We start from the raw sequence: 71,361 nt of genomic DNA, 5'->3' as shown, positions 1-71,361 counted from the left end.
CTCTTATTCAGCAACCCAGAACAGGGATTGGACTTGGAATACAGAAAAACTACCTCAGCAACTACTTTTTAGACTCATATCCTTACAAACCAGAAAAGAAATTAGACCAGAGGATACTTACTTGAACTTGTCTCCCATCCCAGAATAGGGATATCTGGTTTATTGTCGTTGGATTAGCATTATTAGCTTTTTCTTCTTTTGCTCTTTCTCTTGGTTTGTTATTTTGTTTGCATTTCCTTTTAATTCCTGCGAATCACTTTGTATTGCCTTGTTGCTGAAAATGTGCTATAAAAATAAAATTACCTTTACCTTGTGTAATCACAACAATGCTTCTCGTACTATGGCGACTACAGCAGAGAGACTGTGTATCTTTGCTATGCTCTGTCTGTGTGGGGGAGGCGTAGGGGGAGGTCAAAGGTCGGCTGGAGACCGAAGCTCCTAGGAGTTTTGTAGAAATAGGCGGTGCTTTGTGACAGCGAGCGTTGAGGCACCCCCTGCGGGAGATTCAGGGCTTTCTGAAACATGGATGAAAGAATCAAAGCAGCACTCAAGGTATGATTTTGAAGAGGGGATACAATCATAACATGATATAAAGTTCAATAAAGCCAATTCTGTAATATTCTAATCTAGGATGTCATAACGTCAAGCATGGATTACGAAAGCATGCTTGTTCTTTTGAAAGTAACCCGACATCCTTCATCAGCGCACAACTGGTCCAAATGCTGCTGTTTGATTTTTTTTCATCCATCCATCATCTCCTGTTTATCTGAGATGGGTGCAACAGGTCCATATGGGACCCCAGACGTCCCTCTCCATATTCGGGGGGATCCCAAGCCATTCCCAGGCTACATGGGAAACACAGTTCCTCCAGTGCGCTCCACATTGTCCCCCAGGGCTTTCTCCAAGTGAACCCCCGCCCCATAAAACAAAACAAAACAAAAAAAAAAATCCAAAAAGAGCCACCCAGGTGGCTTCCTGATCAGATGTTCAAACCACCTCAACTGCTTCCTTCCGATGCCAAGAAGCATCCCCGGCCCCCACGTTTCATTCCCTTGCATCCAGGATCTCATTTGTTCAGTCGTGAGCCATGTTTCATGCCCACAGCCGAGGATCAGAACGTAGACGGGCCAGAAGAAGACAAAAGACCTCCAGTCCATTTAAGAATTCATTTCTAGATTCTTTAAGCACTTTTTTAAATCTCTTAACACTCACTCAGAAGTGATGGAGCTGTTGTCGCCCAAGCAAAGTTGTGGAAAGGTTTACTTTAACACATTGAGCATTCTGTGTCAAAAACTGGTTTTAAATCTCCTTTGAAAACATTTTTTTTTCTTCCCTCCCTCTCTGGCCTTCAGCGAGTCATAAACCGTGACCTAATTCCATTTACTTTCATCCCTCCATTTTTATCAACTTTTTGGCCGCCGTGTATCTGTTTACCTTCCACAAAATTTTGTCTCCTCTGTTTCATTTTATTGTGCAGCACTTCAGCCAGCCTGGCTCTGGTGGGTTTTTCTTTTTTTTTTTGTTGCTTTTTTCAAAGTGCTTCATAAGAAGCCAGTGCGGCATTATGAGAGGCCTGAAAGCAATACAGTAGCCTCGCATTGAGAGGGAGGTGTGCGTAAAGTCACATGATAACAATCAGATCAGAAGCTGAATTGACTTTAAATCAATTCAAGTAGGCATGTCAGGGCTGCCCAGGACAGGAGGGAGAGGAGAGGGAGTGAACGGGAGATAGATGCTAGCCCGAGTGGGGGAGGGAAGAGGAGATTGTTGGTGTCGTGGGAGCACTGCAACAACAATAACAGCAGTGTGTGTGAGTGTGTGTGTGTGTGTTGTTCGTGTATCTGCTAAAGTGTCTGTGTGTCTGTGTGTGTGTGTGTGAGAGAGAGAGAGGGTGAACGAGTTAGAGTGGAAGTGGGGATGTGTTATTGCTCACAAAAGTGATGAAATGACATCTCCTTTACTCCAGCTCGCAGCTGCCGTTGCAGCAAAGAACACACTGTTGGGTTATCTGACCTTGTGTTTTCTTTGATAGCCGCTGGTCAGAAGTGTCTGCCTGCCTGTCATGTTCGCCTCTAATTAGCCAGATCCACACAGTCCCTCCACTTTCTCCGCTGACGCCTGCGTCTTCTGTGTGATCCGGTTTTCATGGATGTTTGCTGAGGGGGAAAAAAAACAAAACAACAACAAACAAAACAAAACAAAAAAACCCAACTAAATCCCAAATACATCCATTTCCAAACAGATCGCTTTGACGGTTGTTCGTAATACATTTATGTTTCCCGAAATATTCAAGAGCCACGCACATATCTCTAAGTAGCTAGTTGTATTAACTAAGCAGCATTTTTTTTATTTTCTTTTTTATTTTATTTTAGATAAATCAGCAATAAACTTAACAGGAGAATTTATGATTGTGGAGAGGAGAAAAAAAAATGTGTGTTGAGCTCATCTTTTTTTTAGTTGTTTTCTCTTTTTCTTTCATCTGTTTTTCTCCTCCCCTCCCCCCTTTCTTTGCAGATTAGAATTCATTAGCAATCAAAGAGCCTCCAGAGAGCTCCAGCTCTTAATTACCTACTCATTTGCATTTTTGCATATTAATGACTGCAGGGTTTTGGTCGGGTTTTTGCCGCAGTGGTTTAAAGGCACCTCAGTCCTCTGTTCTCTGGGGAAGAGAGACGGCCAGAGGCGAGGCTCCAAGCCTGTCCAACCCCCCCGGTATTTCGGGATGGGAGCTGGACAGAGTGTGAACGGGGTGTGTGTATGTAGTATGTGTGTGTTTGGTGGGGAAGGGGATGGGTGTGTGTGTGTGTGTGGGGGGGGGGATATAGTGTTAGCCTGGGGGGCATATGGCTCGGATGGGGTGTGGTGGGGAAGGTGGCTACAGGGGTGTGCACTGCACAGGTTAAAGTTCAACACCCCTTATCAACATAAGAAAGAACACATGTCTCTCGCACTCGCTAATTATTGTCATATTGAGCAATTTGAGCACATGATCGGGACAAAACACACCCTGAGAGAAGCCGGGAAGCTCGGGCTGCAGAGATTGCTCTCGGCGACTGCTTTGGACCGGGCTCGTGTCCCCACAGTGTGCAGACGGAGGGGGCATTCTATGTCCCAGAAGAAGTGGAGAAAAGAAAAAGAAAAAAAAACGAGGCTAAAGTAGAGGGACTGTTGTTGCTTCCTTCCACCTCTCTCTCTCTCTTTTCCTCTCTCTCTCTCTTTTTTTTCTCTCTCTCTCTCTGTCTCTCTCTCTCTCGCAGGGCAGCGAAAGTCTCGCTCGTTGTTGCGAGCGCGCCGGCGATCTGCACGCACGGGCACAAAGCAGAGCAGGCGTCGTTACGAAACGACGTCTTTTTGCACACGAGCGGGAGGGAGGAGAGGAGAGGAGAGGAGAGGCTTTTGGAGGAGAGCGTCGCAGCGCGTGGACACGCGCGCGCGTACGCGCTCCGTGCCAGTTCTGCGTGCGCAGGCCGAGGGAATGAAACCACAAGAGACGCCAGACAACAGCTCGCAGGCATCTCCTGGCCCCTGAAGTGCTGCTGCTCCCCTTATCGAATATGTTTTGACTGGAACAATGGTGTCTTGAGCGCGGAAAATAACACCACTGTGTGTGTGTGTGTGTGTGTGTGTGTGTGTGTGTGTGTTGTGTGTGTGTGTGTGTGTGTGTGTGTGTGTGTGTGTGTGTGTGTGTGTGTATTTTTTCTTCTTCTTTTCTAGTTGCCTTGAAAACAAAACAATAAAATGACCTGAAACCCCCGAGACATCTGGACGACAGGTTCAAGCATGGCTGCGTAAAAAAACGTCCACCGACTTCCCCATTCACAAGGGCTTACATTACTCGAAGCAAGATATATTCTTCTCGTGCTGCATTCCTGAAATAGGGTTGGCTTAAGTCGAGTTAACTGCTATTAGTGGAGCATTATAAAATGCGGTGTGTGTGTGTGTGTGTGTGTGTGTGTGTGTGTGTGTGTGTGTGGGTGGTGTGTGTGTGCAGCAGGAGCCCTAGGACTGCAGCAATGTGTGGGCTGTTGGGGTGGGGTTAATGAGCTATTCCATGACCTCTGTCACCCCGTTGGACCGCCTCAGGGGAACACGCTGAGACAAACAGGAAGACAGGGTGACAACAAGACCGCAGTTGTAGTCTGCTGTTCTGGACTTTTTCCTGAAAAAAAAAAAAAAAAGAAAGAAAAAGCTTCAAAATGTGGATAGGTAGTCTCACGTCAAAAAAACAAACATCTGCTGAAAGCAAAATAAATCGAAGCAAATTGAGAATGCCAGGCCAAAACATTGATGTGTGTGTTGTTATTGACTTAAACTCAAGTAGTTATATTCTTTTTTTTTTTTTTTTTTTGGGAGAGGGGTGGGGGGGAGGGGGGAATCTCCGAGAGACATAATTTAAATGTTTTTACTTGTGTGTATGCGTTGTATACAGTGTGGTTTGCCGACTTTGGCTGAGTGTTGATGTTAATGAATGAATGCAAGAGGATCATTGGAGCCACAAGTGTGAATATCAGGAGCTACACTGCCACCTGCTGGTTGGTTCGGGGAGTTCTTTGTCAAAAGTTGACTGACTCGAAACATTTCATTTAAGGTCATTTCTTCTTCTTCTTTTCTTTCTTTCTTTCTTTCTTTTTTTAAAGTTAAACATAAAACGACTTCAGCAATTTATATAAATCAGAACTGGATTCATAAGTTTATATTTAAGTCAAAATCACACAAGCAACTCTAATAATATTTGGTTAAAGCCGATGTATGTGACCTTTTCAACATAAAAGCAAACAAACAAGTTTTTTGTTTTACATATTGTTAAAACTGTCACTATATTCTGACAGTATAATACGAGACAGATAATCCGTGAAAAGCTTAAGTTCCACCTCCTCATGGTGGTACCTTGTGGTGAGCCACCTGAAGAAATGCATCAGTCCTAATCAAAAACAAACAATGAGAAACAGGAGGAAGGCCACAGTGCTGTCAATCAACCTTAGTTTGAGCTGCTAAATGGTGGGGAAACAACTTATTCTTCAAGAAAACAGTTTGACAGCAGTCATCAGTGGCATTGATCACCAGTTGTGACATTCATGACAAGCTCTGCTGACGGGGGAAGTTGTGTGTTGTGTGCTAACACAGCTTTATTGACAGCATTAAGTCCCTCCTCCTGGCTCCAATTGGTTGTTTCTGACAGAGTTTTGTATTTTCAGAGTTAGGACTGTGAGAAGGAAGTCATGTTTTTCATATTATATGTCTCATGCTATACTGTTTGTTAAAATACTACATTTTATAAATGTTATATACACAAGCTTTAAACCGTTTCAGACACTCTTCTGATCAGAATAAGAAGATTTCATTTAAATTGGTTGATCACAACAAACCTGGCTTTCAAAGCATGTTCCACAAATTTTAGGGTCCAATGCTTTGGAACAGCAATGGCATCCAAGCAATAGATTAGTCCTCCATTTTCGCCACACACCAAGCTTGGTAATACTTTCCTCCAAAACCTTTTCTCCACAAGAAATATTTGTCTATTTACTGGAGCTTGAGGGCATCAGGTTGGGTTAGATGGTCAGAACTTGTGTATTCCTGCTGTGGAGTGATCCCCAACATACAGCAAATATGAGAACTAAAAGGCAGATCTGTGCTAGAAAATGAACTCAACCGTTTATGAAGAATGTTTAAATATCAGAAATTTATTGAGGCCCACAGAATGTGTGATTTATAAATATGTGTGATTTATATATATATATATATACTAAGAGCCTCTTAGTAGATATTTTAGTTTATATATAAACTAAAAATATCTACTAAGAGGCTCTAAATTAACACATTCATAGCTTTTGTGAATGGATGCAAACTTAAACCAGCATTGCATCTTTCCAATGGTATAGTCTGGCGCTGAATATTAACAATAATTTTGAAAATGTCCCACAGATGTGTAAAATCCAACCAGGTTAGTTTATCAGGTTGAGTTGTGTGAGTGTGTCGATTTCACTTTAATCTGAAGTGTTTCGTTGCTCTGACAAAACCAAATAAAGAAGCCACTCGGTTTTATACGTTTACATTTCACACGCAGTAATCCACACAAAACATTTCAACCAATGTTTTTGTTTTGGTTTTTTTTAATAGAAAGATTTTATATTCTTTAAACCAGACAACCAGATGCCAGACATTTTTGGATATATTAAAAAAAAAAAAAAGAACAGAAAAACAATAACAAAAAAAAAGGACACAAAATGGAATTAGATGGTTTAGACTGTGTGTGGATTTAGTGGTCTCATGTACAATACTCTCTTTTCGTTGCCAAAAAAGTGCAAATTCTCCAAAAACAAGAAATCGCCAACAATCCCGCTCCCCGGTGCTCCTCTCCCGTCTCCTTGTACTTTCCAGCAGATATGGACAAACAGAACACTCTGGACAAGAAACTAAAACGTGAAAGTAAAAGGATGGCTTGAGGAAATCCACACTGAGTCCCGTCAGACGGGAAGGTTTTGCTGCCCCCTGTGGGTAGGAAACATTCAGTGATCAGTATGTTACATGTGGCTTGATCCATTCACTTCACTTGGCAGGTAGCGTGCCTTTAGGACACGCAAGTGAAACACACAGTCGGGTGTGGTCAGTACACAATGTCCACATCAGGCGAACACGTTCAGCCATATGAGACTCAGTGTAGATTTAAATGTCCGGATTTGACTGATACTTTTCTGTCATTTTGAAATGCCCAAAAAAAAAAAAAAAAAAACAAAGACAAAGAAAAAGAAAAAAAAATCTCTTCAAAGATTGCTAATGATCACAGCAGCCTCTTCTTCTCTCCCAAGCTGAATGATTTTTTTTTTCCCGAGCGTTTGAATGCGTGTTATGACATTGTACTTCCATTTTAGTGCAGTAACCGTGATTTGTTTAAGGCCAAAATACATTTCTGTGCTGACCTGCAGATGTAAGACGACAAATTTTCAATAATTTAATCCTTATACGGATACCAGATCCAGTCTTTCCCAACACAGGCAGGCTACTAATGTAAAGTCGATTAATATGCAGCCTTCTCAGAAAGCTTTTTACAAAGTGTTATACACATTTCTTAAAATTAAAAAAAACAAAACAAAAAAAAAAACAGAGAGAGATCTGATGACCATTTTTTGCAACAAGATCTCGCAGAAAGCAGGTGGGAGAAAGTCTCTTCTGTACTCCCTCTTCACACCACAATGATTGAGATTATGCAATAAGCTGCATAACAGGTATGGTGGTAGTATGACAGAGATGCATTAGCAAATCAATCTAGATACCAAATATTCAAGTCTTTTTCTTGTTATCCATTTTCAATATACATATATATTTTTTTGCATTTAAATAATCATCTGCATTAAGACAGAGACGGAAGAAAAAATTAGTGATGACTGGAAAAGAAAAAAAAAATCGAACAAACATAAAATTCAAGGTGAACTCTCGCAAAGTGCTTTTGTTACAATCGCAGAAGCTGACAAAAACAAGGCAGTCAGAAAGTTAGTGCTACACTGCAAAGGGGAGTTGAGGGGAAGGTGGGAATGGGGGGTGGGGGGGCTTCTGAGCGTTACGGCTAAAATGTCCGTCCGAGGACGGCGAGGCCAGACGAGACGCAGTCAAATGTCAAACATTTCCTCTCGTCGTCTCGGACTCGCTCGATTCTCACAGTATGAAATCATGGAATGCATCCTGAATTTGGTCTGAGGAGACAAACAGGTCTCGAATTGTCCACAGCTCGTCTTTTACCCTCTCTGTGTGCGAGATCTGATCAGACGGGAAGTGAACACCCCCCCGACCCGCTAAAAATTGAAATAAGAAACGTTAGAGGTCTTAACGATGAGCTTCTTTTAGTTGACTGAATCAGTATCAGTTGGAGGGACCACACAGTTCACTCCAGAGAGGAAATCCTTCTTGGGGAAGCTGTGATGTAAAATTTCAAAAGGAGTTCTACGGGAAAAGTCTGGGAATGTTCACAATGACGAACCAGACACACCATAAACTGAGCAGATAACAAAACCCAATGCATAGCAGTGAATTTTCCACCTGAGTAGTACGTACATAAAGACAGAAGAGATCAGCAACAGTCTCTTGGCTGCGTTTTCCCAAATCTACAACAACCTCTTCAGCATCGATGCATCTCGTTTGGCGAACCGACTCTAGTGCTCACCACTCGGGCCTCCGAAACTGAAAATAACACTCAGCCTTGCCCAACCGGCCATGTTTAATCCTCCCCGTGTGCTAACCTTTGTATCCCCCAGAGACTGACAAAGACTCCAAGTGCAAACTGCGTCCGCTTGGCTGAGAGGCTGGCCATCAGACAGAACTGTGCCTCTGAAGGACCCAGGGCTGTCTGTGCGAGCGCCAGAGCCACGCTGAGCACGGAGCCGCACTGCATATGCTGCGCTCAGGCTTGCTGAGCACCAACAGCCTGATGAAGAAAGGACAAAAAAACAACAACAAAAAAAAAACAAAATAGGTGCAGCAAAATGACAAAGCAAAGCTACCCTTTCCACAGTCATTACAGGCCACAACAGTCAGCACGTCCTGCTTTGTTGGAATATTTACAGTTATAGTTATCTCTTAGTTTTTGTTTAGTGGCCTTCTCGGATAGATTTAGCAAGAATCTTTAATAATAACACGAGACAGATTACATGTCGAGGTCAAGTCTGAGGGGGAAAAGAAAAAAAAAAAAAAGAAAATGCATGGAAATTTGGAGGCTGGAGCCTGCGTCGCAGTAACCTTGGTCTGGGGCTGAGGCTGCGAGCTCATGGGAAGCAACAACAACAAAAAATGACACACCTATGCATAAAATTAAGCCAATTCATACTGCAGGAATCCAATTTATCGTCTAGTAAAAATAATTTTTAGTCAAAATAATTGAACTTTGTTTTTTCTTTTGTCCATCCTTAAGGCACGCTCTGGCCCTGGGTGCTGACCAGCCCGCCCAGCGAGAGGCAGCCTCAGCCCCACACTCCACAAAAGACTGGAAACAAACAAAACAAGCTTAACGCTCCTCAGACAAGGCCACAGATCATTTACAGTCACTTTAACCTTCTCAGATAACACACTGAAGTCACTCAGCTCAACAGGTCAAAAACAGTCTTTAAGGAGAAGGGAGTATTGGTAGGCATTAATTAATAATCATCAGCAGAATAAACATAGAAATGCGGCTATCTGTGTCACCTTATACAGGTTTGGAACAAGTTAAACATCTCAAGTTTTTTTTTTGTTTTGTTTTGTTGTTTTTGTTCTTCAAAAAAGCTTTACTGCTCCTCTTAAAAGTTGTACTTTATGATTTTGTAATCCTAAAAAGAAAATTCTGTTTCCATCTGAGAACCTCTCATCAAAAGCCTTCAGATCAAGGAATAAAAAATCTAAAATTGGTAGCTTAAAATGTCCAGTGACGAGAATGAAACCCATTGTTTGTTTGTTTGTTTTTTTCTGCTTTGGTATGCGTTGCTCCTGGAAGTCTGTATATTTCTCAACATACTGTACATGATTATATTTTTAAGGAGGGTTTGAATGGACTCTTTGAGAGACCATTGAGTATCGACCACTCTGCCCTGTGCTCTTAGACACTCGCAGGCCTTTGAGGTCTCGGGTCCTTCTCCCCATAAGCAGGACGAGGACGTTTTACATTAGTGCAAACTTTTGCTCTCTCAGCTAAAGCACCGTTTCCAGTGCTATTTTAGGCTTTTTATCCATAACCCCCACCCACAAGCACCCTTTTTTTTTTTTTTTTTAGTTGCCCTACCCTCCTGGCACAGCATCCCCAAACCATGACCCTAACCCCAAAACACACACATACATACCGCCATGTAAAAATATAAAAAAAAAAAGGAAAAAAAAAAAAGAAACAGCTGTAGCACAACACATTGTTTTAAGAAAAATAAACAAGACAGAACAAGCTATACATCCTTAAACTTTTGATTCTGTGTTTTCTTTACACAAACATACAAAGAATGAGAGGAAGTGAACTCAAGTAAAATGATCTGAAAGATGACGAGCATCCATGGCTTAGTCAGGGAGGTCCAGACTGAATAAAATCACACTTATTATCTCGAGTCTGCATTTGACTAAGATGGACGGCGAAAAAAATAAAATAAAATAAAATAAAAAAAAGAGCTTTGGTCAATCAACAAAATCTACCATAGAGGTCCAATTAAAATGGCTCACAAAAAAAGAAAAAACCTGCCACGTTAAGACACAGGGTTTAAGCAGTCCATTCCAAGTACCACGACGAATAACGACAGACTTCACCCAGCTTACAATGGTTTAAAATCGGGATCGCTGCTGCACAATCACTAACACCCCTGTTAAATGCATCAAAGAAGAAGAGAAAAAGGAACTTAAGACTTTCATAACTCCTGCCTGACGGCGACCAACAAGAGTAAACAAGTGCTATGAAAACCTGCGCACAGAGACGTGGGATAAACAAGCTGCTGTCCGACGTGTTGCTTAGCAGTGTAATGTTCCTGCGTCTGTGCGACCGTGGACTCGTCCCCGCAGCGCCGATCCAAACAGAAGCACGTGCAGGTTTGAGAACAGATGGGGGGTCGATGCAAAGGCTTGTTTATAACAGTTATCCTGAGACCCTCCAGCCCACCTGCCAGCTTGTGCGCGCGTGCGCACACACACACTCGCAACAAAGGATGGACACGCAAACACAGACGCGTTCACACACACATACACAAAGTGCCCTTTCTTCTGCCTCCATATTTCATATTAAGACATAAAAAGACAAAGACAGACAGCGAACTTCAAGTGCATTCAGTTATATGGAATAGTCTTTTGGATCACAAAACCTCATCTGACCCCAGCTCAGCTCAACTCTTGTATCTCAACAAAACACTAGAATTCAAGTTCACCGCGACGGACAGAAAAGAAGGACTCATCTCTCTTGTTTCAAAGTACCCGTTTTGTTGACTAAAGTGCCCACTCGCCCTGTAAGAACGTGCTCCAATCCAAGTAAGGTGCATCATGAAGCACTTGTACAGAATATCCAAATAGTAAGAACACCCTCTTCCGGTTTTGTGTTTTAGACTTTCTGTGTCTTTAAATAAGTTAAAAACAATCTTAGATGAACAACAGGCCATGAGATTTTACAGTGTGTCAAAAAGTTGTGTGAAAGCAATTAAAGGTGTGACATTTGATTAAGTGGCCCCAAGCAACATGATCTAAAAGTTCACTTGGTCTGGACCATTACGACGGCTTTAACACCAATAACAGATACCACTGTGGCTGCCCTTTAATCGGGAGCGTGTTACAAGGCTAATTTACGACGGGAATAATCAACAATACTCAAAACAATGAACAGCTTTCTCAAAAGTGGAAATTTCAGCGGGTTGACGTGGACGACAGGTTTAATAAAAACGGAAAGAAATAGCAGAAGACCACTAAAAAAAAACATCAGCCCAATTAGAAAAAGGCTGATTAAGCGTGGCTTGATTTTAAGGGTTGTCGGCATAGATCCTCTTTAAAAGCAGCACGGCACTATGGCTTAGCTTTCCCAAGTTGCATCTGAACAAACCACGAGAGTTCTGGAGCAAATCTCGTTCTGAGAGATGAGACCAACGCGACGGTTTTGACCAGCACAAACTAAACACAACAATTAAGCACGGCGGTGGGTGGCTCATGATTTTGGCTCAACTTTGCATAAACTGACTGCGACTCCAAACACACCAGGAATGATGAAAGAATCAAGGAGTTAAACTACTAACAACTTTTAAAGGTGCACAAAATCAAATGGACACACCGATCCGCTAAAAGTGTTCAATGTTTCAAACAGTTCATTTTCAATTATATATATATATATATATATATATATATATATATATATATATATATATATATATATATATATATATATATATATATATATATATATATATATATATATATTTAAACAGCATAACATGCCATGGTATTGTTCATCAGAGACTGTAAGATTTAGCCAGGACCAAATAATTTCAGGAACAGTAGAAATGAAAGAGGATGTGTTTACTTTGTTTGTTTTTTTACATTTTTTTGCTCCGACTGTGTAAAGTGGGCGAGGAGGGGTGTGGGATCACGTGGAATCTGAACGTGCATGTTTTAACCCGAGCGAAATCACCAAAGCCTCGCAGTCACTGACAGCATTAGAGTGGACAGCGTGAGCCGTGGCGTCCCCCTCCTCTCTGCAGGACACCTGGACCTGGTGCGTGTGCGCGAACGACACGGAGAAAGTGCAGCGGCGCTGGCAGCTCAGGGTGCATGTTTGAACAGGCTGCGGCTGACTCACACTCTGATGATGTGGCCAGAGGGACCCTGGCTGGCTGCCACACACACACACAGGCACACACACATGCATACACGCACGCACACATTTAAAACAAATGTACATGTAAACACGCTCGTACAGTAAACTACCAGCACCAGGCGTCCAGGCTCTGATATAAGAAGAATAACAATAATAATATCTCCTCCAGGCTGGTTTAGGGGCATTAGAGGAGAGGCAGAGAGAGGGAGAGAAAAGGCCCGGTCTGATCCCCTCCCGGGCTGGAAACGTGGCTGAGCTGGGGGAGATTATTTTTTTGGAATGCAACAGACATTGTGAGATCCCACCACCACCCCCAACCCCCCACTCCACTCCTCTTCCCTTGCTCCCCTCCCCCACCGCCCAGCTGCAGCTGTGCTCCTATTTGGCCTCCCAACTCTGACAGGTATTTATTGCTCTCTCCATCACACAGGTTGCCTTACGGTTGTGTGGTCCCTGGGGCAAAATGGATTGGAATAAGCATGATACATACATCTAATCTCACTCCCTCCGTCCCCCCAACAACAACCCAGATTCCTTTAAATATCTCCCACTCTGTTGGATATCTTTAGTAAAGCTGTGCAAACGTAGAGGAAAAAAAAAAAGGTGCTCATATATGTCTTCTTCTTTGTATTCTTTGTCTCTCTTGCTCCCTGCCATTCCTTTAACCTGCGGTCGGTTAAGTGCTACCCGCGCCTTGTCGCACAAGGACAGACTCCGAAAAAACTGCACAAAGTTAAGCACATTCATTCATTCATTCATTCATTCATTCATTCATTCATTCATCGCTCTAATTCTCTGGGCAGGAACTGTACATGTCAAGTTTTACGTTTAGGACAAATAGGTGACTTAATGTTGTTTGATTTTTTGTTTGTTTGTTTTCTTTTTGTGTGTGTGTGTGTGTGTGCGTGTTTGCCATTGAACATTCACACAGCTTCGTTTCTTTCACCCAAAAGCTTCAACTGTGTCTGAGAAATATAACATTGAGCCTACAAAGGAAAAAAAAAAAGAAATCGGTAAGTACACCTCAGCAAGAGGGGGCCAACGTCATGTCTCTGCCTGCTATATACACACACGTATACAATTATAAAGTGTCGAGTACCCAAAAGAACAACAAAAAGAGAAAAAAAAACAGAATTAAGACAATCAAACATCAAAAGGGCAAAGGAGACGCTGACCTTGCAGGGCTGTGGGGGACAAGAGGCAATGTAGTAAAGCCAACAGGTACGTTGAGAACGATAGTGCTTGGAAAACACAAACCCTCCACCCCTCGCACTCCCCTCGTCCTGCAAGCGGCGAGCCTCCCCCTCTCCCCCCCGTTAAAGCGGATTCGACTCAAGTTGAACTTTTCAATAAGACAAAACCACCGATTACAATTAAAAAAAACAAAAAAAAAATCTTTTTTTTAAGAGTAAGTAACACTTCAATCAACCCCTCGCCTGATTTCTTTCTGGAACATTTATAGACTAAAAAATATAAAGAATCTTGCATCAAAATGTTGGTGAGTTTTCCTTGCATATACCATATTGTGGAAATTTTGTTTCTATGGTAACTGTACATCTCAGAGCTGTAAAGAAATAGGCATAAAAAAAAAAAGGAGTTGTTGCTGGGAGGATTTGTCCTCGCTTCACTCGTACAGCAGCCAGAAGGTGCATGACAGTCACCTTTCTTAGAGCTTGAAGGCTGTGAGGACAAACCAAGTAAAAATTTAAATCAACTGCATAGTTGCTTGGAGTTTCTTTGTCTCGATCATATACTCGCCTAACTGCATATGCCGGTATAAAAAAACAAACAAACAAAAAAAAAAAGAGTCTAATATGACAGAGAAAGAAATGGCCCAGAAAGTGGGTGGATGATTTGAAGCGTTCTTTTCTCTTTGACAAACAAAACAACTGAAGTGCTTGCAAGTCTATTCCATTTCCTAAAGTAAAAGGAGAAAGAAATATAAAGATTCAATTTCTGTGACACCCTGATTTGGTTTATAGAGGAATAGTTAGTTGTTTTGTCTTTTTAAATTGCCTTTGCATGTTTATTCTCTCTTCTGTCCACTGGCCTGTCTCACAGGCTGTGCAGAGCTACTGTGGCGTCCAGCAGTGTCCTTGTGGTCCCTTCCCCGCGTCCCCCCCCTGCACTCTCAGGGTCCCGCCTCCACTGCTAGCTCCTGCAGCCGAGGACTGTATGTGTGCACCTCCACAGCACCCTCCACCTCTACTGCAGAGGACGCCTCGGAGCGCCGCCGGCCCCTGGCGGTGCGAGGCTGGGGCCCAATTTCGGGGCTGGGGCTCAGGAGGCTCGGCGGGGCCTCCAGGAGCCCCGGTTCTCTCACCCGAGGTTTTCTGCCCCGGCGGGAGGGGATGCCGTTGCAGCCGTCCTTCTTAAGGTGGCGGTGCAGGTGGTCCGAGCGTACAAAAGTCTTAAAGCAGCTTGAGCACTGGTAGGGGCGGAGACCGGTGTGGACACGCATGTGGTTCTTCAGGTCGTAGTTGTGAGCGAAGGCGGCTCCACATTGTGTACACAGGTAAGGCTTCTCCCCTGTATGCTTTCGCATGTGAACCTTGAGCTTGTCCTGCCTGAGAGGGAGAAAGATAAACACGGCTTAAGAACACACAAAGACAACGTCTAACTCTCAAAACAAACGGCTCGCTTTTGTCTGAATGTCCTCCGTCGCCGGTGCCAGCTTCGCTAATTAGGCCGCGCGCAAATATGTAATTATCTTTAAATTTATTACAAAGTTTCACACTTGCAGGAATCAGCTTAATGCGCTTTAGATGATTTCATTCTATTTTAATTGTCGCGTCTTGGCTCTCCTCCCGGTCTATGAGGGTTGTAAGTCCAGCTGAGGGGAGGTCATAAACTTCACATTTTTATCTGTGTGACGGCACACAAGAGCGCAATTGCACACTGACACGAAGGCTCAGTGTTCAGTGTGTCAGCTGGCTTTTTTTTTTATTGCTTCTGTTAACCCCCATTTGAGGTCACACCAACAGGAAGATCTGCGTGAAGAATTTACCGTCCTCTTGCAAATCCGTTCCGGGGGAAAATGTATTGTTTACGATGTCGTAGATTTGAATACTACAGGACTGAGGCTGGAAAAAAGAAGCTTAGTGAATCCCCATGAGGCCTTTTTTAATTCAATTTTGTGCGAGTGAGGAGTCATCCTAACTAAATAACCGAAGTCCAGCTACTTATTTCATGACTGAGGAGTTGTGTACTAATTACAAGGTAAAACATATCAAAACAAAACTTAATTTTTCAAAGAGGTGCTCCAAGGTATTGACCACAATTAGCTCATTAGTGACAAACTGAAAAAATTGAAGGGAGAGAAAATCACCTGTTTTTTTTGCGTGTTCACAAAATCTAAAAAAAAAGAACCAATAGAAAATTTTTTTTGATTCCAACCAACCTGTAGTAGGACTTTATATACCTTAACAGCACAGATCAGTGACCATCTAGTCCTTCTAGTTGGGAAAGAAAATATCCTCTTTTTTTCCAATCAGTGAAGTCACCATACCACCTTGCCTAAGAGGTATCAGGTTATGTTGACAACAATCTCCCTTTAAAAGTGTGGAAGTTGTGAACAAGCAAAGAACATTCAAAGTGAGATTCATAAGCTTTTTTATCTTCCTTCTGTCTTTCTTTACTGCTTTCTCTACTGAATAAAGAAAAAAAAACCTTTAAAACGTAAATTGCATTTTCCCTGACGTGTCAAGACTAGGGCTACACAATGCCAACAAAAATTGCTTAATATTGCAATGACAGTATAAATGAACCACATTCTCCTGACCCTGTTCTTCCATCACTCAGTCAGCTTTTCAGCCACCTAAAAAACAAACAAGCGTGGGTTTTAAGAGCACTAAAAGTCTATCCAATCCAGGCTGAATCTATTTCAGGCATGAAGTGTAACCAGGCATGGCACACGAAGAACAATCCTAGCAAAGACTGTATCCAACCAGTCCTTTGTGATTATGATATTGGAATAACTATTTCTAAGTGGTATATTGTGGAACTCTACACCAGACATGTCTGCATTTAATTCAGGCTGCGAGAAACTGAAACATTTAGCAGATAACAGGAAGGCTGAATCGAAGCGAAGCTGCTGTTTTGTTCTTTTGTGTTCGAAACCCACCAGTCGGGGAACATGCTGGATTTGCAAATGTTAGCAGCCTTTCGCAAATTTCAGATTCAAAGTGATTAACACTTTCTATACGGTTCACACACGCAGAAAGCAGGTTATAGTTAGTAAAGCGAGCGGTGCTAATCGTTAATTTTAAATATAGTTCTGAATGTCAGCTCCATTATTAATGGTTTTGGCTTAAAACTGCTGTCTCGCACATAAAGTTGCCTATTTCTTCTCATGTAAACATGTAATATCAACAGGTGTAAAGTGTGATGCCTTTTTATAATGAAGAGAAACCAAAATGAACAAAAACTGGTTTTATCTGGTCAAACCTCAGATTTAAAATCAGTCACAGTATTCTGATCAATGCATCTCTACTTCTGCAGATTCAAAGTAATCTAATAACATTTCGAAACATGTTTTACTTTGTTGCTCCAGCAACTTATCAGGCTGCCTTGGCCTTCATCTGACTCTTGTCCTTCGTTCCCCCCTTTAGCCCTCGCCATCTCCCTCTAGCTCCCAATCACTCAAATCGTCTAACCGTCCTACACTTAGGACTCTGAGTCAAATGAGAGCTGCTAGCATAACTCCAAATGAGCACGCCTACCCACAGTGGAAATGTCATTTAAGTTAGTATATCAGCTGTCATTCAACCAAATGAGTAATATCTGTGAGCCAAACATTAAAACTTCAGCAAACAAGGAAACACACTCATATCAGGGCACACACAGGCAGGCCATAGTATTGGAGCAAAGTAGCCACTGACAGAGGTGAATTATTTAAAGGAAAGGAGTGATTTATTACTGAGCGAGGCAAACCCTTAACCCTGATCAAACAGGATTAAGATTACAATGCTGCCCCTTTCCTCTGGTGGTCAAATTTAGCTGGAGGATAAATTAAGAATGGTCTTCCTCGTGCTCAAAGGGGTTCTGGATATATTCAGACAGCAGCATCTATTTTCACCAAAGGCCAGCTAATTAATTCATTAAAGTAATCATTTCATGGAAAAGGCAAGCCTTCCTAACATGAAAACCCTTCGCACAGATGTCCCCTCCTTGAGATAAGCCACGTCTATCTGTTTTCTAAGGGACACGTAGCAGGTTTTATTTGAGAGGTGAAGGAGTGATAGAGAGCGAGGGGAGGGGGTTGTGTAAATACTCTGCTGCAGGCAATAAGAAGCATAACAGCAGATCAAAAGTTCACATTACTGCACTGGAGCCAGAGCACCATCCGGTGGCTGCAACCCCTCCTCCCCCCTTCACCCCCCTGTATCAGAATACAGTCCTTTATGGCCCCTTTTCACAAGATAACACGTTGTTGGCACAGCCTTCTTTTATAGGACCCCTATGTTAAAATTCCAGGACTTTGTCATGAAGGCTGCCATCATAAAACTGATCTTTATAACACTCCCCTCCTTCACAGCATGGGGATGTTGGGAGGAAATCTGTTTAGTATCCTGCCAATCCACGATCACGGTAAACATTTGGACACAGACTGCACTGCCTAATGCAAAGCTAAGGTGGTTAGCGCTAATTCTCCAGCTCTTGGCTTTGTGGCGTTTCCCTCCGCTGGGCCGTTTATCCAAGACTATTAGCACATGTGACATGAGGTAGTCCCTTCATTAAATGGGCTTACCTGGTAAAGCGCACTTTGCAGATGGCGCATTCATAGGGTTTCTCTCCCGTGTGCGTTCTGATATGGCGGGGTAGCTTGCCTGCACCTTGAATGACCTTCGAGCATATGGGGCACTTCTGGAAGGCCTTAGAGCGCATCTTTCTTTCTCCTCCACCTCCTCCGGTGCCGTTCCCTCTCTCCTCCACTGCCCTCTCTCCTGCTGTGTGTTGGCCCGCGCTGCCTCGTGACATCCACAGCGACGGCGGCACGCCGTGCACGAGTGATGCGGAAGCTGCGTCTTCGTGCTGCGTGCTGCTGAAATAATTCAAGTAAAATTCCATGTCAGGATCGTCCCCGTCTCCCTGCTCCTCCCCGTCCGCACGCTTCTTCTGCCTCTCGATGGAGTCCATCATTTGTTGCAGGAGGGCGCTGGCCGAGCCCCGATCCCTCACCATCGCCTCCCTGCAGCTGTCCTCCACCTCCGCCTCCTGCCGAGACTCAGGGGGGAGGTAGAAGTGGCCGTTCTGAGATGGAGGGTAGTATGACGACCCCAGGTTCACTCCGTTGCCCTGAACTGCCTCCCTGTCTTCATCTTCCTCTTCGTCCTCGTCCTCCTCCTCTGGTTCTTGCACTTGAGGCTGTGACAAGGCTAGGGCCAGCGGGGAGTAGTACTCACCGGGGCCCGCAGGAGCCCCATTGCTGGGGATGCTCTCGTTACCATGGTTAAAGTGCAGATGTGTGGGCAGTTCCCTGAGCTCTGGTGTGCTGCAGCTGCTGCTCCAGTGCGCCCCTCTCTGGAAGTACTCCAGGTACTCCCTGGCCCGAATTCGGTTCCCCTGCTCCTTGACTCCTCTGCATTTCCCCTCTTCATCTTCATCTCTTCGCTCACTGCCCGCCTGTGGGAACAGGGAAGGAAACAAAAGCCAGTGAAGGGAAAATTTGCAAGGGCACCGATGAGAGCTAACTTTAAACACAATTGGAGAGGTCAGAAGACTTTTGTCTTCTAACAATTATAGCTTAGTTGGTTAAGGTAGATAGACCAAAATGAAAACTTTTACATCTTGCAGAATATTTTAGCTTTTTATGCAATGCAAGGCACAGTAGGCAGAAAAACAAAGTCAGGGAGGAAACAACTGTGATGCTAAAAGCTACTACTGAACAAAAATCTTGACATGCCCAGAGAAATTAGGTAATTTTCTTCTGGACTGGCTGACCAGTGACGTACTGTTCAGATACTCAAAAACCTCATCCTTTTCTAACCAGGATGAGAAAAGGATCCTTTTACCAGCTAACCAAAATAATACCAGGTAACACTAAAAACTCTTCAGTGTGAAAGTTGTTGCTGAGAGAAGAGGACTCAAAGTTCTGTTTTTGTTCCCAAATCAAGCCATCAAACATCAGGAGACGCCTTGTTGACTACAGACTTTACTAAGAGCTATCTTCCACAGAAAGTAGTATAAACGAAAGTATCACCTCAGCATCGCTCTGTTTTATCTTTATTAATACTGGAATCCTGTTCGTTATGGAAGCTGCTTGGTTTGGAAATGTTGGTAGTCCAGAAGTTAAAATAATGATCTGGACTCTCTAAGTAATACACACACAGACTGCTGTTTACACTTCCTGTTCTTAACCTCTCAAATCTGATAAAAAATTGCTGATAAAAAAAAGAAAAAAAAAAAGAATCTAAACTACAGGTGAGATCAATTTCTTTCTTTATTTTTGTCTTTATTTTAAAGAAGCAAAACCTGGCTTGACAGAAACAGATTTTTCCCATGATGCTCGACATCACCTTTGCTCCTTCTTTAAATCATTGGTGACCGCTCACAGTAAGAAGGTAGAAAGAAATACTTTGAAGGCTGAAAACTACAAATCTCCAAGAACAATCTGAACTGTCTGAAATCTACTTATATCGAGACTTTATAAAGCAAATATCTGACCAACAACCGACTTCTGCATGTCCTGCGTGATGTTACGGCCCACCATAAAAATCTGAACTTCTTAATATGGTATTACATATTACGACCGAGCACATCACTGCTGCAGCTGAAGATGTTGCCCGGCTGTGAGGTGCTGTGTCTGAAGTCTGGGAAGGAGCACGCTGTTCTTCCACAAATACTGTTGGCTCAGCATGAGTAAGTGTTATACTAACTCCAAGCTGTGGGAGTGTGTTAGGCATAGTGAGAGGCACTGATACAGGCCATGATGTAACTCTAGTTATGCTGTTTATTGAGGTGGACGGCATGATGACTGTATGCACCATTTTTGATATGAATGAACAAGAGAAAATGAATGCGCAGTAGCTTCCAAAACTATTTACACCTCTTTACTTTTACATTGTAACACGCTATGACCAAGAAGTTTCATAAAATGTGCTTGATTTTATCTGAGTACTCAACAGAAAGTAGTACTGCATTGTGAAGTGGGAGGAAATAGTTAAGTTATTTTAAAATAGTCTAGAAATCAAATTTACGTTAGAATGGTCCAGTCGAAGCCCAGATTTATTCCAATTGATTCTATACAAAGAATTGGAAATTCTTAGTGACATAAAATTGCAGAAATGTGAAAAAGTTTGAAGGCAGTGAAACATATAAGCTTTTCAGTGTTTTGTTTCTCAATCTCAGGATTCTAACAGTGAATACACAAGCTTTGTTTCTGTGTTACGGCGATGCCTCACCGGCGGGGAGAGCACTTTGGTGTCCAGCAGGTGAGTACAGACGTCCTGAACGGGAGAGATTTCCAGGAGGCGAGCAGCAGCAAGGATGTCAGCCACGCTGCTGTGACTGACCGTCAACGTCGCCGTGTAGGCAAAGTCCAGCAAAGCTCCCAGAGCCTCTGCTGCCACAAAGTCGATGTTGTAGATGTTCTGCTGGTCGGCGGCGGCCCCTGAAGTGAAGAGCTTGTGGAAGTAAGAGCTGCAGGACGCAAGGACGGAGCGGTGGGCCGGAAACTCCCGGTCCTGGGTGACTAAGAGCACATCGCAAAGGAGCCCGCTGAGCCGCTGCTTGTTCAGGCCGCCCAGGACGTCCGCGCTGTGTTCGGGGAAAGGGATCCCCACGGGACCCTCCTCCGCCTCCCCCGCTCCTCCTCGTCTCCCTCCGCCCGCAGTGCTTGTTATACCCCGGAGCCGCCTTCCTCCTCTCCCACCGGCCCCTGACGACATCTTCCACCAGCCTGCCGCCGAGCCGCCGAGCACAGCCCCCACCCGTGTATCCGTCCTGCCGTCTGTCTGTCTGCCTATCTGAAAGCAGAAGACACAGATTACTGATTAGTTTCTTTTGTGGACAGAAAAGTGAGAGGAATATTGATTGACTGAGAGAGAAATCTGCAATATGAGCACAAGCTGCAGCAACACATTTTTAACATGCTATAAAATTTAAGAATGAGGAAAGCGAACCAAATCAATGCACAATTTACACACGCCAGCTGTTCACCACTGCACAAATAGCACTGAAGTATTTAGGAAGTGAAAACAATTTTTATAGCTTAGAGCACATATGTAATTTAAAATACAGGGAAAATCTTACAAAGATACGCCCACTGTAATAAAACTTAGACTGAAGTGGTTTGAAAGTAAGTAACTTTAGTTAGATAGCAACTTTTCAAGGAAAAGATTTGTTTCACACATCCCTCTGCCCCAAAGTTTCCAAGCATTAAAAGTCGTACTTTTAAATTTGTTTGTTTATTTGGGGCATTTCTAATCTGTTAAATCCTGAATATAACTCTTGAAGTCTGCTAAAGTTAAACTCTCGCATCCATTTGATTCGAACTTGGACTTCAGTGTGAAAATTTCGTCCCATGCAGCATTGAGACAGTGTCTTGTTCCTCACAACAGCTCACAATCTATTTTGAGACTGATTAGAAGAAAAAAAACACTGACTAAGAAACAGGTGTAGATACAGACTGATGGCAAAACAAACAGCTATATGCAAGACACTAGTTTCCTGTAGTGGATAAATTATCCACAATTCACCAGCGCTGAATTGTGCTGGTCAGCAGTTTTCTCTGCATAAATACAACGAGTGGGAGAATCAAAAAAGATATTTATGTATTTCACGTGTGCAGGTGGCCGGGTGCCTGTTCCTTGTATATATGAATACATCCACGGGCGTGAGCATGCACCCGTGCAAGAAATCAAGCAAGAGGTCGTGGAGGACAGATAAGCAGAGGGCTGAGGGGATCAGAGTGCATGCTGGGAGCTGGGCTGTGCAGCCCATGCTCACTCTGTGACAGTTGAGAGCAAGGAAGGAAAGCGAGGGAAGTGGAGGAACAAGAAGGGAGAGGAGAGTGGAGGGATGTAGAGAAGGCTGCAAGGGCAGACCCTGTGGAAAAAAACTCCAAAGGAGGAGGAAGAGAATGTACGATGAGTTGCAAAGGAACAGCATTAAAAAGGGAGGTTGTCAATCCGGTCTGAGCTAGTTACCCCACCCTGCGCTGCGTGCCAAGTTTCGGAAAAGGCCTGTCCCCTCGCTCACGTGTGTTTGTGTGCGCGTGTGGGGTGGGAATTAAAATGATCGACTGAAGCTTAGGCGGAGGGGCGGGGTGGTGGTGGAGGGGTTTCGGCAGAGCAGGCCATCCTCGATTTCTCAGTCACACGAGTGAATACAGTAACATCAATAACACACGGAAATGACACACATTACACAAGCACACACAGGACATCCACCTCCCCTCCAACCTCTCTTCTTCACCATCTGCCAGGCAGACCCAGTAGGGGGGCAAGGCTGGGCGGCGGTTGCATTAAATGCATTGCTCTCTACAAGCTTCAAATTACAAGATTCTTTCCGATCAATCCTGCTGGTATGTTGGTTTGCTACACCCCACTCCCAAACCTGCCTAACCTGGCTGCCCCTCCTCTTTTAATTGAGTTCACCTTCTTTCAGAGGAGAGGAGAGTCCTCTCCTCTCCTCTCCTCTGCTTTGTTTTATCCTCTCTAAAGAAATACCTGTCTGTGTGAGGATAGGTCCTGGATAGATTTATCTGTCCGAGGAACCCATAAGAGATTAAGAGGTTTCTTTCATCCTCTCATCAATAACTAAATGGATCAAAGAGTGGTCGATTCAACCAAATGTTATAAGATAAAAAGCTTCAAGTCCAAATGATGAGGATGATGATGTTTGCAATGGTTTGTGAATAATGATCACCCAGTAAGACACCAACTGGCTCCAAGGAATGGGTTGAATTCCAGCATCCAGGTAAACCAACATTTGGTTTCCAAACCACTGAACTAGTCGGAGGAGGTGGAGTTTTCTCTGGTTGTATGGAGTTTAGCTAAAGGCGATCCTTGAAACAATTTGATATTCATGTGTTACTCCAGAAACCAAAGATCAAAACAAGGAATGGGAAATGATCAAAATGCTAATACAATATGAAAAATGTCAAGAAAGAAAGAGATGTAGTCGTAATGCTGCATTAAACAATTAGCTCTAATTAATGGTGTTAATTGTCATGATTGTGATTGCTACCAAATACCAAAATGCTGATCCTTTCAGTTACCTTTCCACTACTGGTTTCAGGGGAGCGTCATTATACACACGTTCCTTGTTAAAATGCGACTGAATTTTATAATTACAGCATATACAGTTTATCTGCACTAATCAATGTATTTTACAACGTGTAAAATACAAAACTTGTAGTTTTACTTCGTTGGGCTAAGAATAAATGGAGTTATATGGATTTAAAGCTAAAAAGAATGCAATACGCTGCTTAAGAAACACCATGAATTCTAACATTTTATATTCACATCAACCGTCCCAAAGCAAAAAACTAAAAAGGGTTAATTTTCTTTGGAAAAAGTATATTTTCTTAAAAAGTTGCAAAATCAAAGTATCAGACACTAAATTATTATACCTGTTATATAAACTATTTATTTTGACAGCAATAGGAATAGTTATTGCCTTCTGGTTTTCAAAACATTTTCACTTAAACGTTCTGCATTAACTAAAAATGCAGAACGTTTACTGTATCAAAACAGTAAAACGGAGGAGTTTTAAATCAAGGTTATCGTACCATGAGAATGTCATAATGGTCCTTCCCTATTGGCAACACGCTTTATGGATCTCTTGAATCCTGTTTTTGTGGGCGGCTGACCACATAGGGTCTGAGAATACTGCCAGAGACTTTAACAGAGCTCCACTGAAAACAATCTGTCAGCCATGGCAAAAGCAAATTTTATTACCCCATCTCTCATCTGAATATGTTAAGGGAGGGGAGAGAGACAAAGAGAAATGACACGGGAGGCAAAGAGAGCAGAGTGAGAAGGGAAGGAAAAGCGAGAGAAAGGGCATCCACATGGCTACCGGTCGTGTCCTTCGCAGGTGGAAACAGATCTCTGCGAGCCTCGTCCAGAGCCGAGTCAACCTGCTTTTCTCTAAAGCACCTGCACTGAACCGGGCTTTGCTGCAAGCCTGCGAATGAGGCTGCTGTATCCCCCATACATCTACAGTTGACCCTGGGTCATGGCTTTGTGAGTTAAAGACGTTGAGCTTGAGGAGGAGATAAAACACACACTTGCACGAACATGCGCACAATCACAAAACTTGATTCGGCGCCAACGAAGCGCAGAGGGACTGCTCTGCATGCAGGAGCAGCCTGTCCCTGAATGAACCTGCACAGAACACAGAGAAAGAGGAAACATGGAGCCACAAACCTGATCCTGACACCTCCTCATGGCTTGAAACATTCCTTATCACTAATTCATGCCTGTGGGTGACAAGGACGGCAATCTAGCACAAAGCGGCACCGCAGCTGTCCGTGTACTTTGTGTTCCAGCTTCAGGGAAGGGCCCCTCTCTTTGGCGCTCGGGCCACGAGCGCCCAGGCCTGCTTTGCAAGTCAAACCACCGTCTCAACGTGCAAAGCCGACCCATCCCATCTCCACCCTCACCTCATTCAACTCATCCACAACATCCCTTCGCCCCCTCTCCTATATCTGTACAAGAGTGTTTTCTAAGACGAGTTTTTGTTTTTTTCTGGAGGGGTTCTTTCAGCAGTTGACCGAACACGGCGTGCGTCAACATCTGCATGGAGACAGTTGGAGTCCATTTGCTTGTCACTGTCTTAGACAGACGCCGGCCTGATATCAAGGTGTGACAGGAGTAAGCAGGAATGGTTCTTATTTAGGCTGACACGGTTCGTGTTGTGGAGCTTCTCAAAAATTTCCACCCTGAAAGTTTCTCTGACTTTGGCAGACACATACCAGTCATTCCTAGATACTAGCGAACAAACTGTTAACCGTGTGCAGCCCCAGATGTTTCTCAGATAAGGGAAGACATAGAATACAAAGTCATTTTAAAAATGCACAACAACCAAAACAGTAGCCCCCATAAAAACACCGCCTGGTCTAAAATGCAAATGATCTCTTTCCTCTTTCTCCTTTAACTTTCTATTTCCTTAAATTTGAGAGTTTGAAAATTTTACTGTTGGCTATTACCAATTTGCACACTTCAAAAATACAGAAACACACAAGAGAACAAGTAAAATAGGCACATCCAGTAGGATATTCTAATAGCATAAAACAATTGGGTAAAAACACAACACTATTAAGAGTTATTGCAAATTCCTAACAACAATAAATAGCAGGATATGACTGACATCATTGAAAACAGAAAAGCAAAAACTGTTGCTACTGACACTCAAATAACACATTGAATTGTTACCCTCATCATGATGTTATCTACAATACTTATTTCTTGCTCATTTCATTTTGATACATAAACATAGGTGACTAAACTATGACTAATTTGCAAAAGTTTTACCCTTTGGACAAACATATTCTACCTATTTCTTGCTCTGCTCTTAAAAGAGTAGCACCCAAAGCATAGCAAGTCGAGCTTGTGAGTTATTTGGGTCACTTACAATACATGCCTCTGAAAGTTTGCCGACTGTAGTTTTCAAACATTTCCATAAAAAGTGTGATTGTTGGCATTTAGTTTCACCACTCTGACTGTCCGAAACCAGAAATATTTGGGAGCTACTGAATATGTCTGTATTGTAAGCAACAGGATAAATTTACAATAATAACTTTCTGTCAACAAGCTGCAGCAACATGTGGGGGAGGGGAGACAGAGGACTTGTAGTGCTCTGTGCTTCACGCTGACTGTGAAAACACCATTGTGGCACATTTGCATCTGTTTAAAATGTAAGAAATGTATGATTTTAAAAAAATTGCAGATTTGATAGCATTTTAAACCTTGACATACATTGAGTTTCAAATAATAAAAATACTTCACAAGTTCTGCACATTTGTACAACAGGATCTTCTCACTCAGATCTAGAAGGCTCCACTCTGAATCAAGTGGACAAGCGAACATGATAGGGCTTCGGGGGGTTAGGAAAAGTGGATTTTGAGTAACTGCCACTGCTCAGTGACTCATTGTTGGCCAAAGTGGAAGGAAACCTCACTGGCCGTGCTGGGAGCAAAGCAGGAAGTAGGCTAGTGACTGATAAAACCTAAAGTTGCATGGGCTGGTCGAGGCCTGGCAGCTTTCACTAGAAACTAACCAGGAAGCGCTGCCAAAACACGGAGCCAGTGAGAAGCTGGTGGGCGAGACAGGGCGTCAAACTCACAAGCTCGCTCATAACTTGAGAGCAAATGGAGGCCCAGGAATTTGGCTCAGATGTCAATGATAAACTTGGGATGAATTACTGTTGGACCTGGTATAACCTGCTACAGTAAAAGAAAAGGTAACCTAAAGGGAGTGGGGGTGGTTGGGCAACTGCACATGTGTCATGCTGGGTAGTTGAAAATGACTTTCAAGCCCTCTTAAAGCAACAGACTTTTTAACATAAAAAACTAAAAGATTGTTTTTTTCTCTTAATTTTCCTATGTATTTAAAGAAGACAAAGCCATAGTAATCCAGTTTAAGGTATTTTAATTTATACTTCCCTTTTTTTTATTTCAAATAAGGATCTGGTGAGGGATGATGAGCAGTTAAAATCTTACCAGCAGGAGATAATTTAAATGGCATCTTTATTTAGTATAAATAATTATTGTTATTATTTGGACTTAGCCCAAGAAGAACCAAAGGATCTTGTTTGAATTTGTTTTTCACACAGAAGCACATGATTATTTATGGAGGACATGGAAGTTGGAGTTGGTGCAGCATTGATGGTCTTCCTGTGTCAAAGGTTGAGCAGTGTACAAATCAACCGAACAGCACTGGGTTAAATTGTTATAACATTTTTACATTTTGCACCACTTTTATGTCAGACAATTACTCTGACTGGAAACACTTTACATCTAACGTGCTCAGTCAATGTTTTACACAGCAAGATGATGGGTGGTGTTATGCCTCCGACCTGCATTCTCCGTGTAAATAATCATCAGCTTATGTGTATAAAACCACTCGACACAAACGTTACAACATCTTATAGGTTCATAAAACTGAATTTAAACAAACCACTTGGGCTTTTTGAGACTGAAGTTGTTTTAAGGATGCAAAGTCCACTTTGGTCTTGGCGCCTCTTGGCTAGCACTCAGATTCCTCCCAATCAACAACTAAACTGCATTTCTATTAAGTGAAGAGCTGTAAACTACAGGTCTAAAATCATTCATCCATAAACCTTGAAAGGCACCTCATCTAAGAAACTCAGAATTATTATTATTAAGAAGTATGTCATGGTTTTCACACAGCATTACACGCTAAGACGTCATGAAATGGCATTTGCACCTGTTATGCATTTGTAATATATGATTACAATTACACAAGTCATCAGGTGTTACAGTTTCCCCCCGTCTTTTCTTGCCATCTTGTTTAATAAGTCAACATGGTGCCACCTTGGTGGTGTTACAGAAAGCTCATGTCCAGCAGGTGAACTGGTCAAACAGCAAACACTGGCTGCACTGCGCTGCGCATGCTCAGCCTGACAGGGAAAGAGGACTTCCTGTGAGTCCATGGCAGGCGTGTAACAGAACCCGCTCTGTTATCAGATGACCAGCTCTCCTCTTGCTCTGTCTCCCTGTCCGTACTGTCTGACCCCCTGGCCCCCCCACTACCACCCTAGCCCCGCCTCCTTCTTCTCCTCTCATCTGTTGCTCTCATCTCATCATTGCTCCATCTCTGTCTCAGACTGTGCACTGCATAGTATCCACCACATCACCCACTTCCCCTTTCCACTGCTGAGGAGGCAAAGCGGTGCGGACCCACCCGCCTCCCTGTGTCTCGCCATACTTTAATGCAACCCACACATCGTCTTTCTCTTGTTTCACTGGAAACCAAGTAACTTCATCAGCAAGCAGACAGTGTCGGACCACTCACACATCCCTCTAGTCGCTTGGCCTGTACCTGTTAACAACAAATCAATAAATGTTTGGGGTTTTCTGTCAGTTTTGTAAACACGTCCATATCCTCCGATTCGATGTATTTTATGATTTATCAGCACAATCCTTAACTCGAACATTGCGATAATGCAAGTGAAGCTCTCCCCTTCTTCTTGAAAAACATCCCGAGCCACACTCTCTTGCTCTTAATTTGATCAGGTTGTGTGTTAAACTCTGCACAATAAATGTCCCAGAAGAGAACAGAAGAAGCCCCTTTCCTGCCCCTGGTCTTCAGCATAACAACAGAAAACAACAGAGAGGGGTCTGTCTGTCTAGCCAGGCTGGAAGCTGTGGTATATTAAGCAGCTGACCAGGGGAACCAAACATCATGGAGGGGGGGAAGTGAAGCTGCATTCATTAAGGAAGAGGCGAATGAAACAACTCCAACTGTAACTGTGTAAGCCTTTATAAATGTATTTATGTTAAAAAAAAAAAAAAAAAAAAAAAGCAGCATGGAAATACTCCTTAAAGAACTCTATCTCCGGTATGAGCCATTTTGACACATAGATAAACCTTAACACAAACAATATGACAGCTACATGTATCCCAGTGTATACTGCCAGCTTTTTACTCTGAAATAAAGCCTCAAACTGCCACGGAGACATCACACAACCTGTCCTCTCGGTCTGCCTGAACCTGCTAGTTTTGGGCCATCGTGGTGCAGGCACAAACATACAGGAATATCAAACTGTATTCAGCCTCACCGCCAAATTGATGGGTGGTGTCTTGGACCTGCCCACAGTCACTGAAGTCCCCTGCAATTCCTCTGGAGTCTATTGTTGGTAACACAGACGCGCATGCACACACACGTGCGCGCGCGCTCACACATACATACACATATGGCGTCCTAGTTTAACCTCTTGGTGGAATTCACTAGAAATAACCATGCTGTTCATCCATAGGACGAGGAACATTCAAAAGACATTGTTTGCAATAACTAATCAGGTTTTTTTATTTTACCTTAAGCTGAACAAGAAGCAGTGATCAACTTAATTTACGGCAGCATTATGAAAGACTTTCCCATAAAATGGGCGTACTGTGCTTGTCATCTTCCCTCTCCATGCCCGCACATTTGTAAAAACGGGTTTAACAAGTATGCAAAGCCAAAAAAAAAAAAAAGCATCTGGTTATTGAGGAAGACAGTCAGGGCTGCTGTGAAGTTTTTAAACTACTGGTTTAAAAAAGAAAGCCTTACATGGCGGCAGGACAGATTACAATCTGGTCTTAACAAGATGCTGGTGAGGATGGGGGAGTTGAGCGGTAAAGAGAGAAGGGACGTCATAAGATTGAGTAGCTGTGAACGACTGAAATCAATCTACAAACGCTTAAGCTCTTTGGGGACGGTTACACAAAGTTGCCGGAGCTTAAGTTTTGTTTTAATATTGCACAGACTCAGCCACGGCAGCCTGCCGTGTCAGGGAGAGGGGATTCAGCCGTCACGAAATGTGTCTCCGCCTCATTAAGACGAGATGTCACTTAGTTAAGTTTCTAAAACTATTACTCAACACCTGTGCCACAGTAGCCATGAGCCACAGCTCAGCAAAGTATGTGATGGGGCGGTTTCTGTAGAATTAGTCTGAAAGCCCCAGAAGAAGAAGCGGTACAGGATGTGCAAATATCTTCATCTTCTCACTCTGCTAATATTAGCAGCTACTCTACCCAATTAACCACAACTTGACAGATTCAAAACAACACATGTAGGATAAAACATCTGAAGGCAATAAAGCAGATAGTCAATGCGGCACCTGACCCGTTTGTCAGCCCTTGCTCTGTCTTCAAGAGGGTCAAGAACTCTGAACTCTATCAAGACACTCTGGATTTACTTTCCCTGCTTGCTTCCCCTCTCCTCTAAATCCCAGCCCTTAGACACCGTGTGTGTGTGGATGTCTTCGCAATGCTTACCGAATAGGCAGAAAATGTTTCTCGGGACCTCTCTGCCTTCCCCTGCTTTGCCGGCCAGTTCTGCTGCCTGTGTCTCTGGGCAGGGCTAGAGCATTACCAGTCAGGAAACTTGTGAGTGGCCCTAGTCATACAGGCAAGCCCTTGCCTGATCCCACACAGACACCTACCCGCCCCCATCCCATCCACCACCACCCTCTATTTTCAGCCCACAACTCCGCTCCTGCATCCCCTCGCCTCATTGGCTTCGCAGCGGTTAACTCGCCACACCTCCTCGCAGGGATAGGCTGACGGCTGTTCCCTTTCCTTCATGGCCAAGGGCAAGGCACTCTGGGATATAGAGGCCGAAACCCAATGTCACCTGGTTTCCACAGCCCCCGCTGCGGACTACGAGTCCCAGCTTTCCTCTCTGCCCTCACCACCCCCACCATCTCCAAGCCTTCTCTAACGTAAGCAACCCAGGGCTGAATTATACACTACAGTATGCTGCTAGCAGCCTGCCAGGTATTAAAGTACAGAGCAGCCATCAAACAAGGATAGGGCGCTGTGGGAGGAAAAAAAAAACAAAACAAATTTCAGCCCAGACTGTCAGGGGCAGCACTGAAACATCGGCCGTGCGCTCTTTCATCAGCTCTGCGCTCTTGGGACGGTTCAGACACACTTGAAACTCCTGACCTAAATTGACTTACCCCTCCTCTAAACAACCTAATGCCACCCAGACATGCTCTGCAAACACAGCACACCCTGCAATGAGTGTCTCACCCTGTAATGTCCCAAAAAGTTGCTGCCACTGCTTGTAGCCTTTCCAGTATCATTATTATTATTTTTTTGCTTCCTCCTTCTCTCGGTTCAGTCGCCTCCCTCCTCCACTGCCTCCTCCTCCTCCTTCTCCTCCTCCTCTAAGTGCTTCCACCTGCCTGAAAAGTGAATGTTTTGATCACATCCTACAAACTTTATCACAAAATTCCCCCAGAGGGAAGTAGCTCTATAAAGGACATATTTAAGAGAAAAAAAAAAAAGAAAAAAAAAAAAAGAGGAACCTTGACTAGGGACCGCTGCTGCGACCCACCTCTCCTCTCCAGCCAACCCCCCCACCCTGCTCTCCTTTCTGGCCCCCCTCCCTCGGTCCTTCCTCTCTCCTCTCCTTGCTACCAGCCCTCCTGAGTCCGACAGGCCCAGGGCAGGCAGAGGAGGGGATGACAGGTCGCCTTCAGCTCACCTGTGATGGCCGTGGTGGTGCTTGTTGTGGGTTAGCTCGGCCCTCTCCTCTCCTCCTCTCCGGAGCTCTCTATCTCCCTCTCACTGTCGCGCAGCTTAAAGCCCCCGTATGCGCTAACCAAGCAGCGGCAGATCAACTCAATTCCCTTCCTGGTTTCTGGAGGGCAAAGAGGTCCCTCCCTTTTCTCTCTCTTTCTCTCACACACGCTCACACACACGCTCTCTCTCTTAAAGACACAGCATCTCTCGGCGTCCTCAACCCCTCCTCCTCCTGTCAAGATGAAAGTAAGGTGGAAATCTCTTAGTACTGAAAAGCAGACAGTTGTCAAATCACAAACTGAACCGGAGACGGCACAAATTATTAACTCCTGCCTGCCCACTGAGTTCTTTCTGGCTATCATTGGTTACAAACCGTGATTTGTGGATTGACTCTGGGGTTAAAACTGAGTTATTAACTCTTGTCTGTTCTCATGCGTCTCATCTCTCACTACTCCTTTCCTTTTCTGGAAGTCGCACCCACCCATCCTATTGCCTGAGGTCATTGCTGTCCCACCCCAAAAGCAAGTCTTGGCACATTCCAGAACACACGGCAGGGGCTGCCAGCAGCCCCCTCAATACACACCCTCTGTTCACGTTACCTGCAAAGATCCAGCAGGTGAGGTCTGTTCCTAAGCTGAGATCTTCCCCACTCACTGCGGTGAGTTCTGAATTCCCATGTGTGCACGCAATTCACATTGCGCCACTTCCAAAATGCCCACCAGCACACCCACTCGATGGGCGCGAGCCAGCCATTGTGCCATGCAGTGGGTTGGAGAGGAAGATGTTGAGTTGCACCAGAGCCACTGCTGGGAGGTAACTGATTATATATAATCTGTTCTATGTAATCAGATTACAAAAGTAATTATGGCTTAACTAGATTACGTATGAAAAAATATGTAATTAGGCTAATATTGTCCTGAGCAAACTTATTAGATCTGCTATAAATACCATTTTACAACTCACCAGGTATGCACAATTATGCATACCTGCCATTACAGGGGAAGGCCAGTTCAAGTTATAGTAAGTGCTTAGATCAATAATAAGTTATCAAACGAGTTTTCTTCACTAGGTCTTTCGTAGAGATTGGTTTCTTTGTTCACGTTTGTGTATGATCAGGAAGACTTTTTGTGTGGGTAGGTTGCCTCCGACAATTATTGTTAAATAATTCCATTCATTTTTTTATTTCACTGACTCATCTGAACAGTTAATTTCCTTTCACCACAAAATATTTACTGCATACTGCAAAGTACAAATGTTGATACATCTTTTTCTGTAATTAAAGTTAAAATTCAAATGAAGCACTTATGTATTAGAATAACATACAATTAAACCGAGCTGGAAACAAACAAAATGACTTTTTGGTTATTATTATTTTTTACATGTTAATACACTTTATTGTAATATAATCTATAATAGTTATAGATTATATCATAAATTATTGCACTTATTAGTACATGGATTTATCATGTATGAGTTTGTCGGACTTAATTTTTAGTTGTTTAAATATCCACGCTGTCAGTTAACTGTGACTGAAGCAGAAAATTGATTTTCTTGACTGCACATTAACACACACACACAGGAACATGGTTAATATTGTTAATATTCTTTGATTGGACTGATTCTTGTGTAACTTTTTTCGATAAAGACTTATCGAAGAATCTAACGGATTATTTTGTGTTTAGATAAATAATCACAGTGGCTCATCTGCTTTGTCTCCTCACCTACCTCCTCATCATGCTTAGTTGTCAGTTCTTATGCTGCCAATGAACCAGCACATTCAAACCTCTGATTGTCATCACTGAACTTCATGCTTCCGTCACTTCAGCCTTTCAACACTTTGACAAAAAACAAAAACAAAAAACCAAACATTTGTAGCCTGGCTCATTTGACAGCGAGCCTGGCGGGTTTATCAGCCACGCTTGTTTTGAAGCTGACTGAGGTCAGACTCGGTCAGCTAGTGACTGGTGCCAAACACTCAGGAGAAACCCAAGCTCAATTCTAAAAGATGAACTCATTAAAAAGATGCGTCCACTTCATATCGATGTCCACACATCCTCATAGTCGATGTCATCAATTACATCGACAAGTCGGGACAGCACAAGTAAAAACCTAATAAAGCAAACACTTCTCCGGCATTAATGAGCAAACTCGTTCAATGCGGCAGGTCATGGATTTATAAACGGCAGCAACAAAAGAAACCAACACTTGCAAGCAGCAAAAAGGAGTGTATTTGTGCGAGTGTATTGTCAAGGGGTAATTCTGATTCGAGGAGCTATATATGATGAATGCAAAATGTTTGTCCTGTGCGTTTAGAAAGGCAGCGATATATTTATGGAACGCAAATGTTGATGTCGCATCATTTCTACATGTGACTTTAAGATTGTCGGACATCATAAACCCCTCAATAATTTAAATGCATTGTGTACGACTGACATCAGTCCCCGACTTCTGCACATTACAAATCATCAAAACAAACAACTACATGTGCTATAAAATGACTTTGCAAGACAGTTTGCAGATTATGCTGTAGTCCAGGAACTCTAGTGGATTTATGGTGTCTACATTTTTTACGTTTGCGTGCCTTTGTGCAGCTGCAGCGACACATTGTCTGCCTAGAGGGCACTGTAGAGCACTGTCCCTGCAATGATTGAGCATGTGTGTGAGCGAGAGGAATGGGAGGGCAGACCAGAGTGGGGGCAGACAGTTTTACGGCATTTTGCCGTTCAGACCAGCATAGGGTGGTCCACTTCACTCCCAGACACCACACGTCTGATCTGCCTTTCTCATTACTGTGTGAATGACGCTATTTGTTATTTCTGACAGAGGAGATTATCATAAGAACTCACAATATAGGAGTTAATAAAGTAAAACAATACAATGATTAAGTGTAACATTAGGGTCTCCTGGTGAATATTTTGATCCCCCTCTTGCTGCCAAAACAGCCCTGACACGTTGAGAAATGGACTCTACTAGAGCCCTGAAGGTGGGCTGTGAAATCTGGCATCTTGATGCTATGGCAGCAAATCCGTAAGGCCTTTAGGCTACGAGGTAAGACTTTATAATGGATTTATTAGGACTTGTTTGCCCAGTTGGCCACAAATGGCCAACTGGGTTGAGATGTTGGAATTTCGAAGGCCAAATCAACACCTCAAACTCACTCCGACTGCGTCCTGAAACGTTCTTATTGCGGGGTGTTTTATCCTACAGTGAAAGAGACTGCAGCTGTCAGGGATGGCCTGCAGCTGTGCATCCATATGCGAAACTAATTGTGATGCTCTGTGTAGTGACTCCTGTCTATCAGAACCAGCTTCCACCTCTTCAGTGACTTGACCTCCAGTAGCTTGTCTGCTAGATAAGAGAAGACGCACATAGTCCAAATTGCTTGGGGTCAACAGTGAGGTTTCTACAGTCAGTGATGATTTGTGGAACCACATCACCGGCTGGTGTTGCTGTGTTTAATCAAGTCCCAAAATCAACCCAGCTGTCTACCAGGACGTTTTCAAGCATGTCACCCTCCCCTCCCCTCGCAAAGATGCTGAAAAAAAAATGTCCCAGCTGGACCTAGAATCTGCCAAAAGTACAAAAACTGGTCTACTGACCGTCATGCTGGAACTATGTTTGGTTGTCCAGGAAATTGCCCTGACCTGAACACTTACAGGTGACCGTACCTGGCTTTGTCAAGATGAGGGAACACCTGAACTAATAATGCAGACAAGATGAAGGACACTAATAAAACAGCCTGGGGGCTCTATAATACCTCAGCAGCACCAAAGGGCTGATCACTTACATGCAGCTGCGCACAATTGAGCCTAGAGGAAGCATTGACTATACTGTATATTAGCATTTTGACATACTTTTCAGTAGATCCACCTTTCTGGAATAAAAATATACCTATTTTTTTGCCTTATTTTCATCTTTTACTAAAGTCAAAGGTGATGTAATGGAAAGACAACGAGTGTTATGTAGTTCTGATGAGACAGTGGTCACGTTAGGCCTGATCACTGTATGACTGGGATTGGGAACCCTCAGGGAACACTTATTTCCTAACAAGGCTCATTTTCACAGCTCAGGATTTCAGCACTGGGTCTGGAGGACATCTGTTTGCCCAAATCAGAGAACACACCAGATCGAGAGAAAGACAAACGCGGGCTCATTTTCGTAGCTATTAACGACGCCATCATTAATGCTGACTTCATTGGATTCCCCTTGAGTAAACGTGGCCTTGTCGGTGATTTCCAGGTTTCGTCAAGTGTCCCTAGGTGAGGTGCTAAGTTTCTCTGCAGCTTCTTTTATTTATGTAGTTCACCATCGTTAAATACCCGAACCAGAAGCCGGACGAAGCCTCTTAAACGACCGGTGCCAATTTAAGTTTGGGACGGCCATTCGAAAGCTCATTGAATGTGGGAATGCAGTTGTGCTTATACCAAATAAATAAATGAATAAATAAATAAATAAAATGAAATTAAATTCTGGGAAAGAAAAAGGGAACACTTACCGTTTCAAAAACCAGCCCCATTTTCACCCTGCACGCTTGTTATGTCTCCCAAATTAACCAGAAGCTTTTTTTTTTTTTTTTTTTTTTTGTCAGTGAGCGGGAACATTCTGTCGCTGCGGTTCCGCGCTGATGGTCGGAGGTTAAGTGCGCTCACATACCTACTGGCTGTCCAGACATGCTATATTTTCTCTCTCCCTCTCTCTCTTGGTTTGGTAGACTTTCAGTCGAGTCTTTGAAGCTCAAACGTCCAGAGTTAGTTAACTCAGCTCGACTCTCCTGTTGCCAGGGCCGTAGCGCAGATTTACAAAGACTCGGGCAAGCCTGAACAAGACACCAAAAAAAAAAAAAAAAAAAAAAACAAACAAACAGATCCAAATAATTAATGTTAGGGCTTCATAATGAGCCCCAACTCACACTTATTAGTCTTAGCCATCATGCTCACAATACCACAGATTTCAGACTATATATATACGATCAAATAAACTGGAACACAAATAGCCACATTTATCTCCACTGCAGCAAAAATTATTTTTCAAATAACCTTCAAAATATTTGTAGTAAGGCTTTAACTTAACCATAATTAAGTCCGCATCTTAATATCGAATTTTCATCTTTAGGCTTATTCTTGTTGAGTTGGTTCTTTTGTTTTTATTTTTGCCATCAATGCCTTAAATGATCATAATTCAGAATTTGTTTCAAAGTTAATGTTTTATTTTTATATTCTTAAAAGATAATACAGCCAATTTGTATTTTACAACTTTTCTTTTTAGTTGTTTATTTCCATTTCTGGTGTCTTATTTTGAATGTTTACTTAGTTTTACATTTTATTCTAATTGATTCGTAATATTCACAGTACATTATGGGCTAACAAAGCAACACCATCATGATCCTGAAGCCACCACAACAAACACATTTTATAATGCTCAATTCTTTCCCTAAAGAGAAGCATATGCATTTACATTCACAAATAAGTTTTATTTCAATTTTTTTTATACATTATAACCATTTCCAACACATTTTATATTATAATAAAATGACTCTTCTTGTCATTTACATAAAATCAAAAATTTGTATATTAAGACTGCAAAATAGTACTCATGTAATTTTTGTTTATAGCTTTGTACACATACAGGTGAATATGCATCCATTTACTTTTAAAGAATGCACATTTCAGAGGGCAGGGCAGAAGGGTAGAAAGGGCAGCCATAAGCAAAGAGAGAATACAAGAGCTCTAGCAAGACAGCGGGCTAGCAGGTAACACCACCAAGTGACCGAAATTGACCTGGGTGAAAATCTCCAGTCAGACCCCTTGTACCTTTTGACAGATCTCACGATACATTGCGAGGCTGTGTTCTTGTCGCTTATAAACCAAAGTTGCAAGAAAAAAAAGGGTGTATTTAAGTAGCATTTTAACCCAAGTCTTTTCCACAAGCAAGCCTTTAAACAAGTCTTGTCCCAAGTTGAAACTTGCAGCGTCACATGTAGCAGTACGTTGGAAAATTAATCAAACACACTTTGGGTAGAAAGTATTCAATAAAGAGGAAAAAAAGAAAACAAAAACGGTCATTCATTGCAATTGAAAACTTGCGCCATCATAGCAGAAACTGAGGCTTGATTAAAAACGTCAGCTCATCCCTGTCATGATCTTAAGTACACAAAGTCATTAGAAATTTGAGCCTTGCTATATCAACTCACGAAAACGCCTTTGTCCTAATTTTTGTAATGTCTAGATAGACATCCTGGCAAATACCAAGCTTCTGGAGGACATACCTCATCCCTTGTGAGACATGCAAGAGAAGTAAAAGAAATATGAATGGTGACAAAAAGAGTATAAAAAAACTCCACACTGTTGGAGTGTCAATTATTGAAAGAAAATTAGATTACCAAATTACACTGATTTGGTGCTCACAAATTTAAAGACAACCAGCAAAAGAAATAGTCATGAGTACCCTCTTTGGTTTGGGAAAGTGTTCACAGAATGATCCTTTAAAAGATTGCTTGCATGCCAAAAAAGTGAAAATGACTCCCATGGGTGCCCGTTTTGCTTGCAATGCACTCTTATTGATTATTAAACTGAAGGTGATTCTAAGATCTGCAAGAAACCGCTATCAACTAAATGTGAGGGGTTTGGGGGGGTTGAACCATAATTGAGGCATTTTCCCATCACTTAGCAAATATAAAGTCTGCAAGATGATTGCAGGTTACATTTCCTTTAAACTTTCAGTACAACATGTTTCCTTCTTTTACAGCAGGTTAATAAAATACAGCCCCACAAGCCACCATAGAAAAGATTAATACAGAATATTCAACAATACAAAAGAAGTTTGCCACTGGAAATTCTGATGACACTACGGCAGCCCTTCAGTGCTTTACATCCTCTGCAGCGGTGTGACAACGTGAACGGAGGCTGCTCTTGACACCACCATGGTGAAGCTGTGGTCTTACAGTACAATAATGACTCAACAGGCTCTGCTGCTGTTGACGAAATAAACAAAGGGAAGCTACAAATGTTTTACCCAAGAGAAAAGATGGACAATAAAGAAAAAAAAAAGTAAAAAAAAAAAAAAAATAGTGCCAGCATGTGTGGTGGATTGTGTACATGAATGCAGAGACCCCAGTAATGTGTCAGATCAGGGACAGACAAGGTTGTTTTTTTTCTTCTTTCTTTTGTGTGGAGGTTGCTTGATCACTCGGTGGTGCGAGTGGGAGTACTGGGCTGGTGGAGGTTCATGGTTTTGCACAACCATCCGGCAAAGTCCACTTCCTCCACTTCCGATCGCTTGATAAATGTGTGATTCTGAAAACAAAGAGAAACTTTGGTTTGCAACATTGACTTTTACCCAGAGATCAAAAAGAACAGGTTAGCAAAGATTGCGTACACACCATCAACATCTTCAGGTCTGCCCTCTCGGCTGGGTTTTTAATCAAGCTGCAGGTACAAAAAGAATGTTGACATTTATAAATGTTCTTGTTTTGGACCACAATTCTCCATAACCATTGAACCCTTTCACATTTTCCTCCCATGACAACCACAAACGTTATATTTCATTCCGATTTTAAGAAATGCACTAACAAAGTTGTACATAATTGTGAAGTTGACACTAAATGATAAGTCAGGAAACCATGATAACTGTAAGAACTGCAGAAATATGCAGGTGGACGAATCTGTTGGCAGAACAATATTTATTCATATTACACATCTACCCTTGGATGGAGCTAAATACACAATCATTCTGAAAAAAAAAAAAGTTAGTAGATGTAAATTACTCTAGACTGATAGGATTCTTCACTTTCAAACAGGATTAGTCTAGACATACAGCCGGATCCACAATGGAATGACTTAGGTCAACTTGTGTGTGTAATGTGGAATGGTTTAGGTCAACTGCGCTTGTCTGTTAAAACAACCAAGTCAAATTCAAGACATAAATCTACTTGACCTCAAAATTGAAGTTTCTGGCTATAATGTGACAAAATATTAATAATTTTAAGGGGCACAACAACTTTTACAAGGCACCACATCGCCAGACTATCTACGTAATGCAACATTTTCAGTCACCATGTGGAAAAATTTAATTAGAAACGAATGACAATTTTCCACCCAAACACAAGTGTCCAAATAAATAGTACTCCTCATTCTCTGGCGCTCACCATTTTGTCACGAAGTCCTGGAAGTCACTGCTGAAGACACCCTGTGGTAGCTTAGGCGGTGGCTGTGGAAAAAAAATCATCATCAGAAGAACAGCTGAAAAAAAATAAAAATAATATAGCGGCTAAATCGATCAGTTATTTTTCAGACCTCATTCACAATGTAGTCCAACAGCTCAAAGATGGCCATGGCAGGTCTACTGTCCATCCCATGTCCTGTGGAGGAAACAAAAATAATGATTATGACCTCTTGGGATTTGTGTAAAATCACAAGGAGAACTTTAGTTTAAAATGTTTGATTTCATACCGCTCACAGGCCTGCCCGGGGGTCTCGGTCTAGCCATGTTGGAACGAGGCTCTCCCTCTGCCCCGTCCATAATGGAGCGTCCAAAGATGGCTTCCAGTTCCCTGGCGTCTGGTGGGGGTATAGGGTAGCGGCCGATCGCCAGCTCCACCAGGGACAGGCCCATACTCCACACGTCAGACTGAACCGAGTAGTGGGTGCCCTGCAGTCTCTCCGGCTGTTGAGAAACGCACAACTACGTCAGAGGGACCAGGTACAGCCAAGATGCCAGGGGAATGCAACAGGGTTGGGCAAGGGGCTGGGGAGAGGCAGGAAGCAGAGGAGAAGAGAGGGGAAGGGGGAGTATGAGGGGATAGCGAGGCAAGAATGGGTGGGGTGTGATTTGGAAAAGAAGACAAAGAGAGAGGGTTTGGCAGGAAGGGAAAAACAGTTTTACAATGTTCGAGTTGGACGGGTGTCCAAACTCAGGTGTGTGACGAAAGTGACAGCCAAAGGCCAACGACCTGTACCATCCATGATGCTGCTCAGGAACAATTTTGTGCTTGGAAACTCCAAGTCCACTGGGACGCTTGACCCCAGGCATCTCAGACTGAGGGGGTAGGAGGACAAGAAAGAGCAAGCACTCGCTCGAGCTCTTTCCTAGGCACAGCCCTCGTGTCTTGGCAAGGGGGGAGTGAGGGGAAGGCAGAGGGCGGGTCTGGCTGAGCAAGAGCCGTGAGAGAGGAATGGAGAGGGAAAGTGGGGATAGGGCCAGAGGAAAAAAGGGGTGGGGGCGCAGGCGTGCAGAGCTGACTCACCGACATGTAGGAGCGCGTTCCAACAAAGGAGTTGGCCATGGAATCTATGAGCTGGCCGCTCACACCAAAGTCACACAGCTTGATCTCCCCACGGGAGTTGACCAGGATGTTGGAGGGCTTCACGTCTGCGGCAGAAGGGACAGACAAACAAACACATCTACATTACATATTCAGGGTTGCGACGAGTGCTGCGCACAATACACCAAAGAAGCAAAGTTACACAAATACGGATTACTGCTTTGTTGTCATATTATAGAACACCTTAAAGCTTTTAGACAGTTTTTTTTTTTTTTTCCAAAGTACATCGAGTGCCTCGCAAAAGTTTTTATACCCCTTGGCTCCTCCCCCCTACTTTACTGAGGTTTTGGGTGATAGAGAAGCACAAAGTACAACATACTTGTCAAGTAGAAGGAAAATTACATTCTGCTTTCAACATTTTCTAAAAGCAAAATCTACTCATCTGCTCGGATACCCAGAAGTAAAGTTTCTGTAAACAATATTACCCTTAAAAAAAAAAAAAAGGAGGGGGAGGGGGTGCTGGGGGGCTGGTTGAGACCAATGCACCACACTGAAGCCTTTTGTCATTCACTCTTTGGTAGAAAGAGAAACAAGAAAAAACAAATCGTGGAAATAAATTGAAATGATCACTCGTTTTAAATTTTGTGATCAACTGATTTATTGCCACAGGCTTACTGCATATAAATTAAACCGTGACTGGATGTTTAAATGAACAAATTTGGCAAGGAGAGCAGAAATCAAGAATTTCTGCTAAAGGCCTAAAGTAACTCCAGAAGAGCTACGGAGATCAACGGCTCGGTTCAAGGAAATTGTTTACAGGAACACTAATAGTCTTGCATTCCATAAATCTGTAAGTGTAGCATCATTGAGTCAAATGTATAAGAAGTGTTTAAAGTTCGCTACAAGCCATGTAAGGAACACAGACGAAAGAAACAGGGCAAAAGCCTCAGTCGCTGGATGCAACATCTGCAGCTGTAACTGTAGTCAACAGCGGACCTACAATGTTTTGACTCAGGTCAGAGATGAAATTTAAGGACCATTGACACACATTTCCTTCCACTTCACAATTAGACACTACTTTGTGTTGGTCTATCACCTGATGCCAAATAAAACGTATTAAAAGCTTTTTGGTTTTCTTATGCAAGAAGTGGAAAGGTTCATGGAAAGGAGTAGCTGTACATGAGCACACTGGTATTGTGCATAAGCAGTGGTTTCTGATGGAGAGAAAACAGAACAAGTGAAAATTCTCGACACACCCACACAAAGCAGGTTGGCCAGTTGAGCGGCAGATGGCTCAACCTTCACACCAAATGTCACACAAGCCCTGTTAAAAGTCTACACTGAAATACAGCCTGCAAAATAATGGTGCCTTTTAGTAGAGGGCACGGGACATGTGAGCAACGACTGAGAGAGAGGTGGCATGAAGAAGCAGGAGAACGATGGAGGGAGACAGGCAGGGAGGGTCAACAGGGCGCGTCTGCTCTCTAATCACATCCGAGAGGCTGTAATTACCGCCTGAGCTCACAGACAACTCCATCCTGGAGTACCACCGACCCTGAAGTCAGAGGAAAAACTTCACTGCAGTCAAAATGTGCATCTTGGCATTAACTCACAATAGGACAGCCGTGATTTCTCACTGGGGCAACGTGGAAGCAGCCCTGGTTTTGCACCATAAATCTAAATCTATCACAAACTGCTCACATTCCCAGATAAGACAATGTGGTGGGAGTAATAAGCGTCTCGGAAACATTTAAGCGGGGTGTAAACACTTTTCCTCGTCTGAATCTGGGTCTTTGTCACCAGCAATGAGAGTTAAAAGCCTGGACATCAGATTTCTGAACAAAATCTGACTTAAATAATTAAGAGAGCGCTAGTTGTGATAGATTTTGTCAAAAAATTTAAGTAGGGCTGAGTGTTACGAGGGAATGACACCGACCACAGGAACAGGGGGAAAAATGGGTGACAAAATGTGTTCAGGAATCACAGCAAATGATTAAAAAGAAGTGGCTTGGGTAAAGACCTAAAACAAGCAGAAACAACAGCAAAAAAAAAAGCAGATGAGATTTCTTTTGTTTTCCCAATTTGTGTGAAGTCTTGCTACATTTGAGTTGTCGGTCACAGCTTGGAGCCGGGAAGGGCGACACCACTGCAAAAACAAAATCCTGCAAAGTATTTTTAGTCTAGTTTCTTGTGAAAAATGGATTGGTCCACTTGAAATAAGCCAAAACTTATTTTGGCTAACAAGCAGCATGATGCAGCTTGATGCATCATGCTGCAACAAGCTGCAGCACGATGCAGGAGCTTCTAAGTCAACAATTCCTTAATACTGATGAAAAAGTACTAATTACTTGTGAAATAATTTGCCAGAGGAATAAGACATTTTAACTTAAATGGGAAAAATGTCCTGTTTCTCTGGCAGATTATTTAGGTTAAACCAGTACTTTTTAATCAATATTATTGAATTATTGGGTGAAAACAAGCTCTTGCTAAAAAGTTACCTATAAGTTGGTTTTGTCTTGTTGCACTAGAAACTAGACCAAAAATACTTGGTAAGACTTTGTGTTTTTGGAGTTAAACTTGAGCGTTCAAACAGTGGGATTTGCCATTTGTTTTGCTGATCATTTTTACCAATACATGCAGTTCTCCATTTTATACATCCACACAAAACTCAGGATTGTTCGGTAAGCCTTAGTCAGAATCCCAACTTAAGAATCTCTTGTTCTTGAAAGGAAAATGGAAAAAAGGCCTCATTATCTAATAAAGGCAACTTGAGACGACAGATGGATATGAAGAGGTTTTTAAAAGCAGTGCAGAAGGTTGAATCAACACAGATGCTGAACCGTGCATTACCAGCAAACATGTAAGGAATGCATGTTTCCTACGAAGCTAAACAAGCTGGAGGAAGAGTGAAACCAGACAAGCCGGTGTATACAATTACAATGTTCCAACTGGTCCCGTCTCACATTGAGGCTCTTCCATAGAAACAAGGCCGTACCTGTTAGATCACATCTTTAACAATATGATCAACAAATGTTTACTCCGCATCCTGTGAACGTTCAGAAGCTTCAGTCGTCCAACCTGAAAACTGTGTTTAGAAGACACTGATTTTTTGAGTATTGTGGAATCTGATTTTAAAATAAATCAAAATTCTTAACACAATAGATACCCATAAGATAGTTGCCCAACCCTACTTCTTAGTGATCTGTACAGAAGTTTGCATCAGAAGCTCTTAAAGTTTTTGACATCATCTACTTATCAGGTATCAAATCTAGACTGGACATTTGATTATATTTGGGACTATTTTTTGTGGAAATAAATGGTTATAAAAACACTTTTTGCAGGGTTACTACAATTTTCAGTAGATTCATCTTTTTAGTACAATTGCATTTAAAAATTATATAAACTTATTTGGCAAGTTATCAAAGGAAAAATAATTTTGTTAACTGAACTTTGAGTGTTTTGGCTCCAGCACGAGACTCAAGTGAATTCCAGCAACTACACACCAATTCCCTCTAACAGTGTGTAGTAAATATACTTTCCCATGAAGGAGGGGGAAAAAAAAGACAGCAGTAGATGAAGTCACGAAAATGCTTTGACTTTGACCGTTTATGTTTGTAGTTTTGTCAAACAGCAACACAGCTTGACCTGTTCAGACAAAACTAGGAATGAAGCAATTTCTTAAAACAAAGACGAATAAAATGAATGAAAGAAGCAATAAAAACAGCATATTGCACAAATTTAGCAAGTTACTGAATGTAATTAAAATCTACAGAAAATCACAGAATAATTGGTCTAAAATGCAACAATTAAACTTAACACAGAGAATCCGCAGAAACCCTATTTTGTATACAAACAGCAGAGCTAAATAATTATGCTCTTCATCCCTTTAATTATTCATGTACTTACAACTGCACATAAAGCATTGCCTCCTATTTCTTGTTTAGTCGTCGCTCATTGAACTTCCTCTAACTTTTGCAATGACAAGTGTGCTGTGGTGCAACAACTTCACTTCTCAAAAACCTTGAAGCCTTGAAAGAAACTCTGACAGTGTGGATTGCGAATATTTTAAAAGTTAACCAAATCTGTGACCCAGAAAGCACCATAAGTAAATCAAGGTTGGTGTGAGACCAATGCATGCTTAGTAATTGCTGACAGTTTTCTAAATAAAGCAAAATTTGTTATTGTGAAAACAGTCTGATTGTGGCAGCCTTTAATCAGTCTTCATAATCAAATGTCATTCTGCTGTTAAACTGTAGGGTGTGTCTTTACCTCTGTGCATGATCTGATGCTTCTCTCGCAGATAAGCTAATCCCCTTAGCACCTGTAAGTAAGAGATTAAGCACTATTAAAGTACATATTTGCAACATATATATTTTTTTTTCAGAGAGAATTAAGATGTCCCGATCTTTTCCCAGATATCCGCTCAGAATCAAGTTCAAGGCTATAAAAACAAAAGTAAATTTCATTTTCAAATTTAGCTTCAAATGATTAAAAAAAAGAAAAGCACAAAAAAAAAATCTGTGAATAGGCATCTTCTACCTATTCACAGGTAGAACCCAACTTTGAGTCACATTCCACAATAATATCTAGGAACTGCAAATAGGCAGCATAAACATCCTGCAAAAGTTTTAATTCATTGCTAATGCTGAATGTTAGATGCTGAGTACTTGCAAGTTAAAAACTTAAAAGTATAATAAAGACTAATAAAAGAAAAAAAATGGACTCCAAATACAATACATACAGCTATGCTAACTTTTCCCAGGATTTCTTCAGGGATTCTTCTGGCTTCCTTAAGAACCTGGTCCAACGAGCCACCATCCTGTTGAGAAAACATTTATATTTAGACAAAACAAAAAAAATATAATAAAAATCATTTATAGACACATGCATGTAAAAACACACCTGTGTTTCCCATTAATCAAAAGAATGAACTGATTTAACAAGGAGCATGTCTAAATGACCAGACTGGTTGCAAATAGTGATTATTTTAATAATCGTTTGTTCTGCTAATTAATTGGATAAAAAAAGGCAGTCTGATGATTTTTCACTTAACCATTTTTAGTATAATATTAGAAATGCATTGCAATTCCTTTTTTAAATAAGAAAAACTATTATATCCCAAAACAGAACAATAGCATTTGATCATTTGTATCAAAGGATGCAAATGATCTGCAGCTAAAAAAATAAATACTTCTAACTGTGAGTGTATTGATCTTCCAGCAAAGATCAGGGAAGATCAAAACAGTTAATTGTTAACTGTATACTCCAGTTAACAATTATTAAATTTCTAAAATAGTTGAAGATCATTTAAATAATGGATTCATCCCAATTAATAATTGCTACCCAGGTCTGGTGCTTTTTATGTTTCAGGAAACACAGATTAGGTCACATTTAAAGCATATGCAAACTCAAACATGATTTAACTTTGACACATGATCAGCTTTCCAGAGGAACTCAAACTCGCCCTCCAGTATTTTCTCAATACACTAATCATGTTTTTCTCATAATAATTGGTCATCGTCCAAAGTTTCTAAAATGTATAACTTGACTCAACAGACGAAAGACTTAATCTTGTCTACTTTTATTCACCTCCAGTTTATTTTACATCAATTTATCAGATTATCAGAAAACCAGCAGTGGATCGATTTGTGATTGTGTGAAAACAAAATGGACAAATATTGAAACTGCATAACAGTAATTTCATTTTGTCACTGGCAAGACGACAAAATGTTACGGAACATTACACAAAGAGACCAAACTCGATATGACTTCACTTTGGCATGTTGACTGAGATAAAAGGTGTTCATTCATTCATTAAGCTCAGGAGATAACTATCAGTGAGAGTCTCTCACCATGTGCTCCATGCAGATGCTGATCTCTCCATCACTGTAAAAAGCTCCGTAGAAGCCCACAATGTAGGGAGAGTTGCACTCATGCAGCACCTGCAGCTCTCGGATGATCTGGTTTCTGATGGCGGGCTTGATTTCCAGGTGAATTAACTGGGAAGAGAGAAGTTGAAAGCTCCTGCTGATGTTGAAGCAACAACCTTGAACAGACGGAGGACATGTCGCCTTAAACTCTAACACTATGCAGATTTAATGACCCGAAAAGACACGGATCACTTCTCATACAACTGGAATGCCTTGCTGTATTAAAAACACACTACACTTTCAAGTTGCGACCTAACGGTTCTGGACTTTTTCCTTAGAAATTATAACAGCAGCTTCAGAATTTGAACCAGGGCCTCCGCAGGTTCAGATTCAACACTTATTAAAGATCATTGTGATTTAAATTTGTGGCATGCACAATTTACAGAAACAAAAGACATGCTTAATTCCACTTGTCAAATAGGTTCTATTTAACCGAAGTGAGAAAATTACAACTTTAGCAACTAAAGCCGATGTCTTATATGAAACACCTTAATAATGAAGGAGCAAGTATTTAGCTTGTTTTGATTAATAAAATCAAAGCTTGATTTTACTTTTTTATTTACTTAAATGCAAAAGGTTAATTTAACTTCTTCAAATGTTTTCTAGGTAGTTTGAATATCTGAAATAAATCAGATTTATTTATTCGAAGTGATGAACAAACAGACCTTCACATTTGTAGCGTAACCAAATGTGGTCATAGATCTTGCATGGAAAATGTGAGGATTTCAGAATTTTAAATATTAACACTTAAGATTATTGGAAAACAAAACAAAACAAAAAACTGTGAAACCCCCACAAACTTTGGTTTATCAATTTAACTTAACCTAGTTTCCAGTATTTTCTGATAATGAGGCACTGGTGGCAAGTAACCCCAACTCAGATCTTTTGCATAATTTGCAATTCATTTACTCAGAAAAATACCATTTAAGATTTACGTGATAGGCTATTCAGCTAAACAGAGTTAAATCCTAAAAGTTAATAGGAATGCTGCTGCGCAAAGTTCAGCAGATAACATTTCCAGGCTCTCATTGACCTCAGACCTATTTTTCCCTAAGGAGTGAACATTCTTTGATTCTGGTAGTAGATTTGATCCCAACATTAAAAAAATAAATAAAAAATTATCACCATGTTCGTGTCAAAGGATGCGTCACTAAACTTTACCTGATTCTTATCGAACTCGACTTGAAAACTGTTTAACCACGAAAGAATGAGGACGAAAACACAAAACTAAATAAACAGAAAAAAACAACCTCTCTGCTTCACCTGATGCAAAAAACAAAAAACAAAAAAAGAAAATCTTCAGCATTCACCTTTCGAGCCATGACCAAATGAGAAGGTTTGTGTTGGACCTTGTTGACCACTCCTCCGTTTCCTGCCCCCAACTCGCATATTGGATCAAAATCTTCATCCTTCAGCTCACCGACCTGAGCCTTCTGGGTGAGGAAGGCCTCCAGGCGTTTCCTCTGTTGTTCGTCGAGGTCCAGCTCACCCAGCTTCTTCTGTAAGGCCTCAAGGTTGGCTCTTAGTGGAGAACATGCAAGCAGGAAGGACAACAGTTCATACAGGAAGTACTACTATGGAGAAAATACATTTCTTTTACAGGGAATTGCATGGAAACTGGACTGTTTTACTCTGCCATTAAAAACTGGGAAACTCAAAACAGAAACAGGATTCCACAATTTATCCATTTTTATTTTTTATGACATAGTAACATAAATGTTGGTGGTTTTACATTGCTACCCCTGTACAAATGAACCAAGCATCAACAGATATGTAGAACAGGGTCATACAATAGAGCAGTAGGAAGCATTTGTTCGCCAGCAGTTGATTGAAACTCAACATAAATGTACTTACTCAGATGCAGCATCGATGGTGTTTGAGGTGGCCTGTCCCTCCCCAATGGGCGTAATGTTCAGTGGAACGGGTCTTCTTTTAGGAGCCATTTCTATTTTAACTAAACTAAACTCGGTAAAAAAATAAATAAAAATACAACAGAGCAACGAGGCGGCTGATCTAACCTTGCCCCTAATCAGAGATCTACCTGGGAGGGGGGAAAAGCAACAGGATTCGCTCTAAGTGGCTAGTGACTTGGCTAGTTAACGTTAGCAGAGTTAATGCACTTTTCGGAGCATGTCAGTTCGCCAAACCGACAAACCGAGTCATACCGATATGCCCTTCAAAAGTCGGCTGGTTTCCGGTCTCGTCTAAAGGTTTAAAACGCGACAGGTTTGTTTTCGTCGGCTTCTTGTCCGTAATCTACCTGCTGCTATTAGCCATTAGCCACCTAGCCTCTACTAGCTAGCACCAGTTCCAGTGAAAATCGTGCTCTGCGCCTGCGAGCTGAAATGAGCAGCAAGTCCTCCTCTCTGAGCTTCCGTCCAACCGCGGCAGGATACGGACACCCCGGGGTCTCCGCTAGCACTCCCTCGGTGTTTAAACTCAGGGGTGCGGGGCTCTGAAACGCACAGTTGTTCAACGCGCTGACCGCTGGTGCCTCAATACAGGAAGCGGCAGCAGTGAGTCGCCTGCAGCATCAGACCGCGGTGTGTTTGTGACGCCCACTGGGAGAGTCCCGCATAAATAGCGCGAACATCCTGTCAGGCAAGTTCAAAGGACACGCGAGAAAACCCCCGTGGTGGATTTGGACGGACATGCGCGGCTTTTGACACTCACCATGAATCGATTCAACAATGTACAAACCGCGTTCACTCGATTCTGTGCTTTCTCGGGCGTTTAACGAAGTGGCTTTGCGTCGGTCGCGAACGAGCCGATTCGAATCGCCGGCTCCTTTGCGTGAGCGATGAAAGTCAGTTCTTTCGTGCGAGCTCTTTTTCTAAAGAGCGACATGACTTCTCCTCACCGTTCAAATATCAAACAAAAGTTATTTAACAAAGCCTAAAGCTGTTTGGATGAACATAAAGTCTACTTCTTCATAGCTCACTAAAGGTTTCAGCGTGAACTCCCCATGCAATGCAAAAAAGGTTGAATCACAACAAAGTAAGCGATGGCCCTGTGATCAGACTTTACACAATTTAAAGGCAAAACTTAGATGGTGACATCTGGAACAACCCCAACATGTAGAATGTGCAGAAAAAGAAAACAAATGCCATGTACATAAACCGAATCGACATTTAAGCTCTTTGTTGGTTTAAATTCAGGTCAAACGCCCACACTCTTATGTTTTTTGTTTTGTTTTCTTTTTTACTGTTGGCTGTCTGTACTTCAGTCTGCTGATGGTTAAGACTTGTGCTTCTTTTTTTGGATCAGTGAAAAAGGATTAGAGTTTGTCCTTTCGCACCAAATCATTGTATCATAATTTGCCCTTATGTGTTAACGTGATGTGTTAACAGCACACATTGTGTACCTTGAGGCAAATCAGAAGGACTTTCAATTATATGCATCTTAACAATGACCTTAGTGTCTTTAACCTAGTCCAGAAGCAGGGACTGTGCAAAATTAGGTAACTCTGAGTCATCTAAAGAGTCCAAGACATGCACATACCATAGTTAAATCTCACTGCACTTAGTTATGACGAGTCGTGTTCCATTATAAATATTTACTGATTTGATATCACATAAGCTGAGTAAAAACAAAATGCTGTTTTCATCAAGGGAACAAAGTTCTTCTAAAAATATGGATAACCAGCACTAAAACAATAAGGGCATAAATAGGATGTTTCATCTATAGAGATTATAGGGCATCTGGGCCAATCAAAGAAAAGCTTTTAAACCAACCTGCTCCCTTAAACCTAGTAATTGGTTATTGCGCTCTTTGTGGCAACAACTTCCATCGTCCAATGACTGGAGATGAGCTTTTACAACACCATGGATGAATTCTTGGCCCACTCCTCTTTGTAGAGGAGTGGTTTCAAGCATTTTATTTTTGTGTGTGTTTTTTTCTGCCATTCAAATGGCTATTTGATCACTGTCCTGCTACATAACACAAACGGGCTGGAGTTTAAGGTCAGACGTTTTTAGCATCTTCTGCCAGATAACAGAATTCAAGGCTTCATCAAGTCACCCAAGGCCTCATCCAGCAAAACAGCCACAGAAGCTCATACCAACATTGGTATAATGTTCTTTTCCTGAAATACTACGAGTCATAAAACAGATGCAGACAAAAAGTTCTGCTTCGGTCTCATCTGTCCACCAAATGAGGATCACCAAATATTTTTTTGTGTGTGTTTCAGAACTGTGAGACAGGCCTTGGTGTTCTCGTTGGTTGGCAGTGGTTTTGGTCTGGGATCTCTCCCATGGCACCAATTACTGTCGAATTGTGAACCTCACCTTAATGGAGGAGAGTGAGGCCTGCAGCTCTTTAGATGTTCTGTGTTCAAATGTGGCCTTTCTGGATGAGCCACTGGCAGAGGAACCAAGGTCCCAGCTCGATATTTTGATAGCTATTTTAACGTGCAAGCTGTTATTTAGGACAAACACGATTTTGGTCAAATGTTCTAGACTAAAAGTTTTACTGAGTCCGAGGCACAAACAGTAATTTTCAACATCACGTAGCACAGTGTGGAAAAAAAAAAGCCCCAAAAGATGGCTCATTAGTGGCATGACACAAAGTAGTCGGATTGCGGAAAGGATCCGGAATTCCCATCTTTTAGTTGGGACAATTAAGGCACATTACTGCCACCCCGTGGCAACAACAGGAAATTATTTTTTTTACATTGAAACTCCATAAGACAATAATAAACATCTAAAACTACAATTGTAAGTTGTTGTTTTTTTTTTTTTTAAAGATTGGTCTTCTGGAAAAGTATAAATGTTAAAAGATGTAATGTTTCCAATTCAGACTGATATTTAGAATAAAAAAAAAACACCTCAGGTATGTAAATTATTTTTAACTATAACTATCTGTTCTCAGAGGTTATGAAGACCAAAGAGCACAGAGGAACAAAGGTAAGGAGGAACCGAGTGCTCACTAGTTACGGATATCAAAAATACACTCGCGCACATCTCACAATAAAAACCAAACACTTTTTTTTTTAAGAACTGATTTTAATTAATTCAACACATCAATAACAGCTGTTAGAATACGATCGTTTCCAATTTTACAGTTTCATCCTTGACAGGCAACAAACGTGTCCCCACATCTGTGCATTTGGTACAGAGAAAAACAAAACCCACCTTAATCAGTCCTCTCAGTTCTCAGTGGCATTAAGAGTCCAGTGGCGCTGCACTCAGCTTCTTATTGTCTACTTGCCTAGAAGAACTGAAGGCAAATCAAGGCTTAATAAAATATTATTTAATTTTATTGTCTTAATAGGAACATATAAAAAAAAAACATTTACATCATGGATTGTAAGCCTCTGCCTGTGCTACCATATGAATTTTTTAAAAGAATAGATGCCACTACAAAGAAATAAAAAAAAAACAAACAAAAAAAAAAGAGCCTCAGCTGTTTCTAGCTTTCAAACTAAACGCAAACACTCAGTGGCTCAGTTCCACAGTAGCAACCTGCACCACCTAATCTTTGACCAGAAGCCCACGAGAAGTCAGAGATCCCTCACAGCAACAATTAAAAAAAATGTATGTGTGCATAAATTACTGACAGCTTCTAAGTGAAAGTCCGGTATTAAGATTTCTCCATTTTGCCTCAAAGTGCCCTTTATGGATTTATCCTATTCAGTTTTGCAGGCATTGGTTTTGGGTGGCTCACAGAACCATCCCCCCCTTCATGGCCATGTCATATGCTGTTAAGGTAAAGAGGGAAACATGGAAGACGAGGTCATCTAAAGTAATTCCGTTCACCAGACACGCCCCAAACCGTTGTGTAAATCATTGTGAACCTGAGCGAGGGAAAATAAAACCAATCTGTCAAAACTGCAACTCGGAAAACAACCTGCAGAACTGGACCTGGCCGAACCAAACCGCCACACAGTGAAGCAGGACTGCAGCTGCTGAGGGCTCCTTTACTGGATTCCTAGAGTGATAGTATGTGAAAACTGGTTCAAGAGTTCCTGTTTAATACTTGCCACACCAAAGAGTCTTTCAAACTAAGAAAAACATCTGAAAGCGTTACATGAACGCAGATCTCTAGCAACATGAAATATATCTGAAGCCTGCATTTGTAGACTGAGCATCTTTATCTGGGAGGCAGACATCTAATATTTACACTAGTGCAGGTGCAGAGGACATATTAGAGTCTTGAGAATGCAGCAAACAAGATCTGATTTTACTCCAGCTAACAGATGAAACTCATCTCGAATGCTAAGAGCCTGAGACACAGAGAGAGAGAGAGAGAGAGAGAGAGAGAGAGAGAGAGAGAGAGTTGGTGCAGTCGAAAGCCACTGTCAGTTTCAAAGAGGACCCTTTGTGACCCGGTCAGGTAGGTAAGGATTTTATGCAGCAGAAAATGCATTGAAAGCCTTGAATCTTTGATCCAGCTAGTCTTCTATATCTAAAGAAGTAGAGCCACCAACCTTGAAGGTATTTAGTTGCAAACAGCAAAACCCCATGCAAGTGGAGATGCCATTGCAAGTAACAGCTGAAGCTAGATGTTGTGCAACACACCAGGAACAACTGCAAATAAAAAAATAAAATAAAAACATATAAACAAATAAATAATTCCGACCCCAAAATGGCATCAACACTTCAACAGCCTGTTCTGGTAATTTGTTTGATTCAAAACCTTCAGTCTGAATCAACCAAAAGATAAACGCACAAAACTGAAACCTCACTTTGTGACATCCTCTGATAACTTTTCAAATGCCGAAATCAAATTTCCATCACTTAAAAAAAGGCACCAAAACCAGCTTCTGCCAGCGACCATTTCTGCTTTGGACCAGTACCAGTACAGTAATTTTGATGAGTAGCCTGCCCGTGTGATAACTTATTTCAACAAATGCCTAATAGTAGCCGTTTGTTTTTGCAGAGAGGTGTAAGTCTTTGCTTCGTTCAGAAGCTGGTAATCCACACACCTACTACTTTTCAACTGGGTTTCTTTGTTGCTGCAGAGGGAACACAGCTGCACAAAACAAGGGAAATAGAAAAAAAAAAAAAAAGAATAAGGCAAGAAAAAAAAACTCCAGTGTAAAATTGGATTCAGAAATTCTCATTCACCCACTTCTTTCAAACCAACTTCCGGGCCAATTTGCTAAGTGTTAAATGACTGAGGTAGGTTCTCTTGAGGACAATAAAAATTGAAAGCTGAAGACGTATCCAAAATGGATGAATTGCTGAGAGCGAGAGCTTTAAATCAAGCTGTCAAAAGATTCCTAGGGTTCTCAAAAGATTGTTGCCTTGTCCTTCAAACATTTTCATGCCTTATTTTGTTTGTTTTTCATCCAAAAAGCTACAGAGCAGCCTCTGTTTTCAAATTGCCAGTTCCTAAGCAATGTGACAAAAACCAGATGCAAACATTGAACGCCCATGGCTAAAAGAGCCAGTAATTTGGAGTCTATACAAAGAGATGGTGAGAAGGGAGGAGTCTGAAAAGAGAGAGGGAAAACAGACGGAGGTGGAGGTGGGGTGCTCAGTCCAGTCGGTGTCTGTAGCAGAGGCCGGACGGTACGGATACTCACTGCAGGGTGGCGCCGGGGCAAATGGAGTTGCTTCCACAGATGTGCAGAACAAACAGGACTCCTGCTCACTGCAAGCTGATGAGTCACTGACAGAACAAGTTTGAGTATGTGTCTGTTTCGTCTGAAATCGAACTAGAGCTGCTAAAAAGGCTCTGATGCTCGGGAGATGAGAGCGTCCGTGCATCTAGAGGGTTACTGTGTTCCTGTCCTCACATTTTAAGCCCCGCCCGCCGCCTTGCCCGCCTCGCTGTCTCCACATTTCAGTCTGTGAGGAGGGACAGAGCTGCAGGGTCAGTATGCGGTGACCAGGTCCTTGTCGTAGTTGTACCGCCCCCTTTTGGGGGCGGGGCTGTCGTTACTGTCCTCTGTGTCATCGCTGTCACCCCCGGCACCACCCCCTTCCTCCTCAGAGGAGGAGTCCAGAGTCAGATCTACAACCACTCCTCCTCCCGGCGCCGCTGCAGGTCCTCCCGCGGCGGCGGACGTCCCCACGGAACCGCTTCCGGACCGACCCGACAGGCTGGTGCTGCTATGGGCCGGCGAATGTCCGTTTGCTTCAGGAATGCCTGAAGAAAAAAATCCCCATATTATACAAAACAAAAAGGAAAACAGATTTCAGTTCATTTAGTTGAGATTTTATATTATAAACCAATACAAAGTAGTTCACCACTGTAAAGTTGAGGGGATAAGAGGTGACTTCTTTTTTTTTTCTTTTTTTTTGACAAATTAAAGTTTTGTAATGTTACTGGATATGGCTCACATATAATGAAAACAATTTTTGAATTTTCAGAGACATGAATTTCAAGCCCTACATTTTTTGTGAGCTATAATTCTCAAAATTCCAACAAATACAGGCTTGAAATTTCATGAAATGAATAGCAACATTTTCAGTATAGAGTAATTTTTTTTTTTTTGTTGTACTTGTAGTGGCCATGTCAGCAGATTCCTTCACCTGTTCTGTGGATCTCTGCAGCTTGATGCCTTCACAGAACAGCTGAACCAACACTGACATTAAATAACACAGTGCTGTGTAATTTCTGAACAGCTACACTGGATTTAATTTTGGATTTTCAGATTAAAGGAGCTGAAAATGATTACAAACTACAAACCAATTGTAATTCCTTTCAAATATTTGGCTATTTTGTACTGTCATCACATAATGTCCCAATAAAATACACTGAAATGTTCATAGTGTTACAAGGCACTGTATGTAAACATTTAGAGCGAGAGGACACATGCTTAGTTACGTACATATATCAACAACAGGGTATTCTGGTGTGTTGCTTCGTTCCCTTTCCCTGTCCTTTTCCTTCTCGTCTCTGATTGGTCGCCAGGAGCCGTCTGTTAGGTACTCGATCTCCTCAATGTCTTCACTCGTCTCTTTGAGAATCTCGGATAATAACCTAAAACAGATGCTGTAGGTTTGAGGGACCTCATAAAGAAAAAAGGAAAAAAAAAGAAAGAAAAAGAAAACACACAACGTACCAAACAGAAGAAAAACCTCCAACTCACATCAAAGCACCAAGGTTCTAAACTTCTGTCCCTGTATATTCAGCAAGCATTTAAAAAAAATCTAACCATTGCACCATAAAAACAAGCTACAATAAATCAACCATTTTATCCGCTGATGGGAAATTTCAACAGAGAAAACTGTCAGACCTGAGGTTGAAAAAAAAAAAACGTTTTACGGAGAAGTTAAAAGTTAGGGAATTTCCACACCAGCTTTCTTCTAAAGAATGCAAATACACCTCACAGCCAACATGTAGCACAATGCCTTCAGTCTTTCAGAAATTAAAGGAATGCCACAGAGTTTGGAGACGAGACCCTGCAGGACATTACATGGCCAAAAATTGTAGAGGAGTTCAAACTGTGCTTATTCTTTTCTATCATCTTAAAATTGATACCTTGACATTTCAATGTTTGGAAGAATTTGGAAACACTACTGCTGGATTGATATGACTGTGTTGCCAACTGATCTCCTCTGCATTCATCCCAACACGCCAAACAATTTGTTCGTACAAAATTAGCCAATTCTCGCAAACAGGGCGTTACTTTTTCCATCATACCTACAAATGTTTTTCTCTCCAAAACAAAGTCGTTAAGAACGAGGGAAAAAAAAAAAAACAACACTGCTCACCATCAGGATTAGCAGCTGAACAAGAATCTTAAAAGGAATCATTCACAACCTAAAATGTTTATTCATGGATTCTGCAGACAATTTCATCCAAAGAGACACAGAAAGTAGAATTTAACAGCAGGTAGGAGATGCTCTTTGAAATGCTCGGCATCCAAGAGTTTCTCCGAAAGAGAAACCCCTGTGAGACTCTGCACTGGTACAAATGTGGTAAATCTTGACATCTTTAAAGCCTAAGATGATCCTGGTACGCCAGTCCGGCCATACAAGTTCAGACTGATTCCAATAGTTATGGGATGAACAATAACATCCACCATGTCCTCAAGGCCTGCACAACTAAGGATTAAACTATTGTGTTCCTTCTTTCCGCTGTTTCCCTGACTACAACACAGACGGAGACATTTACTGCACTTGTTGTTTCAACTTATTACAAGTAATTGTTGTCAGAGGTTGTATTAAGATCTAAGGGCAATATAATGATGGAGGCTTCCTATTGAACTTTACAAAATATATGCGATATTGAACTTTGTTAAAGTATGCAATTTAATAACGTCCTTTTATACTTATGGCAATTGGGGAAAAATTAACCCCCTTAAAAAGCCAAGTGCACAGTTTGCAGAGAAAAAGTGAAAAGAAAATCCTTGTAGTAAGTCATTTTGTTGCATAGACCCATAAAGGAACTGCATTCTTGATCAAAGCATTTCATTTCTATTTTATTTCTGTTCGAAATTAATAGCCTAAATTAAGTAACATAAGATTCTCTGGTTACAGACTTGTGGTTTAGGTGATCTAAACTTTGTGATCCTAACAAAATTTCAATCAATCTTTAAATCTACTGTAATTTTCTGACTCAGGAAAACCAGAGTCCTGTTCAGTTGGTATAAACAGAAAATAAAAAAAACTACAGATTTTAATAACAAAAACAGTGGGAATTTAACACACAGAGGTCTACATGTTTTTACATTGACAGAAAAAAAGGAGATCAGACAAGAGAGGAAAGTCTCCTACCCATCGATTGTAAGCAGTTCAAACGGAGCAGGTTTGTCGCACACGGGACAAGTCCATGTGGGCTTCTTCTCATTCATCTGCAGGAAGAAAACCGCGTCGAAACACTGAAGATGGGCGCAGGTTAAAACTCGGCATGGCACACCGAGCCGCATCTTCACCAGCTGGGGCGAGAGGATGGAGGGGGAGTTGAGGTGTTGCAAGTTAAACAACGTTTTGAAATCTAAAACTCTCAAAACATGAGAGATTGTATTTTATTGTTGTACTTACTGGACAGATTAAGGAAACTCTGAGGCCTGTGGTTGCAATTTCACTCTCTGGATCAAAGCGAAGCTTATCTTGGACTGGTGGTAAATAGTAAAAATATATTTGAAATGCAGCCAGGAGGGGTGAGAGAGTATTTAAAAACCAAAAACAAGATGAGGATCAGTTATTTTTTCTGAAATCTTGACTTACTGCGCTCACGACAGCGTTCCGGACTCTCAACTGAGCAGAGCTTCAGCCGGTTGAAGAGGTCTGCTGCTGTGAAGACCCTCACTAAGTACACCGCCACAGAGTAACGCTGGAAAGACAGATTCACAACCTGAGCCATCAAGATTTAATCAGCTACTACACAGATTGAGACAAGAGGAGTTTTATTTTTGGAAGCATGTTTTTACTTTTCCATATTTTTGAGCATATGATTCGAAATCAGAAAGAAAAGTAAAAAGAATCAAACAAGCACATTCCACTAGTACAGAAAAACAAACACAAAAAGCCTGCAGTATAATCTGTAGAAACTGCTCAGAAACTCCTCTTCTGAGAAAACAAAACTCTGTACTCAGGCTTACTGAGCGGGTTGTGCAATCGAAGGTTTAGGACAAAAACAAAATGGATGGCGGCTTTTAAACAAAACAAGGCAGTCTGAAGTTAATGGAGCAGTTTCACTATTTATTTCACTTAAAAATAAGTGGAATGAAGAGTTTCGAATGGATTTGAAAGTTATAAATTAGATGAGGTTGTTGCCATTTTGTTTAACTGAAGCGTTGAAGTTTGACGCATTTTCCAGGTTCTTCAAAAGATACTTTGATACCAGCATAAATTTAAGAAAGTAATACAAAGTACACCAAAAATATTTCACAGGAGAAGATGGCAAAACCCATAGACGGATTTGGATATTTTTTCCCTCTCTAAAATTCTATTTAAACTTGTAACTAATTATCAACACATTATTTATTTTCAAATACAAATTATTTTTTTCATATTATTCCGTTTCAGCCTCTGTAGTAGTTCTCATCCACACATCTGAAGAAGTTTTATGAAACCAGGCTCAGTTTAACCGATGAAACACTTAAAAACCTACAAGTCCCAGCATGCCTTGGTGGATTCTCTTAGATTTGCTCTCTGGTTGCTCTGACATGCAACTGAGTGCTGCAGCATCGGATCCTGACCTTGCCAAAGTTCCCCCAGGTGATGGTGACTCCGTTTTTGACGCTGGAGAGATGCAACCAGGGAGTGATGTTTATGGGACGACAAGGACGCCGAGGCTCAACTCCAGGCTTATTGGAGGGGTAATATCCCTGCAACCACACGCACGCACGCACGCACGCACGCACGCACGCACGCACGCACGCACGCACGCACACACACACACACACACACACACACACACACACACACACACACACACACACACACAGAGGAAAGTAACATGTTTAGATTCAAACGAAACAAAGGATCTTAGTAGAAACTTAATCTTAAACTCAGCAAATCTTAAACAGATTATAACCCAATCTTAAAATGAATATTTTTGAAGTGTCAATGAGGTTTAAATTTCTCTTAAGAAAGCATTTTAATCTTCAACAGGTCACTTTATTCACTTATGCAATCGCTCCAGGACACCTTAGTGAAGTTAATAGAAAGGCAGTTGCGACTCATCTAACCACAGCCGAACTGAGCATTATTAAATACCATGTCCGTCGCTTCATGTCCCTAAAACTGAAATAATCTGAAACTGGTTTTCTCAAAACAACAGCTTGGTCCAATGGCTTTAGAGCTACCAGTCATTAATCCAATAGAATGGCTTTATAACATGGTAATGCAGCACATCTGCATTATGTGTGCTGCCAACACATATGCAGCATTTGAGTATTAAAGAAAATATGTGAATAACTGTTTGAGACCTTATTGAAGCTTTAATATTAAAAAAAAACAGTTAAGGTAAAAATCTAATATACAGAGAATTTTAGGTGAAATAAATAATAAAAAAAGATATTATTTAATTTGAATAAATGCACCGTATTTCCAAATTGTGGAAAATCTTAAATACTATTGATTTTAATATCGTCCATCTAACTGTGTGCACGGTTTTCTCCTCATTTGAGCATCTCTAACCCAGGCTGGAGTCACACCTGTCCTGTCGTAATATTTAAATCTAATAATTTGCCTGTAAATAACAGTGAAATGTTAACTTGCTTTCCTGAAACAACAGCAAATATCAGAGTGAATCAACCTACCGGAACATGACAATAGGACTGGTTGACTTTGACAGCAATGTTGGGGGGATACTGATCCTCCTGAACACCAATAGGGTCTGAGTAACAGATTCTGCATGACAGAGCAAACACGCCAGCATGAATGATCATCTGTGATAACCAAGGACTGAACAAAAACGAAGCCTCTAACAAATAAAAATTGGCTTCTAGACAACCTGGACAAGCATTTTGAACTCACCTGAGAACCACTTGGACTGATCGGATCCCAGCACGAAGCTCACTGGATAGAGAGTTTAAATTAAATATATACTTTAGCGTTATAAAAACAAGCAGTTTAGAAAAAGCAAAACTAACAAAACTCCTGAAATATAACCTTGCATTCCGGATCTGGTCTGCTTGGCTTGGTGTTAATTCGAAGACGCGGTGACTGTCCTGTAATTTTTCACTGTTATGGGCAACTACAGAGACAACAGCAGGCACAAGTCAACAAACACAAAAAAGTAAAACCTTAGTATATGAACTTGGTTTGCACTTACCTAGCTCTGTTGGCGGCAGAAGTGTCTCTAAGGTTTGGTAGAAGGGCAGAGGGACCAGCCTGACCTCGGTTGCAGGTGTATGGAGCGGTTTGGAGATCCCGTTGAGGTAGTCTGTGCCCTGTGAGGTCAACGACGGGGAAGAGCTGAGCGATGAATATGCCACCGGGACGCCCTCTGGACGTCGTGCCGGGAGCCAAGCAGCTGATTTGGGGAAACGCGACTCGTAAAGCTGCCGGACGTTCTTCAAGAGTTCTGGACTGTACTCGGTCTGCACTAGCCTCAGCGCACGCCCCACCAGGTCCTGTTTCAGACCACTTTTGCTGCGACCCATTGAGGCCAGCAGCGTCTGTAGGTCTGAGACCCGGAAACTTTTCACCATGTTCTAAAGGGAGGACAAAATAAAACCATAAGAAAGTCTTCAGGGAGAAAATTTTTAGCCTGTAAACTGAAAAATGTATTAACACAATAAAACAATAAAGTTCTAACCAAGCAGATGGAATATCGTAAAACTAGATCTGCACAACCACGTTGTTGTGGAAACCACTACCATCATTTTGATCATAAATGTTCATTTAAAGACTGAATACATACATCATTATATCACATCAATGCAAGCTACACACTGACTTTTGTGACAACAGTCAAAGTGGTTTAACATAAAAATGTATACTGGAAACTTGGTGTTTCTGTGCAGAGCTTCCTTTTTACACTTTACAGTTTGAAGTGGCTGATCCTGTTGAGTGGCAGTAGTTTTTCCTGAACCCAGGTAGGATTACTTTGTTGAAATGTCAAAATATTTCACACAATTTCTGGTTTATTAGATGGACTAAAAAAAACTATTGTACAATTTTCAGCTGGGGGAATTTGCAAGTTTTTTTTGTCTTATTAGCAAAATGAAATTGCACAAAAGTTGCATATAGCACTAACGGTGAGGGTAAAAAGAAAAACATTTATCTATTTAGTATTTCTATATATATACTGACTGATAAATGCAATTTCTCAATAAAAAAGCATAAAATGTATTGTTCAGCTCTGGGAAAAGTGTTTTTAAGCATATTGTTCAGGGTTTTCATGATAGTACAGTTGGTAGCACTGTTTAATCTTGTTGGAGTGAGAAGATTGTGGTTCAAACCCACAACTTGGGAGTATTTCTCAATGGAGTTTGAATGTTCTCCCCATGTAAGCATGGGTTCTCTCCAGGTACTCCAGCATTCTCCCGTAGCCCCAAAACATGACTGTTAGGCTTATTGTTTACTCTAATGGCCATTAGATACAAGTGTGTGCATGGATGGGTGCATGTCCTGTGCGTCTCTGTGTTGTTCTGTGATGGATGTAGGGTGCACTCTGCCACTCCTCCAAAGACTGCTGGGGATAGGCACCAGCCCCCACGCGACCCTCCCAGAACAAGCTGGTATAAACGATGAGCGGATGTTCAGGTGTGTGTTCTAGAAGCAATCGCTTGGCGATTATGCTTTTGGCTGTGCTGTCTTCTCAACATTGAGAATATGAATCTACCCAAAATATATTTTATCTTTTTTATTTTTATTAATTTTTTTTAATATATAATTTCAATTAGCAAAAAAGCCAAGGCTTACTGTTCAAATGTGGACCAACCAACATGACCAGAATTACATGAAGAGACTTCTTTTTATTCTTGCTATGTACATAGCAAAATATCTCTTAGCATATTATGAATAATATTAGCCTGAATGAATGTACAATTTCCATATAGAATTATGGACATGTTTTTTCTGTTAGTATTACATTTTAATTACGATTTTAATGAAAAACAATCCAATCCTAATCCTTATACGTTTCATGAAAGAGTATGCCCTCTACATGTTTTACTGATCAATATATAACATTCTGGAGAAAGAAAAATGAGTAAGAATGTGTATTACAAATTAATTAACACTCATTTTTCACGACCTGTTGGTGGTTCAGGATCAGAAGCATAAGTGGGGAATGATTTTCAATTTATAAGTGTTTTGTTTTGACATTCAATGCTGCAAAAGTGTTCCCATGACTTCATAAAGATGACTACAAAATTGTTCCGTGACTTCACGAGGTCACGTTTACACATATGTAAAGAACTCGTCTGTTGATCTCATAAGAGTAACATTTCAGCAAAGAGGGCACACTAGACAAAAACAAGCAGCCTCAGAGAGGCTGTCGGTTCAAATTAGCATCTAGAGCGATTGAAACATTGTTGTCGACCTGACATGCTGCTACTTTGTCTGCCGTGTTCTCTGGCATACAAGTGGACGGATGCTTTATGTCTAGGTTGAAAATCGCACGATTCTGTTCTTTTTGTTCAGAAAGCAAAGTGCTCAGCATCAATAAGGTAGCAATCAGGAGGCTTGCCTCTCTAGAGATTAGCCTGTCAGTATTCAATCATTTTGACAGATGGCCGGCTCTAAAAACAAAGAAGCTAACTAATAGATAAATACCTATACTATTTGTATTACGAATTGAGTTAGGTGAAATGTGAACATCTTTGATATGTGGTCTCATTCATTATCGGTGTCTTCCCTCAGACCCAGCATGATGCTAACTAAAGCAAGCACTTGCCTAGTTAACATAACCTAGCAGGCTAGCTTTGTTAGCCCCACAGGCTAGTTCTCTCGCCGTGATTTAAATACGCCAAATTCGTAGAAATTTCTGTATTTAAAATATTGACAAACGAGCCCAGGTTAATCCACTGCTGGTGTGACTTTCAGCTCATATTCCCGCGTCCATTTCCCCATCAAGCGAAAGCCACCAAGCTTTACCTACCATCGCTTCCACCAGTTCGGCCGCCATCTTCGCGTTGCAGTACCGCGAGAGTCACAAATGACGACAAGTCCTCCACCAATGAAAGGCCAAACCTTTTTGACAGAGGCGACGTTTAAACCAATCAGAATGCGTAACAAAAGAGTGACACTTAAAATAGGCGGAATTACTTTCTTTTAAAGATATGGTACACCTTTTAAAAAATACTAAGAGGCAGGTCTCTTTTTCTACATTAGGCCTCAGTATCAATGAATTTCAATGGGCTTCGAAATAGGTGTCAATATAATATGTTCCAGTTTTATAATGTTGAGATAGTTCGAACTCATGTCTCTGGTACTGTTGAAATTCAAGCTGAAAGTAGAGCACAGGCTGTCAAAGTGGATGGGGTAGCATGGTCCTTTGAAATCCCGTCCGAGCAAAAATAATCCGTTTCGGGTTTTGTAACCAGTCATGAGAAGTGAAGGTGAAGCTTTGTGTGAGGCACGATCACAATTACACAAAAACGACTAATTAAACAAAACGAAAATGCATTATTGTACAAAACAATTCAACTCAATTCAAAGCATGAATGCTACTATTGGAGCAAAGAGTTCAAGCATGTCCTTATAAGTTTGGAAATGTGCATTTATAAAACAAATAAGTGTACATAATCCTGATGATCCGGTCCTGATTTTCCAGTAGCTCTTCATAGTTCCAAGAACAACCTCATGGAAAATCAATCTGTCAAACTGCTCCATATGATGTTATGAAGTGAGTGATCGTGTTGTAATATATATATATATATATATATATATATATATATATATATATATATATATATATATATATATTATATATATATATATATATATATATATATATATATATATATATATATATATATATAATATATGTACATATATATATATATATATATATATATATATATATATATATATATATATATATATATATATATATATATATATATATATATTGCTTATAGAACACACATTAGATGGACTGATGTAATCAAGCTAACTGTACACATTATCTAATTTAACCTATTAAAATGTATTAGAACTACAACTTCAAAAGAGAAAGACACACTGGAAATAATCCATTTTCTCTCATTAAGAAAGCAATTGGCAGCTCTGTTAACAGAACACATCATGGTCACATTGTACACTCTTCAAAAATGTTCAAAACGTTCCATCTTTTCTTTCACGTGAATTCTCATCTTCCCACAGTCAGTACTTCAATACATTTTAGTTTTATTTTAGTCACACTGTTTGATTGCACGCATTCTCGTTTTGAAAGTTTGTAAAATGTCTTTCAATTTTATATTTAATGCTATGTTTAGGTGGAGTCTTTAAGTACCTCACTTGTTCAGTGCATTTTCTCTACAATGTCTGAAAATCTAATAAGCGCTCACTAACCATTTGTCAAAACAAAGAAAAAGATAAATAATTCTTGAAATTTCCCCTTGAACAAAATTTTGTTCAGAAAAGTTAGTTGTTTCTTAAGACAAACTTAATTTGTAATAGGGTGAGAACTTTACAGTTGTAAAACAATGCATATTTAATAAAATAAGCACTTCAGAATTGATTTTATTATTTTAGAAGTGAATTCCAAATGGAGAATTCCATTTTGACAAAACCTGTTCCAACGTTTGTTAAAACATTTTAAAATGAGTCCATGAGTCCGTCATAAAACTATAAAATCTTAAATTAAATCAGCATAATTAAATGTAAAATTTTAAGCTAAATCAACTTAATAAAATCTGAAAATCTTTAGTTAAATCAACTTAATGTAACTTAATTTTTATAATGTAAACCCTAAACTTTCAGAAGACTGAGAATGTAACAGTACTTTTTTTCTCTCTCTCATTTGACTGCAATTTTCTAAGCTTTTGCTGGAGTGAAATATACTGGATGTAATAACTTGTACTGAATTTGTCATAATTTGATGTGAACCTGCGCAGACTGTCCTGTAAATGGCCTTGTAAATTGTTGCAGTGATGTATTACATTAAACCAATTCAAAATACTATGCTTATAAAAGAAAAACACCAGGCCACTAGACATTCGTTTCACATTAACTTGGATCTGTCAATAATTCAACTGAGCTGGAGGCTTTCAATTTTCTCTAATACATATGAGGTGAACATCATGAGGTCAAAAAAAGTTTAATGTAAGAAAACCAATCAATTATAATGACTCAGGCTAATTCTCTCAGAAAGAGTATACAGCCAGATTTATGCCAGAAGCTGACTATTGGCAACAATAACAATATAGATGATGTGTAATTGAAAATGGACAATGTTGGGGTATATTTATTTGAGCCTGTGTGCATACTTCTGACTCAAAATAATAACAACAAAATAAAACAAACTGTGCATCTAATTCTAAGATAATTCAATCCTGCAAAAAGAGTAATTCCAAGTAAACATTTAAAAGCCACTAATTATTGATATTAAAACAGCCAGTGTGTGTGAACGTCTCACCACATCTACATTTATTTTACTGGTGGAACATTCACATCAAACAAATTTTTCTGGCTGGTACAAAAGCACTTAAATTAGTGATTTATATTGTGCATCTTGTTCCATTATATAAACAGAAGAGGGCAACATGGTCCATGATTCAAAGTGAGTCCAATTTGAATGATCTTGTTTGTTGGACACATGAAACAAAGCAGACATCATTTGATCTGTTTATGCAACCATATGTTCAAATAAATCTTCTATTTTTAAATAAATAAAATTACAATACCAAATATGAAACAACAACAAATGTTAATTCATTTGCAAAACAAATGCATCATCTCCACTATTTTAAATAGTCTGAAATAAGTTTTTGACTTGGAACTGTAATTCACAACTGAACATCATAACAAAATTTTGGCCCTACTAATAGATTTTAAAGATAATATTAATAAATTAAGTCAATTAGAACTGCAACAATTTCAGAAAAACAGTTTTCTGACCACAGGTTCAAACAAACAACTTCACAATTTTTCCACTTTAGTAACCAGGAAAAGCAATGCATATGAAGAGGTTGCAGCATCCTGACAAACATGCACAAGTCTCTCACATTTATTAAGTATTTATCGCTATACAATCAAAGTGGAATTCTTTGTGCATTAATTTCTTGGATTACAATGGATAGCAATAAAGGTATTTTAAAGGTTAATTGGAGTTTAAAAAGTTGAAAAACAAAAATCATTCTTGAAAGAAAATAATGAAAAAGTGCTTTTCTCAAAGCTTAAAAAATTGTTTGTAAGACATCATGACCATGAAGTATTATATAAAAATATATAGAATAATTTATTTTCCAGAGAACTGTAGTTTTAAATTTAACAGTATAGATGACATAATCATCAGTCCATCATCTTGTACCACTCTCTCGTATATTACAATACAACACTCCGTGCTCTCTCAAGTAAAATGAAACGCCTAAACTCAAAAGCACTGAGCGTTTCCTGTTAACTGTTGCCCTGTGGTTGTTGAAGCAATTCTTTGGACAACATCTCATAAAAAAACAAGCTAAAAGCTTTCTATAGCCATTTTTTTAGCACTCCTCATCCAGCTAAATCTTGAGTGTTTAATCTCTCGTAATTACAAAGATTTGCTTAGCTTAATAATAATAATCCTCCTCATTTGAGACCCCCTACCTGGATCTCCCCTGTGCCTTCTTTGCCCCTTTCTGTGAGGGATAAAGTCACAGTTATATAAACAGAGACACAACTTCACTTCAGAAATCGGAGAGCTCTTTTTTTTTGCTTGAAAAATTTAAAGCTGTAGAGAAGCTTTTAGCAGCAAGTTACTATATAAAACACAAAAGTTAATAGTTTTCTTCGGCTAACAAAGCTGCTGACGTCTTTTCCATGGGTGGCGATTGTGTCAGGTATTAACGCATCGAGGTTCACAACAGTTGAAAGGCTCATCTTTATCCGTGATCTTGTCAACCGTAAGACTTTGGAGAAAGAATCCGTTGGCACAGAGGCAATCGCTTTATGAGGGGTTCTATTTTAAAAGTGGCTTTGAATCTCAAATGGCAACTCTGAGGAGGTCTTTTTAAAGACTCAATTTTCATTGACTTAAAAATCTTCTGTACGTTTAGCGTGAAACCATTAAAACATTTACGATGAGTTTAGAAGAACCCAACTTGGAACTGACGATGGAGAGCAGGAACAGCCACAACGGAAGCAGAGACAGGCTTGGACTGAGCTTCACTATTGACTACCTTCTGTTCAATAGCGGAGTCAAAGGTTCGAAAGGAGAAGTGACGGCAAGTAGCGCGACGGAGCAGACGGAGAACAATATGCTAAATGACCAGAATCCTGAACTAAAAGAGGTGGAGATTCGTCGCAATGTACAGGAGACGCTCTCACAGGATCCTGACCTAGACAATGGAAAAAGTAAAACCAGCGAAGAGGAGTGGATCAAAGAACAACACGAGGAGGGAGAGGAGGAAATGACCACCACAAGCTGTAGTTCTGACAAATCTTCAGACAAACCAAACCAGTCGTACATTGCGCTCATCTCAAAGGCAATTCTGGCGTCCGAGGAAAAGAAACTGCTGTTGTGTGACATCTACCAGTGGATCATGGACCACTATCCTTACTTCAAGAGTAAGGTACATTCATGTTAATCTGTTTTTATGCTTACGTTAAAGAAAAAACTGTGTTTATAAAATTCCAATAAAGTAGTGTGGTTGTGAAGGCAAGAAGTCAAACTTGGGTGTTAACGTGAAGTAAACTGAGTACTCTGAAAATGTCTCTCTTTGATATGTTGAGACAAATGCATTTCAAATGAGTCCCAAATAAAAATTCAGAAATGAACATTTATCAAATTACTGCCAGTGTTCAGTTCAGCCACTAAAACATGGTCTAAGAACCATTTTCTTAAGCAAAGCGACCTAGTTGGCTCAGGTAATCTGTCTGTGTGGTTAAGCAATTAGGTGCTCACAGGGACAGTAGATGAGCTTCTTGTTGGCAAATTCGCAAATAAAGTAATCCTGTTGCTAGGTCGCAAACTGTCACTGCCTTCACCAGGTGCGACAGCAGCTTGGATGCAGTCCAATGGATTAAAGTTGATCGCTAGTCGACGTGCTAAAAAGGTAACTTGGGGTGTTGTGTTACTGCGATCATACAGGCTCTCGACACACAATGGCGCCTGCTTGCCAGCAGCAGGACTAAAGTGGATCACTAGTACTTAACGGCCTCGTCAGTTATTTTCCAGTTGCAAACAGCCATTGTTTTACTCTAGCTTGCTTTCAAGAAAATTTTGTTCTTATCACATTTTTTTTCACTCTGCCTATTCCAACAGGACAAAAACTGGAGAAACAGCGTGCGCCACAACTTGTCCCTCAATGATTGCTTCATCAAAGCAGGTCGAAGCGACAATGGCAAAGGCCACTTCTGGGCGATTCACCCTTCAAACTACCAAGATTTTTCAAAAGGCGACTACCATTGCCGTAGGGCACGGAGAAGGGTGCGCAGGGTGGCAGCTCAGATTCGTCTTTCCTCCCTAACGTCCCCCTATCACCCTGCCGCCACTCTTACCCTCCCTCACAGAACGACCTGTTGGTGCTGCCCTCAGGTCCCGGCATTTCCTCTGTCCTGTTTGGCTCCCAGGCTCTACTGGCCATGGTCCAGCATGCACCCGCAAGTGGGTCTCCACCTGGGTTTCAATTCGTCTGCACCCTGAAAGGGTTTGACTCCTTCTGTATTTGCAGTTTTTGATGTTGTGTTCTTGAAAGGAAAAACTCTAGAATTTGATTTAATGTTATTCATGTCATTAGACGATTCTGGTTTACATTATGTCCCTAATTTTAAAAATATGAGTAGTTAAATGAAAAAGTTTCAATATTTTCTGTATTTCATTCATTTGCATACTAATATTAGAAAGTTGTGCTATAACTTCATTAAATGATGTAAAAATTTCCCATTGTGTGTGTTTTTATTTACAGCTTTATTTAGAATCCAGGGTTTTTTTTATGTGATAGGCAAAGGCAAAGCCAGCATAAACAACCCACAAATAAACATCATGAACACAGTTCCAAAAAAGACATATGGACCAGACTGAGTGTGTGAGTATGTGCATGCGTGAGTGTGTAGATTTTGCTAAAAGTATACTAAAAGTGAGCCTCCTAATAGGACACCACCCGTTGCTACATGCTAATTAGTCAAAGCTGTCGGGATGCAAAATCCTGAGCCCTAAGAGACTAAAATCGGGCTTTCCAAAGACGACTCCCGAGGAAATGAGGCCAGATAATCCCAGCAATCCCAAATAGTTTCAAGAACTAGGAAGCTTATCACACTGTGTAATCTGCAGCTACAGCTCCAAAATAAGGAGGGTTGGGGGACAATGGGTGGTCTTGGATGTAGGAAGCAGAGAAAAGGGAAGGAAGCAGGAAGAGGGAAGAAGCAATGATTTACTGGAGAAAAATCAGAAGGCACCATATTTTACATCTCATTCTTTAGTTTAATAGGAGGAAAAAATAGAAAGAACAAATAAGATGTGATTATGGCATATAGATTTTATAATGGGATGTTTAAAAACTGGGAAAGAACTTTCCTAGATGATAAAAAAATTAAGAAATAGGTGCCATATAACAAAATTTTACTTGAAATTAGAAATTATTCTGTAAAATGTTCAAACGTAGATGAAAATCTATCTGGATAATTTGTTTTTTCTTGAGTGTTGCAGGAATGCCTTTAAATTACAAGAAAAAGTAATGTCCATAGATAGACAAAATAAGATTACACAATGAAAGCAAATATTCACCAAACTGAGCAGGACTTATTATTGACCTCTGTCTTTTAAAAATCCAGCTTTCGGCTGAGTTCTGCAATCACGCCAAAATATTGCCACGATAATAAGTATCAAGTTAATTTTTACTTGCTCTGCTCAAGTCAATAGTGAAATTCCTGTCTGACTTACAAAGGTTGGCATTTACATCCACAGTTCTTCATCCTAGGAGGATTAGATCATACATTGACTTTTCTAAAGTTTGTTTGTTCTCCGCTCATGTGGGCTTCCTATTTGCAAAATATTGAATATTTGAATACAGCAGTATTTGACATTAAATTAGATTCTGAACAGACAAACAATATGTCAGCGGGATCAGGAGCTGGGAGAGCAGGTGTTACTCACCACACTTAGTTTCTGGCAATGTTCATTAGAAAATGACAAATCCATCTAATTAATTTTTGTTCTCCAAATCTTCCTATTCAATGTCAGCAGCTAATTGGAGACCTAATTTGCTTAATTCCCATGAACAGGTCTCTGCATGAAATCCTCTTCAATTCACCAGCTTTGCGGCTTTAATTTGGTTGCATATGTTTGCTATGCACACACACTTACACACACACACACACACACGCATATAATGTTCAACACACACACTGCTGTTTTCTGCATAAGCAGAAGTGAAGCATTGTGTAAGATATTCGTAAAAATGTTAAACAATTTTCTCCTGCAAAAAGTGTTTGCACAATTGATAGTAATACTAAATTATAATTGACCACATTATTACTCCGAATCCGATTGAGGTCAGATTGAGCTGTGTGTCTCTGTGTGTGCATGCATATGTGCATGTTATTTTGTTAATCTAATGAGATGGGTGGTGGCGTGCTGGGGGCCGTAGATTAAAGCCCAAAGATTTTTTTTTTTTTTGCTGATTAGCAGAGAGTGAGCTAAGAAGATCAGCCCTGCTGAGACGACGAGGAAACATTAAGGCCGTGTTTTAATACGCTCTGTTTACAGCAGCATTCCAAAGCTGATTCGCTTTAACTCATGTGTAACTCGGTGATTTGACCAACATACAACAGATCAGTCAGGATAAATCTATACGTGATGATAGATCGAGGGGAGCTGCTTGAAAGGTTAGCTTCACTTCAGTAAAGATGATTTTCAGCTTGGAATCATGGGTGTGCATGTAATTAGAAATTCAAGGCGTTTAAATATTTCATAGGAAGAACATAATATTCATCCATGAATTTACTTGCTTAATCCTTGCAGACTGACTGACAGACAAAACTATTTGTTGAAACCTCACCAATAACAACTTGCACATATTTCAATTGCATATAAATGAATCAACACTTTTGGATTATTCAAATGTAACAGATAAAAAAAATTACTAACTTTGATATCTAAATCCTAATCTTATTGTTTATTATTTACCCAAGTTAAGATAGGATTCGCTGATTTAATCATTTTTACTGATCTATATATTTACACACTGACA

At 41.0% G+C, this 71,361-nt stretch overlaps 4 protein-coding genes across 4 annotated transcripts; 1 reads left to right on the top strand and 3 right to left on the bottom strand.

Annotated features, from left to right (window-relative positions):
- Window positions 1–13,174: 13,174 nt before the first annotated feature.
- zbtb7a (zinc finger and BTB domain containing 7a) lies at window positions 13,175–30,542 on the bottom strand. The gene is made up of 5 exons (XM_055044355.1): window positions 30,444–30,542; window positions 30,234–30,326; window positions 20,689–21,252; window positions 18,036–18,910; window positions 13,175–14,853 (listed from the first exon to the last, which is right to left on the bottom strand). The coding sequence occupies exons 1-5, from the start codon at window positions 30,540–30,542 to the stop codon at window positions 14,418–14,420; spliced, it is 2,067 nt and encodes a 688-aa protein (XP_054900330.1). The 3' UTR covers window positions 13,175–14,417.
- A 6,394-nt stretch (window positions 30,543–36,936) lies between these two features.
- Window positions 36,937–49,398, bottom strand: map2k2a (mitogen-activated protein kinase kinase 2a). The gene is made up of 11 exons (XM_055056298.1): window positions 48,531–49,398; window positions 47,987–48,197; window positions 46,599–46,745; window positions 45,488–45,565; window positions 45,016–45,067; window positions 40,729–40,853; window positions 39,935–40,148; window positions 39,779–39,843; window positions 39,631–39,692; window positions 38,866–38,911; window positions 36,937–38,779 (listed from the first exon to the last, which is right to left on the bottom strand). The coding sequence occupies exons 1-11, from the start codon at window positions 48,617–48,619 to the stop codon at window positions 38,669–38,671; spliced, it is 1,200 nt and encodes a 399-aa protein (XP_054912273.1). The 5' UTR covers window positions 48,620–49,398; the 3' UTR covers window positions 36,937–38,668.
- Window positions 49,399–51,915: 2,517 nt separating this feature from the next.
- On the bottom strand, window positions 51,916–63,191 carry pias4a (protein inhibitor of activated STAT, 4a). The gene is made up of 11 exons (XM_055056480.1): window positions 63,129–63,191; window positions 60,354–60,735; window positions 60,191–60,275; window positions 60,056–60,097; window positions 59,839–59,929; window positions 58,774–58,902; window positions 57,800–57,905; window positions 57,614–57,687; window positions 57,347–57,507; window positions 55,456–55,607; window positions 51,916–54,770 (listed from the first exon to the last, which is right to left on the bottom strand). The coding sequence occupies exons 1-11, from the start codon at window positions 63,153–63,155 to the stop codon at window positions 54,496–54,498; spliced, it is 1,524 nt and encodes a 507-aa protein (XP_054912455.1). The 5' UTR covers window positions 63,156–63,191; the 3' UTR covers window positions 51,916–54,495.
- Window positions 63,192–67,251: 4,060 nt separating this feature from the next.
- foxq2 (forkhead box Q2) lies at window positions 67,252–68,947 on the top strand. Its single transcript, XM_055056429.1, has 2 exons — window positions 67,252–67,743; window positions 68,436–68,947. Exons 1-2 carry the CDS (start codon window positions 67,252–67,254, stop codon window positions 68,814–68,816), a joined length of 873 nt encoding a protein of 290 aa, XP_054912404.1. The 3' UTR covers window positions 68,817–68,947.
- Window positions 68,948–71,361: the final 2,414 nt, after the last annotated feature.

The sequence above is a fragment of the Poeciliopsis prolifica genome, unplaced genomic scaffold (genome assembly GCF_027474105.1).
Source record: "Poeciliopsis prolifica strain line A6 unplaced genomic scaffold, Auburn_PproV2 SCAFFOLD002, whole genome shotgun sequence".
Classification (NCBI taxonomy): Eukaryota; Metazoa; Chordata; class Actinopteri; order Cyprinodontiformes; family Poeciliidae; genus Poeciliopsis; species Poeciliopsis prolifica.
This window is presented reverse-complemented; position numbering and strand designations above follow the sequence as displayed.

Bases quoted from the DNA above. Each gene is read 5' to 3' on its own strand.
- pias4a (XM_055056480.1), bottom strand. From the start codon at position 63,155: ATGGCGGCCGAACTGGTGGAAGCGATG. The intron at 60,098-60,190 runs GTTATATTTCAG...CTCTCTATCCAG, and splicing joins GACCAGATCCGGAATGCAAG to TGAGCTTCGTGCTGGGATCC. The intron at 59,930-60,055 runs GTGAGTTCAAAA...TCTGTCATGCAG, and splicing joins TCAGTCCAAGTGGTTCTCAG to AATCTGTTACTCAGACCCTA.
- zbtb7a (XM_055044355.1), bottom strand. From the start codon at position 30,542: ATGAAGGAAAGGGAACAGCCGTCAGCCTATCCCTGCGAGGAGGTGTGG. The intron at 30,327-30,443 runs GTGGGCTGAAAA...CCTGACTGGTAA, and splicing joins GGGGATGCAGGAGCGGAGTT to TGCTCTAGCCCTGCCCAGAG. The intron at 21,253-30,233 runs GTAAGCATTGCG...TTCTGCTTTCAG, and splicing joins AAACATTTTCTGCCTATTCG to ATAGGCAGACAGACAGACGG.
- foxq2 (XM_055056429.1), top strand. From the start codon at position 67,252: ATGAGTTTAGAAGAACCCAACTTGGAACTGACGATGGAGAGCAGGAAC. The intron at 67,744-68,435 runs GTACATTCATGT...CTATTCCAACAG, and splicing joins ATCCTTACTTCAAGAGTAAG to GACAAAAACTGGAGAAACAG.
- map2k2a (XM_055056298.1), bottom strand. From the start codon at position 48,619: ATGGCTCCTAAAAGAAGACCCGTTCCACTGAACATTACGCCCATTGGG. The intron at 40,149-40,728 runs GTGAGTCAGCTC...GTTTCTCAACAG, and splicing joins GAACGCGCTCCTACATGTCG to CCGGAGAGACTGCAGGGCAC. The intron at 39,844-39,934 runs GTATGAAATCAA...TTTCCTCCACAG, and splicing joins CCCGGGCAGGCCTGTGAGCG to GACATGGGATGGACAGTAGA.